Here is a 72,089-nt window from a genome sequence, read left to right as displayed (position 1 = left end):
TCCCTGCTGAGGGAAACTGCCTAGAAGTGGTGAGCCAGGGGTCATTGTCCCTTGTGCAATGCTTTCCATAAAGTCTTGTGTCAGTTAATCTCAAAGGAATGTAGTTTGCATGGGGCAAGACTTCCTGCTACACACCAGTGAAAGTCAGGGATGTAACGGAGTGTATAGTTTCAATCTACAGAGCCATACAAGGATCCCCTTGATAGAATAAACAACATCTACTTGAAAACTTAACCACATCCTATATAATAAAAGCCCAGCAACCATAATGGCAGAACAACCAGAATAGTTCTATTAGTCCACTAGTCACTATGTGATGCACTGACTACCTCTTGATCCCTTTCCCTGACTTGTGAATGGGGTCCCGGGGGTGGGTGGCAGGATATGTGGGCAGCACCAGGCCAAGGCCTCTGCCCTGCCTGTTGCCCCACACACAAAGGGCAACCCTTGGTGGAGGTGGGGCTGGCAAGCAGGTGGAAATGGCCGACCTCTGGGTCTCTCCTTCAACCATCAGGTTCTGATCACCTAATGGTGAATGGAGAACTGGGGTGGGTGGCAGCAGGGGACAGGACTGGCAAGAGGGTGGAATGACTGACCTCTTGGTCCCTCCCCCTGGCCCACAGGCTCTGATCACCTGATGGCAAACAGGAAAACAGGGTGGATGGTGGCAGGAGGTAGAGCCAGCTGCTGGCAGCCAGGAAAGATGGACCTGATCATAGGCAAGGTTTAGGAACCTTACCCTCACATGAATTTCATGCACCAGGCCTCTAGTTATCTAATAAAAGTTCTCTATCCTCTTTAAATAACATTTTTGCTTCACACAGAATATTTATACCCTAAAACTACTAATTATCACAGTATTTTAATTTCTATGGGGTTAAATAATTTTTTGCCTATGAATTTTTACCATCCTTTTTGCTTTTCTTGAGGACTTTGCAATTTCACATATAGAAAGACCTAGCAAAATTTGTAAATAACCTTGTAATCTGTGTGCAGGTAGGCTACTTTGAAAACTTCTATATAGTTCTACAGTGACTTCTATTTCTACTTTAATAAGCCGACATTACAATTCTTGGAAAAGGAGAAAGTGAAGAAAGGAAGATGGAGTAAGAAGAGAAAATGTCAGCCAAACCAACAGGTACTCCATTGCAGACTGTCATGGACTTAGACTGTAATGAACGCTATAGAAGAGCTTCGTGTTGGGCAGTGGCCAGTCTACACTTCCCAAAGTGTTCACTAACTAACGGGGCTGTCCAGCTTACATTATATTAACAGATCTTAAAGTTGCTGCAGTTGGAGGCTGTCACCTAAATGCCTTCCTTGTTTCAGAGTTTCTCTAAAAGAGAAATCTAAGTGACACACCCGAATGGCTGCATACCCTATAATATCATAGACTGCACAATATTGTCACTTAGCTTACCCATCTTTCCTCCCCATTAAGTGCCTTAAAACAAAAGGAATTCTAAAAAAAAAAAAACTAAAAAAAAACAGCAAGTGATAAGCTAAAAAGTATCTATCCATTTAATTTGGTTTGTTCATTTTTGACATGTATAGAAACTATTTTGTTTGCATCTCCACATAGGCGTTCCATGCTTGTAAATACCGTAAATGAGTGAAAAAATGGATCCCATGGGGAAGAAGAGTGTACTAATCTCCATGTCTTACTTCTAAAAGTATATTTTTTAGCTTTGTGAGAACATTATAAATGATTTTAAAAATACATATTTTCTTTTCTAACTTCTATGTGCATTAACTTTATTTCACCAACTATTTGGATGCAGGGCTTTTTGGCAGTAAAATGTAGAGATGTGACAGTCACAAATTGTGAGTTTGAACAAAAGAAACCAGAATATCAATATTCTCATAATAAAGATTGCAAGCTTATGTAGACAAGGGCACAAAAGGCATTCTTCACTTTAATTTTCAATACGTTTGACAGTCTTGATAAGCTCCCACTTCACTGAGAATATAAAAGCCATGAAGCAGGTGTGAACTTCTTCAGATTCCTTAATTATTTATTATTTATTATTTATTATTTATTTATTATTTAGTGCAGGAATTCATGCACGAGTGGGGTTCTTCTGGGTGACCTGCAGGGATCGTGCCAAAACTCGCAGTCCAACACCACCTGCAGATTCTACCTGCCACTCCCATTCATCCCAGCTCCACTGTGCCTGCCACGGGCTTACACCCAATCAGTCCCAATAGGAGGAGGCTCACCCTGCAGCAGCAGCACTCACCAGCCATGAGCTCTGCACCTGGTGCCCTCTCAAAAGAAGTGGCCGATGGGATCGGGCTGAAACCAGCACTCTGACATCCCCCAAGGGGTCCTAGATTGTGAGAGGGTGTAGGCCCAGCTGAGGGATGCTACAGATGCACAATCAAGCTGGGGAGGGACCGTGGAGGGCTCCAGGGCATGTCCAGCCTATCTCACTCAGTGGCCATTGGCCAGACCCCAACAGCAAGCTAATCTACTGGTTGTAACATCTGCCCCCTTGTGGTCAGGGCAGTTGACCAGCCTTAGCATATTATTAGCATATTATGCTTTGATTGGTTGTTTGGTTGTTCTGCCATTCAGTCTATTTGCATATTGCCCTTTTATTATATAGGATTTGAAAAAACCACTAATATATAGAGGCATGGAGAATTACAGAAGCAAGCAGGTGTTGAGCACCTTACCATGTACCAACCACTGCACTGTGCGTTTATCCTCAAGCTCCAGTATAGATATGGACTTTAGGGAGTATATGTGGCTATCCAAAGCCAAGTTAAATCCTATTTTTAGAACAGAGATTTGAAGCCAAATTTTTTTGACTCCCAAACCCAAACATGTTATTCCCACAACACCATTGATTCTTGCTTTAAATATCCTATTTGAGCCCCAAAGAAATCTAGTTCAATGAAAAGAAATCTCTCTTTCATCTTTCTAGAAGAATTTTGTCTAATACATCAGAGAACTTGAAAAGAATTAAAATGGTTGATCCTGGCAAAATTGTTTGAATGTGACTTGCAAGATATCATTAAGTAGCCTAGTTAAGGCTTATATATAGTTAGGACAAAAGCAGTTAAGTACTCTCTCACAACCAGTACTCATCCTTTCTAAATGCTGTTAAGAACCTTAGAAGTTCACCAAATATATTCGACTGAGATATGCTTTAAAGAGTTCATGGAGCTAAAAATAAATTTGTTCTGCCTTTAAACATTTTAGGTGGCTGTCCAATCAAAAATACAATAAAAACCAGCCCCTTTATTCTTCAATGAATGCACAGAAAACATAAAATCAATGAAATCTTATTTTATGTTTTCCTTATAATAAATCAGATACAGCTTAAATACACATTCTTTAATTTGTTATACTTAGAGTTGTAAGCAATGTTGATTTCAGAAAAATGTCTTTTTCTTTACAAAAGCTTATTTAATCGTGTTAACGCTTTTTAAGACTAATGTTAGAGTGCATTCGCCATCCTGCATCCCATAGGACTTGTTTGGATTTTTTTTTTTTTCCTCAAGTAAATGCTTGCTTTAAAAAGCACCATTTCTCACCCTTCCAGTGTGGAAATAAATCATTTGTATAAACTTGAATCAGCCTACTGTAATTCTTACAGAAAGAACAATGGCAGTTCAACAATGGAACTGAGGGTGGGAGTAGTGACTGTTATAAATACATCACTAATAACGTCAGTGTATTTCCCTTGTCTTCCACACACCTATCTCTGGGGAAATAGAAATGCTGTCACAGGCTAACTTGAATTCCTGTCATTGTGCTCTCTACATCAGTCTTTCTAGTCTTGGGCTCATGATCTGGGGCTGAGGTTATCATCCACTGTGCCACACCCAGCCACTAACAGAATTGAAATCAATGGAAAGGGGATTTTTTTTTTTTCTTATAGGAGAGGCAAATGATTCATGAGCTCAGCAATAAATCAGAATGAACTAAAAACAACTGAGTAGTGGGACAAATCTCAGCTGGAAAAACTAGAGATTTACAGAGGAAACAATATTAAATATAAGCCCTTTCCATGTGTTGATAACTATATTTGCTACACGTTTCCAAACTATTGAAAGTGATGACACATCTACCTTTACAACATGCCAAGTACATCATTTCCTCCCCTCTTTCTTCTCTCCACCCCAGCATTTAAGATGAAAAAAAATAAAAAAGCTGAGGACAGTTAAACTCTAGAACTTTAGTCTGGATTATGCTGGGAAGCTTGGAGCTTTTTCTTTAGGGAATAACTGTTCTGTAAAGAAGCAAGTGTACAATTTCTCTACCAGGCTTCTGCATTTGGTGTCTGTGATGTTTCTACATGTATAGTTCAGATACTTGCAGCTATTAAAAGTCTTATTTTGTAATTACTAGTACTTCAGACACCAGTCGGGATTCGTGGCACAGTAAACTTCAAGGAATGACTAATGATGTCAAATAGTGGCAAAGCTTGACGGTCTTAGTCTGATCATATCTTAGTCTGGTTCTGATGATTGCTTTGTCTCTTCAGATGGTAGGGGTTTTTTTGTGTGCTTTTTTTTTTTTTCGTGGCTTTTAGCATGTCTTGCAGTATTTTTGTTGAATGCTGCACATAATATATCAGAAACTGAGGGAAATAGGACATTGATGTATGATGTTTTCTATTAATTGGTTTAGAAGTTGGATTACGTTCCAAATTTATAGAGGCTTCAAATTTCTCTAGCATCCTTGATTGTTGTCTCCTTTGTTGACCTGGTCTTCCCTAACCATCCTGCCTTAGAGAGACTCTCAGTCTTGCAGCTTGCAGCTGTAATCCACTGTTGTTATACAGGCTTAGGTCCCAGGAAAGCAGATACTGGTCTGATTTTCTGAATTTGCTGCATCTCCAGATTTTGGCGTAACAGTTTGCACTGTGATTTTAGTTCTCTGAAAAGTTGTTGTATTTCATCCCCGCCCCGCCCCCCCCCCCCCCCCCAGCTTTTTCTTGTAAGGATGGGAGTAATGATTTCTAAGCTCTTTACAAAATGTTAGAGCCAAAACCAGAGATCCATATTACTATCTTGGGAATTGGCAAATAGATGCATTTGTTTATTTTTGTCATCAAGATGAACCAAATGGTTCTACCAAGTATCTATGTATTTTCAAATGTAAAATTAAAATCAGCTATACAAAAACCACACGCGCGAGCTCGCAAGCACACACACACACACACACACACCAATAAATCATAAATCCCTGAGACCAAAGGTATCAATCCAGAACAGCATGACCACAGCTCCCAGTTGTACCACAGCTACCAGTTGTAATCCAACTAATCCTTTGTTCTAAGACAACAGCATTGGTTCACAGATACCCCGAGGTATTCACTCAGTACTTCAACAGCTGCACCCACTTCAAGATCTCACACTTGAACTTTTTCCAACTTAAACACAACCCTTAGCCTACCAACTCTTCCACTTCGTTATCCTGGGCAACTATTGCAAAAGTATTTTATTTCTAGCTTTTTCAATCTAGTTCTACTTCCTACTAGTTAGGCTTATTCATTCTATCTTCTGGGATTGGTTCTAACTCGAAAGTATCAGTCTTCTAATATCTAGCTAAAGTGGATGACTTGCTCTTCGTTAACATATGTCTTGGCACCTTTATCCATGCTGCTCCCACTAACTAGAAATTTTACTCTCGCCACTCTGCCTTTTCAAATTCTTTTTAAAAATATATATTTTATTGATTTTTTACAGAGAGGAAGAGAGAGGGATAGAGAGCCAGAAATATCGATGAGAGAGAATCATGGATCAGCTGCCTCCTGCACACCCCCCACTGGGGATGTGCCTGCAACCAAGGTACATGCCCCTGACCAGAATCGAACCTGGGACCTTTCTGTCCTCAGGCCGACGTTCTATCCACTGAGCCAAACCAGTTTTGGCTGCCTTTTCAAATTCTATTCATCTTTTAATCAATAATAATAACAACTTCATAAATCTACTCAACTCCGTGAATTTCTGTTTTTAAACTACACACCCCTTTATTTATACTTCTATATGCATTTACTATACTCTTCCACTTATCTAAACTTAAATTCACCTACTTTATCTCCTTTAGTAAGTGACCTCTAATTTCTTGTAATATGTAGCTTATTCATAGTTTCTTATACATTGTAAAAATTTGTCAATCTAATGCATGAAGAGAGATTAAGTTTGTGCAGGAGCAATGATGTAATAAGGCTCACTGAATTATATAGTCTCAGATTTGATAGAAATCACACATGTTCAAGACAACAGATTAGATGAATGCACTCAGGAAATGGATTCTACTGATATCCAGCCTTTTACTTTAGACTGGTTTCATATGCAAGGCCAAATGTAATTGTTCATGCTGAGCACTGGCCAATTGTCTAGAGTCATCAAATCTGGTAAATATTACAAAAGTTTACTCCCATAAGATTGACAATTTAACATCCAAAAGATCAGGGAGCTTGAAATTTTACATATTTCACTTTGTAGTCAGTTCTCCAGACAGCTTAAGTATGAAATAAGACAGATTAGCCCTTAAGCTTTACTGCTTTGATTATGCTAAGTGGTCATTTAGCCTAAGGCTAACTATCTCCATTCTTAGAGTTTTATTTTTCTCAGGTTTTCTGAAATTTTCAGTGTCTCCTCAAATTTGTTTCAATGCAAAAGAAAAGGATTATATTATAGAATCTTAATAAATTGCTGTTAGCTGTCTTTTTAAAAAACTTTTGTTAACATTTTCTAGATACTGTCTAGAAAAATCTATTTACTTATTTTAAAAAGTACTGTGACATCTAAATTCAGAATAGTGGATATATTTCCAATGAAGTTCAACCTACCCATGATATTCTCATGTGTTTTAAAATGGGTATATGAATTGCTGTCATCTTAAGTTGTTAGAAAAATAAATATTTCCAAAAAAGGATACTTGCAGAAACTTTAAAATAGCCCTGGCATCAACATTTCTTAACTATATGCAGCACAAGGGAAATTTGCATCTTTTAATACTTGGAAAAACATCAAAGTTGGCTTCTTTAATGTGACATATTCTTTAGCAGGTCATGACAGATTTATTGTGACTGGATGTCTACCAAAAGCCATCATGCTTCCTGATTTATACATTTGTTTAAATCTTGAAGAGATTTGAAATGAATTCTAAAATTTTATATTTAAAACATTAAATTTGAGCTCTGTCTAAAAAGGATTGAAAGAAAAAGTGCTTTGGCCCACACCAGACATTGGAAAGATTCACTTGGTATTTTGGGTTTTGATGTATTTGTTGTCTTTTCCCATAAGTGGGTCATTGAAAGGCAGACGGGGAAGCTGTGACTGAATCTTGTGAGCCTGATCGAAACATTTGTTCAAGAGCATGGAATTGGAGTCAGACAGATTTGGTCTCAGTTTCTCTATCTTTCATATGTTTGCACTGTGGTGGTAGGCACAAACATCTTCTCCACTGTCATCTTTACTTCACAGAGTTTTTTGTGGGGTTTTTTTTGGACAAGATTTTAATAAAGTAATATACACAAAAGAACTTTAGTGAATGGTATATCATTCAGATCTCACTCAATAAATGGAAAATATTTAAATACTAAACCTGCTTAAATATACTGTGTAGGGAGAAACACTGTAAAGATTGGGAAAGAGGTAAGACTGTCTTAGATGCTTACTTTATTCCAAAGACTTTAAGTAAAAAGTGGATTTTTCTAAACATAACCATATGCCTTCCAAATTAGAAAACAAACATTAATTGTAATTTTTTCACTCTTTGCTATAATTCAGGCTTCAGTTTATATTTCATTTTAAACAATGTAATTTCTATCAGCATGTCAAATATATATATACACACACTATGAATATATATAATATATATATCTATGACTATGTAAAAAAACACTTTGCCAAAAGCAGTTGCCTTTCTTTGAATCTAAGTCAGAATCACTTCAATTTTATAAACAATGGTTCATGGCAATGTTTCTAACTCTTTCAAGTATGATATTTATACTTATGATGTTAATGTATTTCTTATTATGCACACTTCTTCCTTATGACAGTAGTTTTGCTTCTCAAGCCCATCGATTGAGATCACACATAATGACTGAAAGCTGTTATGAATTCAATGGTTTTTGAACTGGCTTTCTTGTTTTTTGTATGCATTTATATATTTTTAGAAATCAGATTTAATTTAGGAATTCATTTGATAAATATTTACTAAATGTATGAGTTATCTATTTCTATGCAAATTACTTCAAAGATTAAAATATCAAACATTTATTGTAGTACATAGTCTCCGAGGTCAAAAATCAAGAACTGGTGTAACTGGGTAGTTCTCCTTCAGGATTCTCACCAGGATGTAGTCAATCTATTGACTGGAAATTTAATCCTTACCTGAAATTTGTCTGAGTCACCAAGCTCATGCTCATGTCTGTTAATATGTCTCATTTCCTCATAGGCCAGAGGCCTCAGTTTCACTATAGCTGCGATTTTCAACTGATGTGCTTCAAGAGACATGTTGGTGAGCTGCAAGAATTTTTAAGATGTCAATACCTGACTATGTAGTCATGGGCACTGAATTCTTTTCCTTTAGAATGTCAAATAAAAGAAAAATGACAACAGCCAACAGGGCAATAGCTATTCCGTGTAAATGAATCAAAATTATACCTTTTTTTAGCTGTTTTTTGTTTTTTTGTTTTTTGTTTTTGTCAGATCAGCAAAAAATATTATGGTGTGCTGCAGAATTTTGTTTTTAATCCTCACCCAAAGATATGTGTGTTTTTTTAAAATTGATTTTTAGAGAGAGAGGGAAAGAGAGAAAGAGAGAGACATTGCTGTGAGAGAAGTATTAATCAATGCCAACTGGGGATCAACCACAACCTCGTTAGGTGCCTTGATGAGATATCTAACCCTCAATAATGCTCCAACCAACTGAGACACCAGGCCAGGGTGGTATGCTCAGAATTTTAGTAATTAGTTTATGTGTGCAATGAAATAAAAACGTTTGTTGCTCTAGAGCTGTGGTCTGCAAATTCATTAGTCAACAGAGCTAAATATCAACAGTACATGCCAGGACCGGTTTGGCTCAGTGGATAGAGCAGCGTCGGCCTGCGGACTGAAAGGTCCCGGGTTCAATTCCAGTCAAGGGCATGTACCTTGGTTGCAGGCACATCCCCAGCTGGTCGGTGTTTCTAACTCTCTGTCCCTCTCAATTCCTCTCTGTGTAAAATCAATAAAATATATTTTTTTAAAAAACAGTACAACGATTGAAATTTCTTTTGAGAGCCAAATTTTTTAAACTTAAACTTCTTCTAATGCCACTTCTTCAAAATAGACTCACCCAAGCCGTGGTATTTTGTGGAAGAGCCACACTGAAGGGGCCAAAGAGCCACATATGGCTCGTGAGCCACGGTTTGCCGACCACTGTTCTAAAGGAATATCATCATAGCATCTCCATAGGGATATTTATAACATAGCAGCTGGCTTCTCTCAGATCAAGTGATGAGGCAGGGAGAGAGAGAGATCAGAGTGTAAGGAGAGAGAGACACCAGAGTGTGTGAAGAACAAGAAAGGAGAGGAGGGAGAACATGTAAGGTCTTTTATGACCTAATCTTGGAGGTCATATACTATGACTGTTGTCATATTCTCTTGGTAATACAGAACAGCCCTGGTACAATGTAGAAAAGGATTACACACAGATTTAAGCCAGAAGACAGAGATTATGGCAGCAGCAGGGGGTGGGCATTAGGGGGTTTCTACCATAGTAACTAAATACATACCAATTAAAATATATACTAAATCACACATACCTCTAAAACTAAAAAGATAGTCTTTTGTAACCTGTCTACACAGTTTGCAACCCCAATATAACTATTGTAAATTATTTGGTACATGTGTTTTAAAATTTATCTTTATGTTTTTACATATATGCTCATATATTTTTGTCATGCACATGTGTATATATAATTTATAAAAATATTCTGGAGCTATACAGTTTGTTCTGAAGTATGTTCTTTCATATAAGCTATGGTGAACATCTTCCCAAATGGATCTACTTTATGTAATCATCATTGACTAATATTCCACATCCTACCCAATAATAGAGTAATATGCAAATTAACCATCACTCTGCTATACCCACAAGCCACATCCACCAGTCACCCACCAGCCAGTCAGAGTGAGTATGCAAATTAACCCAGCAAAATGGCAGTTAATTTGCATACACGGAAGGAAGGAGGAGTGAAGGCTAAAGACAGCATAGAAGGAAGAGGAAGGGAAAGTGGAAAGCAAGGCAGTTGTGGCTGCTGGAGGGAAACCACTGGCAGAGCATGTGGGGCAGGGCCGGGCAAGATAGGCAGTGGTGGTGGCAACTTGCGTGGTCCAGAAGATGATGGCCACGGTTGTGGTGGGGTGGGTGGGATGGGCAGGGAGTGCCCCGCCCGTCCTTCCCCGCTCTGCCTGCTGCAGCAGGAGAGGTGGCAGTGGCAGGAGGGAAGCCCTCCAGAAGTCTTGCAGGAATATTCCTGCAATAGGTCGCTAGTTATAGATATAATAAAGTTATGTTTTAATCAATTTTTAATGGTTACATATAGGTTGCTTATAATTTTTTCATTGTAATTTACCATAATAAATTTGTATCACATTAATCACAGCCTCATCTACATACATTTGAAATATAAAATCAATGAATTTAGGTAATTTCTTTTTAAAAAAAAAGACTAGAATTTCTTCAGGGGATTTTTTTCATTTAAGTTTTAGAGACATTAACCATATATTTATACTTTAAACTTTGACACACTCCTAAGCATATTTATTTGTTCAAAATCTATCCTCTTTATATGCACAAGGCCCCCTGATCTCAAGGGACCATTACATTCTTTGCAAATAATGATCATAATGGTGAAGGTGATGGTGATGATGATGATGGTGGTGGTGGTGGTGGTGTTGGTAGTAGTGATGGTGGTGATTGTCTGGTGAAGATGCTGGTGTGGTGGTGATGGTGATGGTGTTAGAAATAGAGGGAATTGTAGAGGGCATTGAGGCAGACAAACAAATGAACTAATTCAATACAATGTAATTTTTACTGTTAAGAAAGTAAATAGAAGGCCCAATCTAAATGGGGGCTTAGGGAAGTCTTCCACCTAAAAAAAAAAAATTCATATTAGCAAAGATGTAAAGGCTGTAGGTTAGCCAGGAGTCTTCCATAACTAATTGAAAAGCTGATTTCTATTTCCAATTCTCTTAATTTTTATTTCACACACACAAACTCATTTTTTTAATCCACTAATATTTCACAGAGATAAACACTTTCTTTTAACCTGGGAAAAGAAATGTGGTAATGACTACTATCTTTAAATTTAGTAATTTATTCACTTACCAATATTTACTAAAAGCTTGCCAGATGCCTGTCACTGTTCTGGGCACAATGACTATGATAATGAATAAGAAAGAAAAAGTTTGTGTCCTTGTAGACTTATATTCTAGTGGAGTGAGATAGACTAATAATAAGATGTAGCCCTAGTTGATTTGGCTCAATTAAATCATGATGGATGGAGTGTCAGCCTGTGGATTGAAGAGTCCTGGGTTTGATTCGGTCAAGGACACATGCCTGGGTTGTGGGCTGGGTCCCGAGTGGGGGGCATACAGGAGGCAACCGATTGATAATTCTCATCATTGGTGTTTCTATCTCTCCCTCTTCATTTCTCTCTGAAAGCAATAAAAAATATATATTATTAATTATTTAATTTTTTAGACTAAGGGGGGGGGGCAAGTGATGGAATAGATTTTACTTTAGATAGGTAGCTAGTGCAGTTTGTATTCATGGTTTTTGTATGCGTCATAACTATTTTGATTAATATACTTACTCAAAGATGCCATAATAAAAAAATTTTTTTTAAAAAGAGGTATGGATTTGTTTTTTTTTACTCCACTAATTTAAACCTCAAGGGGGAGGGGGGGAGGGCTAGAATGAGGCCTCAACAACCTAGAGAGAGGGCCTCCAAGTCAAAAGAGTTTTCCACACCCCTCTTGACTAATTGGCTACATTATCTAATTTTGCATTGGCCTCTGACATTTGATAGAGGCCACCAAGATCCCCTATGAAATATTGTATCCCTGACCTACTTTTATAAATAACAACAAAACTGTGAGAAAGATACTGAAAGGACAGTTTAGGTCTGTACCTCCCCACCAATCAGCAGGAGGCCACCAAAAATAGGTCAGATGGTACAAAAGCGGTCTCTTAACGGGATCCAAACCTGCATGGTGAAGACAGTCTTAGGATCAGGAAGTTTCTTGAATGTATCAATTCTAAGAAGGTTGATTAGAAATGTGGTGTTTTGTTTGTTTGTTTGTTTGTTTTAATATGACTTCTTATGCAAAATTTGAGAAATTCTTTAGCAATGTAAGGAAAGGCAGGTTAGTGGGCATAACTTTGAATATAAGCTCTAATGAAAATGAGCCACTTCAATAATGTCCTTACAATACTTAAAGTTTCACTTTATTTTGCTCTCAATTATCTATGTAAGTATTTCAGATGTATTAAAAATAGAAATCAGGCTTTATATATTATAATGGCTTTAAGAAAACAAGTTGGAATAATCTTAGTCAACAACATTATCATGACATTGGGCAGCAACTATTTAGATGCTGCTTTTCAAAAACAGCATCTGGAGTCTGAATTTCTCTTTTTCTTTGGCTTGCAAGAATCATTATTTTGCTGCTAAATATAGGCCTAAGTATATTACGCATTTAGAGTTTGAGTCTTTACCTTATAAGGTAAAAGTAGGTATGCAAGTGTCATGAAATAGATAGTGCTACAAATTCCACTGGCACCAATAACAAGACCCAGCTGTGTGTGTTAAAATCCTCAAAGCCAAAGTTTAGCCAAAGCACTGGATGTGTTTCGCCAAGTCTCATTTTTTTTCTGAGAACAACTCAGAATTTCAAAAATTCCCATAATGGGTAAGTCAATAAGTGTTGGATTTAAAATTTGCTTTTTTGTATGTCCTTTTGAAAAGTTAACAAGTTACAAACTATCAAAATATCTGACACGATTTTGGTCTCAGGTCTATGATGATGTGGGAGGATTATGTCCATCACTGTGGCAGTTTCTACCTGAAACCTCTTCTTCATCCTAACACTATTATCTACCTGAGAACAAACATCCAAAGAATGAAGAAATCATTTATGCCGATTTGTGATACCAGGCTACAGATGCTTAATAGTATTAGGTATAAGGTTAAGAAGAGTATTCTGAAATAAAATTTAGAACTAATAACGATCGTAGTCCAGTTACCTATATTAGTATATCCCTCTCCAAAAGTAACCTACTGGGAGCATGCTTCATGAATGAATGAATACCAGTGACTGCACTCACTTAGCTATCAACCAATTCATAAATGGATCAAGTCTATTAAAAGGAAGCCCGTACTAAAAAGACTCCCTAATGCAGTCTAACAAGTGTATCCACCTTAACATTTACCTTCAAGAACCAGAACATGTATTTAAAAAATGATCTCAGATATTTCCTAGACAGTCATTTTATTTCAGGCATTTTACAGATGTTTTACAAACTTTATAGAATGTTACTTTTTCAAGAAGGCAGTATTATTATTTTCCCTTTTCCCCAGGAAATGTATGGAGGTAAAATGATTCACATGAAGCTTCTCAGCTTGATAAGTAGCCAGGATTCAGAGTTGCCAAGGTTCCGAACTTTTCTCTTTTCCAGATTACCTCTCTTGCAAAGGGACAAAACTAGAAACTATATCTAGTTTTTTAAAAAGGTTGTTTTTCCCTAGCTTGTTTGGCTCAGAGGATAGAGGGTCAGCCTGTGAACTGAAGGGTCCTGGGTTCAATTCTGGTCAAGGGCACATGCTCAGATCAAGAGCTTAATCCCCAGTAGGAGGCATGCAGGAGGAAGCCAATCAATGATTCTCTCTCATCATTGATGCTTTTATCTCTCTCTCCTCCCTTCCTCTATGAAATCAATAAAGGTATTTTTTTTAAAAGGTTGTTTTTCAAGAAAATACTGGACAATCATGTTCAAATCAGTCTTTGTACAAATATCTAACCTACATAAGCACTTAAAGAATTAATCTCAGTGCTCTAAAATGGATAAATCTTAGCCCAGATTATTAACAGCAAATGTTAGTCACAGAAGGGGAAGTCTATGATTGCACTTTTAGAAAATAGAGACTACATAAAGAGGATAGAAGCTACATTACAAGACCAAGCTAAAGCCAATATAACATTTTTGAGTATCAAAGAATATTCACACATATGTATGGATGAAACATTACCTCCTACCATGACCAGACCTTTTATGTTTCTCTTCCCCACCTCCCCTTACATCATATTTGCTAGATAGAGTTTTCTGTATTTTGGTCCACTCAGTCTTATGCTATGAGGATATCTAATAGTCAAAAGACTTCATAGTATTGGGCCTATGTTATATTTGCTCATGTCACACAAACAAGATCTTTAAGTGATTATTTTCATTGTCAATCACTTCCAGTAATAGGGACAAGCAGCATAGTGACAGGAAATGAGTCACACTAACTTTTTGACTGTTATCAATGTCTGAACCTAAAATCTAAAGCTAATACGTGTTGAAATACACCTGAGTTTTTCAACTGAAAATGCTTACCACTAAATCAATTGTAACTGTTTGGGGGACTACTTTGTCTTTTGCTAATGGCTTAGGCTATAAGTAAATTTGATACTTATAGAAATTAATTTAAAAGTTTAGGGGTTAGAAGATGGTTTTTGTTAAATTAAGCATTAGAAATATTTTAAGAATCACTTAAAAATTTCTTCTTAAATAATTAGGTGAAAATTTTACTAAGACATGGTATTTTGCCTTTGCTTCTTATCCCTAGAGTAAGTTCAGCTTTTCCCTAAAGGTAAGGATGGCATTGTTCTTGGGATTGATCTTCTTTTGGTGTCCAAATATTTTTATGTCTATAATTCCAAAGGAAAAAAGATTTTTTTTGGCAAATCCATTATATTTCAGATTAAATAACTAAAACTTGTTTTTTTAGAGCTAATTTTAAGTCAAGCACATTATTGATGCCTTCAGTGGTAAATATTTTTAGGAAAAGACATTCTTCTTGAAAACAAAGTTTCTTAAAATATCATGTGCTCTAGTTAATTTTACACTCATCCCAAAACAACTACTGTCATGAAAAAAAATCCATAAAATATTTGATAATAATACCAAAACCACCCTGTGGTAAACAAAAGGTATGAAATTTTTTTCTCAGAATATTTCTTGGTGTTAAATGAGACCACCAAAGATCAGGTCCTTTGGTTCTTGAATAAGACCCTTAGTAATATTAGAACTTTGAACATGTGATGGTATAATATAGTAATAAGTAATATTAAATCACCACATAAATTTATATAAATAAAAGTGATACCTTACTTACCCCCATTTTTATAAGATAGAAAATTAATTGCTTTTCACTTGCTTGAAAATAAAGGATTAAGTAACAATATTTTAATACAAATACTTAACTCCCTCAGCAGATATAAAGTATTAATTGTGGATTACTAGATGGATGAGTGGATAAAGGTTCTAGAAGAAAAAATAAATGTGTCAGTCTAAAGATGTTACAGCTCTTACACAGGATAAATTTAATCCAAAATACCCCAGTGATGATAATCATTCACCTACTTTTTCAACTACTTTGGAATTGAAAAAAAATACCATGAAAAAAAATGTCTATATAGTTCTCATTTGTCAGATTCACCTAAATGCCAGGGCTAGTTTCTTACAAAATTATCCAAAAGGGAGAATTTGTATCAAATTTATATTGAGCATCCTCACCTTTGTTGGCCCTTGACCTATTTCCTTATCACAGACTTCCTCAATCCTCACACCCTTTTTGTACAATTTCAGGCCTGCCCAGATCCTATGTCAATCCAGAAAAAGGAAAGATACTTGAAGAGTTCACCTTCAATTTACCTCAACTTGGGAATCTCTAAACTTGATCAAGCTTCTCTAGATCAAGGACCTTAGGGCTTAATGCTCCCACAGTGATCCTTAAATCTCAGACTTCTACCACTAAGAATGGAGAACTTTTAATTGAAAACAACCTTTCTATTGAACATGATAGATAATAGATGATTGATAGACGATGATGATGCTGATGATGATGATGATAGATAGATAGATAATCTTATACACCTATATTTTAATTAGCTTGAAGGAATCAAAAGTTAATAAGGTAATGAATTATTGGGCAACTTCCCAGAGAAGAGAGGGGGTTATTTTGAAGCCACTTTTGCTGCCCCCCCCCCCCCCCCCTGAGCACTTACCAATCTAGTTCTGGGTTGTGAGCTATGCTATATAGGAGCTACATGTCAAGAAACTGACTAGTGAGAATTTGTCACCTACCTACAGCCATGTGAATGGCTTGGAAGTGGGCCAGGTGGGGCCTGCCACCTAAGCTAGAGTTACATCCTCCTAGTCAAGCCTTAAAATAACTACAGTTCCAGATGACACTTCACTGTGGCCTTGTGGGAGACCCTGAGTCAGTGTGGCCCATCACCAGATCCTCCTCCATTATATCCTTCCTGCCTTGTATTTGGTGTTCAGTATCTTGAGTGTTCCTCTTTCACACAATTCTCACATCACCAAACCACTCTCTATCTCCAGGGTGGAATCAATTATTTTTGGCCCTGTTCTACTCTCAGGATTCTCTTTATCTCCCCAGTAGGAAAAAAAAAAAAAAAAAAAAAAAAAAAAAAAAAAAAAAAAAAAAAAAAAAAACTGTTCTCAGGAAATGACCATGAACAAATTAGTTCCTGAATGTGGAATTCCAGACATCAGGAAGCCAAGGGGAAGGTATGTGTTTGGTGGGGGTAAGAAGGAGAAGTGCTAAAGTTTCACAGAAGTTTTGACGTATTATTAAGCCAGTTACACACTACACTGCCCAAGTGTAAATACCTTCCCATTGCAACAACCAAAATATTTTCTTTTCTTGAGTAAGCTCTGGATGAGAAGATCATCAAGGATTGATTTCGCAGTTTACATCAGAAAAAGGTTATTTGTTTATTCTTTTCATTAGCATTAATCTTCCTCATTACCAAAGTAAGAAATAAGAGGGGGGGATATCTTACACACACACACACACACACACACACTTGCACACACGCACATGCACACACACACACACACAAAAAAAAAAAAACACACACAGTTATTTCAATCCTGATGCATTTAGAAATAGTTTATATAATAACCTTATGACTTAACTATTCTTATTTTTCTATTCAATGATGTTATAAACTATTTTCTGAGAGCTGTTTTACTTTAAAATTTAAATAGTGTAATTATAAAATAGTATAATTGCCATGAAAAACAGTATGGCAGTTCCTCAAAAACTTAAAAATAGATCTATCATACAATCCAGCAATTTCACTTCTGGGTATATATTCTAAAATATTTAAAAGCAGAGTCTCAAAGATATATTTGTGTACCTATGTTGGGACTGCTAGAACAAAAATACCATAGACTGGACCTGGCCAGTGTGACTCAGTTGGTTGAGCATCATCCTGTACACTAAAAGATCTCCAGTTTGATTCCTGATCAGGGCACATACCCAGGATTTGGGTTCAATCCCTAGTCAGGGTGCATGCAAGAGGCAACCGATCAATGTTTCTCTATCACACTGATGTTTCTCTCTCTTCCTCCCCCAACTCTTTCCTCTCTAAAGAAAAAAAATCAACAAAAACATACTTTAAAAAACATAGACTGGGTAACTTATAAACAATAGAAATGTATTTTGCCTAGTTCTGGAACTGGGAAGTCAAATATCAAGTCTGACTAATTTGGTGTCTGGTGAGAACCTACTTTCTGCTATATCCTCATACCCAGAAGTGGTGAGGGAGATCTCTGTATAAGGCACACTCTTCATTCACAGGGTTCCACTTTCCACAGGTTCACCTCCAAATGTTATCACAATGGGGATTAACATATGAATTTGGAGGCACACAAATATTTAGTCAATAGCACATGTTCATTGCAAAACTATTCACAATAGCCAAGATGTGGAAATAATCCAAATGTACATAACCAGCTACATGGATTTACAAAATGTAGTATATACATACAATGGAATATGATGGGATATTGTTCAAGGGAGGAAATGCTGTCCCATGCTACAACATGGATGAAACTTGAAGATAGTATGCTAAGTGAGACAGCCAGTCACAAAAAGACAAATATTATATGACTTTACTTATATGATCTATTCCAAGTAATCAAATTCATAGAAACAAAGTAGAATGGTGGTTACTAGAGCTTGAGGGAGAGACAGAAAGGGGAGTTGCTTTTCATAGTTGTTGTTAATCCTCCCTCGAGAATATTTTCCATTTATATTTAGAGAGAGTGGAAAGGAGGAAAGAGACAGATAGAGAGACACATCAGTTAGTTGCCTCCTGCACAAACCTGCAACCGAGGAATGTGCCCTTGACCAGAATTGAACCTGGAACCCTTCAGTCCTCGAGCTGATGTTCTATCTGCCAAACTGGGTAGGACAGGAGTTGCTTTTTAATGAATACAGAATTTCAGTTTTGTAAGATGAAATATATGGAAATCTATTACCCAACAATATATTAATAGATATGCTTAACATCCTGAATTTACACTTACAACTGATGAGGATAGTAAATTTTATGTTGTATGTTGTTACCACAATAAAAAGTAAACAATGTAGGTATCCAAAGAAGTAACCACTCTCTAGATTCCCTATTGCTGTATCCCTCCTGCCTCCCTGCCTGGTACTTTGTACCCACTGCCTTTGCAGTGGCCCCTCAAATGCCAACCTCACATTGCCCTGCTGCCCTTGTAGGAAGTGTGTCTCCTATGCATTTCCTGTGAGATTATGGGAGTAATTTTATTTGGATTATCCATTGCTGATAAAACCATTTCAGAATCCCGGTGTCCACAGGTAGCAACCACTGTTCTTCCTAGTAAGACTGAAAGAGAAGAGGCAATTTTCTGCACACCATCTCTAAGGGATGATCAGAAACAACTTTATGAAATAGGGAACAGCTTTGAAAGCCCCCGATGATCCCTCACTGTGACAGAGTTATGCCAAAACTCTGAGCTATTTTGTTTTAAATTCAGCTAGAGAGCAAATTATTCACCTCGTGTATAGTAAACTTTCACAAAAATCCTCATTTAAAAAAAAATCCTTGTTTCCATTTATATTTTTGTTGAAGTAATTTTATTCTCCTACAACTAGTTCACAAAGGATAGAAAATTTTTTAAAGACATTGGCAGATTTTGACTGAAAAGATTTTTATTAAAACCCAGATCTTAACTATTAGCAGAAATGAAATAAAAATATCTCACAGACTAAATAATGTTGTTTTTTTTAAAAAAAAATCTTACTGTGAAAATTCTTCTTTTCCTTGTCTCCTAGACTACCTTATTTTGTACTGCCAAGAACTTTTCCTTTCTTTAAAGCAATAGCTCTTCTTTATTCAACAATAGATTGTTAAATCCCCAAGCTTCTCTTTCTCCTCTATAACTTCCTTTGACTATTTCACCTCCCTTTAGACATACTGTTGGGATAATAAGAGAATGAAAATAAAGAAAGGTGAAAATTAAAGAAAATAATTAGAAGAGATGATCCATCAACTCATTAATTATACTCTATATAAAATAACAACATCCCACAGAAGTGCCTTACACATGATAGAATTGTTCTAATGTAAAGAAATAACATGATTGTCTATGATTGCATAGCTTAAGAATAATTAAATAAATTTCAAATGTATACTGACAAAGCAAGAAAACATAGGTTGGATTGCCTGCTTAGACTGGAATTCCTAATACATTTTTAAAGTTGTGCCAAAGAGTTCTTGGGAACAGTTTTAAAGGGTTTGTAGACCAGGTTACACTCTTTCTTTTCTGATGCTGGTGTAAAAAGGGGGGAAAAAATACATCAAAGTAAAGATTATAAAAAAGAAAATTTAAGCCACAAGCAGGAGAGCAAATCCTTTAATTGAAGTAGACGTAGCCAACTATTAAAAGGACTGGTGGCCTTCCTGTTTCTGATATATTCTGTAAGAAGAAAATAACTAATTATACCTTATTTCTAATTACTGTAAATCTATCAAAATTTCACAACTTTAGGAGCATGAATTTAAACTAGGCACTATCTAGCAACCATTGATAAAGTTTCAAATCTTAGATTCTCTGATATATAACCACACCGCTAATTTATGAACCATGACAAGCTGATAATATGTATAAAGTTTCCAAAGCAGAAATGATGCCTTAATTAAAAATTTAATAGAAATAATCTCCAAATCCAAAATTTTCAAAGTTCGCTACATTAGAAGAATAAATCATTATTCATAAAAGCCTCATTGAGTATGGGTCACAGGGCTGCACACATTTATCCAAATTCTTCAAACCGTGCACTTATTTCCTGTCCATTTAACTATAAATCATACCTTAATTTACTAATACAAAAGGGGAAAAGGAGCATCTTTAACCATAAGTCTCAAAGATCTAAGGTCACTTAATATAAAAGAAAAATCCAAGAACTAGAAATGCTCAGGCTGCTCGCTATTGATTTGTGCAGTCGTTTTAAATCTTTATGCTCTTACTTCAACCACTATTTGATCATTGGATCTCTTCCTAGGGGAATGTGTGGAGAAGCAATTGAAGCAACTCTTTCTGTGTTTTTCACACACCTTGTCCCTCAGCATTCATGATTTAGAGAATGCAAGGTAGGTTTCGAAGGATACATTCATATCAAGGGGATTACATGAAAGAATTAGCTTTTTTTCTGTGGCTAAAAAGGTTTTTCTTTGTTCTCTTACCAGGGGAAAAAGTTTGCTTTGGGCAGGCTCCCCATGGCAAAGCTCTTTGAGGAATGAATTCTGAAGTGCATTCAACCATGAGTTCAGGATCTTCTAGTTAAACCATTTAAAAGGGATAGTAGGACATTGTCCTTTACCACCCTTTCTGTCTGTCTTTGATGGGTGATCTTAGCCAATCTGGAAGTTTTATACACTTCTTCGAGCACTTCAAAAGTGTAATCCTAAAAGCAAATATGTAAAAGATTGCACATTTATTAAGTCAAAAAGAAAACCTTCTTATATACTAAATGAGAAATTAGTTCAAACTCAAAAGTTTTCAGTAAAGAATTATTAAATTTTGATTCAACGTTTTGCTTCTATCCTATATAATAAAAGGGTAATATGCAAATCAACCCAACAGTGGAATGACCAGTTGCTTTGATGCTCGCTGACCACCAGGGGCAGATGCTCAATGCAGGAGCTGGTGGTCAGTGCCCTCCATAGGGGGGCGCCACTCAGCCAGAAGCTGGGCTCACAGCTGGCAAGTGCAGTGAAGGTGATGGGAGCCTCTTCTGCCTCCTCAGAAGTGCTAAGGATGACTGACCACAGGCCTAAGCCATTAGTCTGACATTCGCTGAGGGCTCTGGGCTGCTAAAGGATGCAGGCAGGGCTGAGGGGAAACCCCCTCTCCCCCAGTGCATGAATCTCATGCACCAGGCCTCTAGATTACAAATAAAATCTACACAATACTTTAACTACTGGTGAATTTACAATTAAAGTTTACCAACAAGAAATTTTAAGTCATAAGGTGAAAAACTTGCACCTGTGATAGCATTGCCCAAGGCATGAGTAGAGAAAGTAAAAAGGAAGGAAAATGTCTGACCTAAGATCTATTCTCACTTTTCTGCTCTTCAAGATCAGTTAGTTTGACTATCAGACTGATGTGTCAGAGAAAGAAGTAACTTTAAATATCATAATTCTTGTTCTCCATTTTACAAATTGGGAAACTGAGACTCAACTTCTTGTGGTTTGATTAAGGTCATTCATGAAGATCAAATAATAAAACTTTCGCTGAGACCGGTTTGGCTCAATGGATAGAGCATCGGCTTGGGGACTGAAGGGTCCCAGGTTCAATTCTGGTCAAGGGCATGTACCTTGGTTGAGGGCACATCCCCAGTAGGGGGTGTGCAAGAGGCAGCTGATTGATGACTCTCTCTCATCGATGTTTCTAACTCTCTATCTTTCTCCCTTCCTCTCTGTACAAAATCAATAAAGTATATTTAAAAAAATAATAATAATAAAACTTTCACATAGTTATAGTTACCTTTACATTTGCACTCAATTTCAGGTGGAACTTCAATTAAATATTAATGATATCTAAAACATTGCTTCCTTAAAAAGAAGAAAAAATGTATTTAGATTCTATGCAATTAAATTAATCAAAGCACTGTTTGTGAAACTAAATAATCTTGGATTCAAATCCTCTCTCCAATTCATAGTACCACAACTAACCAGCCATGTGACCTTGAGTGACTTTCTGAGACTCCATTTTACTTCCTATAAATAATAAAAACAATTCCTAGTGCAAAGACTGCTGGAAAGGAATAAATGAAATCCTGTAAATGAGGTGACAAATACAGGTAGTAGACCCTATAATATTGTATTTTAAATTTTAAATGAAGGATGTGTGTGTTTTCCTTAAAATTATTTGGTTTTGCTCTTGTGCCTTACAGACAGAGTTACTAAAATATAAGTAAATAAAGTGTAATTATTAAATCTTTTAAAAATTTTCTTGAATTCAACTGATGGCTGGTATCATATCAAAACAACATACAATTCTATCCTTATCCTAAAAAAAAAAAAATTAATTCACATGAAATTGTTAGTGATCCATAAAAGTCTCTATTTGACCAAATGCTCAGTGGTGTTTAATAGCCTTACAATGCTATGAGAAAAGAGAGAAACTAGATCTCAGTTAGAAGGGACATCCAAGACGTGTTGGAGGAAAGATGAATACACGTGGTGGTGAAGACGGGAGAGTGAATGGAGAGGGAGAGAAAGTGGCCCATCTGTAGGATCTCTATATATGATGGGAAGAAGGCTTGCCTAAGAAGGACAGGTTTAAAACTGAATAAAATATTCCAGATGAATGTGTGAAGCATCTATATAATTCTTCATTCACATAAACACTGTATATTGTTATTTGGCTCATCTTTGAAACAATTGAATGTTGACGCTGTTTTTACCCAGACAGGGAGGGTAAGTCCTGCACTCAAAATAGCCAGATTTGTAATTATCACCCACAATCCTAGACCATATTTCTCATTGCTTATGCCTTACTTTTAAATCAGGTTCTTTAGACCATATTTCACATTTAAAGTTTACTTAGAAATTGATTTTCTACTTCTTTCCCAGAAAGCATTGTATGGAAGTCAAAAATTCAAGATCCTGATCCCACTTATACCATGAATTAGCTGTGAAGCCGAGAACCAGCCACCTAGTCTCTAGGTGAGTTGCTACATGAAATGCTTCCTTCTGGCCCTGAAGTTTCACAGATGGAGCCAGTGGACTGGAACACAGCAGGGTAATATCCAGTGTGCGTCCCACAGCCTGCATTTCTGACTCCTGTTTATACAGTATTTGGGCAAAACTATCAGTCTCTATTATTTCTTGCTGGGGCTGACCAGCAGCCCTTGAACGTCCAGTGAACAGATCACTGGGACACATTTTTACTGTGGGGGAGAGTGCTAAGGGGGTTGCCTGACTCAAGGGTCCAAGCAGCCTGGATTGCCTGTCGCCTTAGGTCTTTACTGAGATTTTTATCTTTAGATGCAATTCGTAGGGTGAGTAATCTTTGGGAGAACACACGTGTTTACATTGTCCTCTAGGCAAAGGCATCCAAGGATTAAGCATAAGGATTCCAGTAAACACCCAGGGGTCTGCACATGCACAGGCTTGTTTGGAAAGGTCAAGGAATAATTGGGGCTACCCCCTTCCATACTCCCCTAAGTCTCCCCTAAGTCAGAATTCCCATAAAGAGTGCAGACGGCTTTCCACACACTTCCCTTTTACCAGAATGTCCTCCTTACAAACTTCCCAACCAAGTCTCCTGTGCCCGCCCCAACACTTTCTACCCCATACAAAACTGAGTCCAGGGAGACAGAGGAAGAATTTATTTTATGGCTCTGCCTGACAAATACCCTGGATTTGGATGGCAGTTTTCTGATTTCCATGCCCCCTGGAAGTGTCAGGTCCCTGAGATGGCCAGACAATAACATTTCGGGAGACAGCATGAAGAGATAGTGGTCGCTGCCAGAGACATCAAGAACCAAACAAAAAACGGAGCAAAGAGCAGCACCGCCCAGCCAGCCAGGTCTTCGCTATCACTCGGGTGTTTACTGGAAAGTCATGGTAGGCATTGCACGTCCAGACTGAGTCGTTTAGTCTAGAGCCCTGCTCCAGTGCGGAGCCCGAGCGCGTCACGGGGTGCGTACAAAGGCGCCCTGGGCTTAGCCTCCGGGTTTGGGAAACAGAAGGATGACAAATACCCTGCCTCTAGGGACGCGTCTGGGCAGAGACGTGACTTCCCTCTGCAGCGGGCAGCTCCCGCTGATGCTGTCCAGGCATCGCCCAAGGGGAAAGGTTGTGGCGCGGTCGAAAGGCTCTTGGGGGAGGTTGGGGCGGGGGGGGGGGAAGTTGGGGGGGGGGGAGAGTGCTGGAGGTGACTGATGATGAGGGCATGAAGGAATAAAAGTACTTGTCGAGGGACAGCAAAGACCCCGAGTCCACTGGGAAGACAACACGGCCCGGTTTTCCCTCCTCCAGCGTCTCCCCTGCAGCTGAAGGGAGGTGCGCTCTGCTGGGGGGGGGGGGGGGGGGTTTGCAGGGGGGGGGAGGGTGGACCTGGTGACTGAGCTTGGAACCCAGCGAATCCCTGGAAAGGGGTCCCGGCTGGTCTCGCAGAGCCTGGTGTGTCCCGTTGCAAGGTAAACCTTCTGGCTTGGTGCTGAATTAAAATCAGGGAGTAAACTTTGTCCTGGGCGCCAGCTTGGATTGCTAGTTTGAGGATATAGATATCTCATTTTAAAAACACACGTATAGACTCACGAATTAAGGTTGGAGTAAAAGAGGGAGCGCGCGTGTTTGAATCTGCTTGGAGGGGACAGAAGTTTGCAAGTTAGTGCTGATAGTCTTCTCCCGAAGGAGCAAAGAAGTCTCCGAGGTTTTCGGAGCCAGCCCGCGCACTGCACTCCTGCGGGCGCCCGAGGACCTGAGCTCGGGCAGCCCGAGAGAATAGCGGCTTCCCCCACCAGGAGGAGTCCTGGCTGTCACAGACAGGGGACCAGGGCCTCCTGCGGAGCAAAATGCAAACACTGGCACATCCCATTGGTCTCTGGGTGCCTGGATCCCCCAGTCAGTCGCCACGTGTCCTTAGCCAGACCTCTAGGCTTCCTCCCCCGGCCCACCAAGGAACTGGGCTATGAGTCCGGGACACCCTCCCTCCCCTCCCAGACACACCCCTTCCAGAAGGCCCCGCCCCGCTGCGAGTCATTCACCCTGAGGGGTGGGGAGTGGGTGACGCATGGGAGTAAAACCACCGGGGAAAGCTGGTTCTGGAAGGACAGTGGACGGATGCTGGCGGGTCCCGCCGGCCAGCTTCCCACCGCCGCCGCGCAAACTTGAGTGACTTTTGCGCGCGGACAGGACAGGACAGGAACAGCGCCAGAGCGATCTGAGGGAGCTAGCGGCTTGCAGGGGCGTAGTGGAGGGAGCTGACCCGTGTTCTGTCTCCCTTACTGACCTCCAGACTCCTCCGGGAGCTGCGGGGCGGCCACCCGACGCCCACAGGAGCCGGCGGCAGCATGCAGCCGCTGCCAAGCCTGTGCGGACACGCCCTGGTGGCCCTGATCCTGGTCAGCGGCGTGGTGGGAGTCCAGGGACAAGAGAAGAGTCTCCCACCGACCACCGGGACCACTCCGCCGCGGCTCCTGGGGGCCCGAGAGATCGTGATAGACCCTAGTAAGACCTCCAGGACATCAGGGTCCAACGCCAGCTTGCCATGGTTGTCCACACCTCCGCAGATGCCCAAAGCAGGGAAGCAGCCGGCTGGAGCCCCGCCTCGCGCCCGCCCCCCTCCCCCTTGCAAAGGATCCATTGAGATCAAAGAGACTTTCAAGTACATCAACACGGTGGTGTCCTGCCTGGTGTTCGTGCTGGGCATCATCGGGAACTCCACGCTGCTGAGAATTATCTACAAGAACAAGTGCATGCGAAACGGCCCTAATATCTTGATAGCCAGCCTGGCTCTGGGAGACCTGCTGCACATCATCATTGACATCCCCATCAATGTCTACAAGGTAAAAGGCGCCAGCTGCTATCCTGAGGGGAGGGTGGCTGGTTAGAGAGTGGGAAAGGGGCAAGTCTTTGGCAGGAGCTTGCCTACTCAGGAAGGTTCATCCCCCTTCTGAAAGTCAGAGTAATCACGGTGACCAAATTTCCTTCTGGTCTTCAGCACCCCCTGCTAAGCATAGAGCAACTTAGTCTCAGACCAGCAGCATCAACATTACTTGGGAATCTGTTAGAAATGACTTTTTATGACCCCGCCTCAGACCTTCTCTGGGTGGGACACAATAGGTTTAATTTTATTGTAAAAGCCCACCGTGTTAATTATGATGAACTGTGAAGATTGAGAACCACTGGTCCTGAAGAATCCTGTCCCCTAAGTCCAGCTCACTGGGCACATTCTCCCTGCTCAGAATGTGGTCTAAAAGCAGGATTGATATCACCTAAGTGTGTGTTAGGACTTCAGGTCCATCCCAAACTTACTAAATCAAACCTGCATCTTGAGATTCCTATGTGACTCATGAATACTACTAACCTTGGGAAGCATTTTCTTGGGGGACCCTCATTTTAGGAAACAAATGGCCTAGAAGAAAGAAACCTAGACTGGTGAGTAGGAGAATACAATTCCCCTGCTGTGAGTGACTATACTGTTCTCTCTCTCTCTTTCTTTCTCTCCCTCTCTCTCTCTTTCTAGAGAGAAGGGAGTGGGGATAGAGAAGGGAGTGAGGATAGAGAAATAGAAACATCAATGAGAGAGAAGCATCAATTGGCTGCCTCCTGCACGCCACCCCCCCCCCCCCACTGGAGATGGAGCCTGCAACCCAGGCATGTGCCATGACCAGAAATCAAACCAGTGACCTCTTGGTTCATGGGTCCACACTCAACCCTTGAGCCTCACAAGCCCAGCTACTTTTCCTACTTTTTATTGGATACCTGCAGTGGGCCAAGCACTAGGATAAGTGTGTCACTTTCTTTTACTCCTGATAGCCCACAAGTGAATATTTCTCCATTATACAGATGATTAATAGTATGTTCAAGTGCTCACAATGAGTTAGAGGTGGAGCAGGAATCAGGCTAATCTATCAGGTTCCAAAGTGATAGCTGCACCCTACAGATTAGTTCATGGATCAGATCAGGGGCACTCAACTTAAAGTCTGTAGAGAATGGTTTCAGTAGCTAACACTGTTACGTGGTCACCACGGACATCAGAGAAATCAGGCATGGAGAGTGAGGTGAGGACATAAACTCCCACGTGACCTAATTCTGGGTGGCCTTGGAACTCCAGACACATCCCAATATTTCTGAGCCTCAGTTTCCTCAATTCTACAATAAGGTTGTTGGTGCCCACTTATTGGGGGGTGGGGGGGTTGGTGTTAAGAAAAATAGCTGTGAAAGAGCTGGAAATTTTTAAAGACAGTGCCAACATGTAAAACTGATTTCCCATCATGATCAGCAATAGAAAGTCCCACATAAAAACATGATCAGCAATAGAAAGTCCCACATAAAAACAGAACCGAAGTGTAAGGAATGGGAATGTGTTTTGCAGATTTGCCTAAAGCTAGCCCTAAATTCAGTATGGGGGGTGGGGGGAGAAAAGATGTAGTGTTGGGAAAGATTTGTAAAGGATGCTTTGATCTTGTGGCAGGAGAAATTATCATAAGGCATGCCTTTAAATTGCCTTTCATGAGTATCTGAAAATCCTAACCCTGACAACCATATAATAAGGGCCATTCTAGAGACTTCTGAGGTATAGAGATAGGATTCAGATTTCAATTCAGGCCCTAGAAGGACATACTATCAGAAATAAGTAGGAACAATAGAAGAACTTCTAAAATTCTGCTGACAACTAGTGCTTATAAACTCTGAGAGTATTCTGGGAGAAGCACAGGCTGAAACGGGCCCCTTAAATTCAGTCACAGCTCCAGTTGGGCCAGGAGTGACCCATTTACTTCTTAAGGAGTCCCACTGACCAAATCTTACCATTCCATCTTGGCAGAGGAATTTTAATTCAACTCATCAAAGTGACTTGAGAAACTGTACAGCACAAGGTTTTGTGAGAAATTTTAAAATATGTGAAATAGAATCCCTCTCAAAAGGGGAGATTCCATCTAGTCTTGCTAGGCTTGCACAGAATTTTGTAAAAAGCCAGCTTAGAGAGATTCCAGTCAACCCCACATGTTAGACACCTTCCTGTCAGCCAGCAGCTGCGGGACTTATGGCAGACTGGGCTGAGAACATTTTCCTTCCGTGTGCTGCTTTCCGACAAAATGTAAGTCAGCTCTGCCAGGACCAGCCTACTTTCCCCATCTGGTCAAATTATTACATCCAATAAGCCAGGGAATATTCAACCCCCGGTGGGGGGTAGGGGGGACACACAGACTTTACTTTCATTTCAAATTCCTTTATGATTTCCCTAGGGAATACAATTTAGTCTGCTAAAGCTGTCACTTTACTTCTGAAATAAACTAATGAGTCATTACAGATCTGGTCTTCTATCGTGGTCATAAATAAATCCATCCCAAAGAATTAGGTCCCATAATATGTTTGCCATCATTTAATTCTGCATGGTAGTCTTTGGTTGACTTTTATAGTATGCATAAATAGGTGTCATATAACAATAACGGCTACCATCTATTATATTATGCATTAGGTACTTGGTTCATTTCATGTGCTCACCCCCCATTTTATGGATAAATCACCTGTTGGAGAGGTGAAGTCACATGCCCAGTCACACCACTAGAAAATGATAAAGGTAGGCTTGAACCCAGGCCATCTAGCCCTGGACCCTGTGTTCCTCCTTGTTCCCCTGCATTGAGTGAGCTCAGATACCTACAACTTTCTCGCACCTGGTGTGTTGTTATGGCTGCATTGGAGAGCACTGGTGGAACTGTGACACACTCCCACACAGTAAGATACTCAACAAGCATTTTCTGCTTTAATTTGAGTCATGCGAGAATTTCTATCTACTGAAATCCCCTTCTAATGGTGGAGTGTATAATACTGATAATAGCTATTTACCAAAGGCTTTATTTACCAAAACACCTAATCCAGGACTAGTTAAAAGCCATTTAATGCACTAAATGATTGTGGCACTATATAAGTAAGTTTTAAAATATGCATTGAGAGAATATCAGAGTAGCCAGGTATTCTACTTCACAGAAAGTAATTTAAGTGAATTACGAATGCCATTTAAATGTGTCCTTAAGTGGAGACTTGAATCTCTAAACCAGTGGTTTCTAATTTTCTGTTTTCTTGTGGGATATTACAATTGTCTTTGAGAATCCAGCTAATTATTTATATTACATATAAATAATATGTAATATATAATTTACATATACATTATAATTGATATATCATACACATAAATATGCACACACAATTTCTGGGGACTCATAGAATCCCAAACCCATTTGTTGGCACACCAAATGGACTGAATCTATTCCATTAATCTGGAGTTCAGTAAAGTAGACAAATCACAAAATGTCATGGATCTTGCTGAAGCCCTAGTCCTTGAGAACACTATAGATGGGGCAGGACATCACAGGGAGGTGCTGCTGTGAGGAACTGGCAAACCTTAGGAAGTAGGTCTGCTCTGCCTTGACTCCCTCGAGGACCTAGGACTCTGGAAACTTGTAGGTACAGTCAGTCCTCTCACCAGGTCTTCTGTGTCAGGGAGAAAATCCTGTGTTAAAGGCAGAGAGTACTGTAGGACAATCAGCAAACTGAAGCTGCCAAAGTGCTTCCAATATTCATATAAACATGCTGAAAATAAAAGCCTTATTTATCTTCTCAGCAACACACAGCAGGGCTGTTACACACTGTATTGACTAAGACCATGCAGATGAAAAGTGCAAAATGCAGTCATCCAAATATTTAATACCATATATATATATATATATATATATATATATATATATATATATAAAATAAAATGCATAAATAGATAATAGTGCCTGGCACATAGTAAGCAAATAAACTGGTGTGTGTGTGTGTGTGTGTGTGTGTGTGTATGAATAAAAATGGAGATTTGTTTAGAATTTCCTTTCAGCTTTTGTCATTATAGACATGCCTATAAATAACATCTTTGTACATATGGCTTTATACACATGTATGACTCTATCTTAAAGGTAAATTTCTATAATTAGAATTACTGCATCAAAGGGTTGTATATTTGTAATTCTGAAGATATTACCATGTTGGCTACAAAGTTATTATACTCTTAATTTGAATCACTATTTTATATAACATCTCCATAGAGATATACAAGTATTAATGTCTATCTCTAATATTTATATAGAGTGTTCAAAAAATGTATACACACTTTAGAGCTGATAGCTCAATTGATGTTTCTTTCTTTTCAGATTTAACCCATTGAAATTAATAATTATTAAGAGTATATATACATTTGTTGGGATGCTATATATATATATGTGTGTGTATATATATATATATATATATATATATATACACACACATATATGTCAGTATTGACAAAGCCTATGTATGTATCTGACCCAAAAGCCAGGGTGTAAGTCCTTGATGTGAGGATGCATCTCTCTTTATTCACAAGCTACTTATTTGTGTCCTTCCTGTATAGACTAAAACGAATGGGATAATCTAGATGCTTGTTGCCTGTGAGGGTCTATCTGACTACGAGGTTAGCACTAATGTCAAAGCTGTGTGGGAAGCAAAAGAGCTGAGTGCAATTGTGGATGTGTGAAGGTTTTTATATTGGTTGATTGGTTTAGTTGGTTTGTCTTAATTTGGTTTAACAGTGATATTCAACAAGCCTTGGTAGGGGTTTAAAGTTAAAATTTTCTTAATCTTTTTAACTTGTTAATAAGAAGTTGAAGTTTCTTGAGCAAATGATGAGGTTTTTTAAATTATTTATGGATTTTATTTAACAACTAGAGGCCCAGAACATGAAATCGTGTGCGGGTAGGGTCCCTAGGCTTAGCTTGTGATCAGAACCCGCTTGCCAGCCCCCAGTCCCACCCTGCTGCTGCCACCCACGCAGTTCCCCTTGCTATTTCCTAGTCCCGCCCCACCACCACCCACTCCAGTTCCCTGTTTGCCATCTGGTGATCAGAGCCTGCTGGCCAGGAGGAGGGGAGGGACCAAGAGGCGGTCAATTCACCTCATAGCGTCTGGTCTAGCAGTCATTCTGGTTGTTATGCAATATGGCCTCTGGGCTTTAATTATATAGGATGTCACTGTACTCTATTTACATGAATAACTGAATTAATGTAGTTAATTCTCAAATATAGCTTCCTTTGCCAGTAAGCAAATTGCTTTTGAAAAGAAATCTGCTTGTAAACTGATAAGGCAAATATTGATATGGACATTAGTTTGATAAGGATCTGAGTTAATCAGTTGTTCACTGGATGGAGATGAAGAGTTTTTTTAAAAGTAGACTGGTGACCTGTTGGAGTGTGTTTAGATGGCTTTGCTGTTAACTTTGTAGGCTACTATTAGAAACAAGAGACTGCTTTCATAGCTCTGAGAAGCAAAACTGCTGATGTTTAACGTTTAACCAGTTTAGGAAGGGATACACCTAACATTAAAATGCTAGCATGTCAAAATGTTGAATTGCTTCACTGAGCCCACAAATGAGTTTTGAATCAAGTGACCTTGTCAGGTAATCAGATATTTCCTCTTGGGACATGATCCAAACTATCTTTCTGAGCAAAGTCACCTTTCTCACTATTTGGTCTTAAATAACTTGTAGTACTTAACAAGTTTGCGTGTATTAACTAGTTTCATATGTTAGAAGTAAAGTTAATGGAACTACTTCAAATTTAATTTTTGAAGTTATAATTATCTGATCAGTAAGCAGAAGTACTAGTATCATTGGTTAAGGAAGCTGCATTTTTTCCAGGATAATAACAGTTTCTATTTCCAGTTAAGTGAGATGTTTTACTAATATTTTAATATTCTGAAATGCTTTAGCAGAATAATTTTGAACCCAAAATGAAATCTATATACTACTTCTGAGATTCATTTATTTAAAGCAAAAAAACAAAAATTAAGGAGAACCAATTAATCACATTTATAGCATTAGCTTTTAAAAGGTATTAATAAAGAGGAAGAGTATTACTCTGAGTGACCTCAATTCAATTGTCAAATAAAACTAACATTTTTACCCACCTAGCATAGTAACTGCACTGGTCAATACAGGTCAAGGACTGGTTGACAAAAGATATTATACATTAGACATAATGACAGTGGGGTTTCTCTAATATATTTTTATAACAGCTCAGATGAAAAAGAAGGGGGAAGCTTGCTCCCCTTTCTATATGAGTATATTGGTCATACGTGAATAACTGGTCAATAATAGAATTAAAATAATTCAGAAACACAAGACTTCATCTTCCCAACTTACTGCTTCACACATGGATTCCCGAGACAAAATGGTTGGCAAACACTTGGCCTTGGGCAAAGAGAGGCTCTTCAGGTTAACTCCATGGTGCTTCTTGTATTTGCCTTTGATCTGTAGCTTGGTCACTTAATAAATCCGAGCCTTTTAAAATGTTGAGGAAATGTTTACAAACTTTTTTTGTAAATGTCATTTGAGATTGAAGATATTTCCATTGCTGTACTAGAGGAAGACATAGCCAAGACTGTTGTTTCAGGGCCAAGACAACATGTTCTTCATTTCACAAAGAAAACCATATAAGGTTATCTCCGTGTGGCTAATATGCTATAGTTGACTGTTTTTAAAGAAACATGCCAAATGCTAATAAGTGATTAAGTGCTTTAAAGAGTGTTGACAGATAAAGCCTAAGCTGAAATAAGATTCAAGATATAATTTATGATGTGAAACATTCTCCTTCAGTCCTTGACAAAGTTAAAAAGAGGTTGGTTATGTTTAGAAGATAGCAGAGTATGGTGTATGGGTATACAGTTGCCAACAACTTCTCTAATTTTAGACTTCTTTTCTTTCAGTACTTTTATTTTAGAATTTTTTTTCTTTTTCTTTCCTTATAGATCCACTAGTGAAAATGTAAATAAGAAAATGGCCAAAATGTGGTGATAGACATTAGAAAGAGGATCATTCTTGAGTCCAAAATTTATTAGCAAAGTTGACTTTACTCAAACAAATTCTCTGTCCCTGGCTGTGAGTTCCCTGTGTCTTCTGCCCTGTGTCCCTTCTCTCCTCTCTTCTTTAGCCCCATCTGAGTTTCCAGAAGGGAGGAAAACCTGCTCTGGATGTTTATATTGCACAGTGTCTTCTTTCTTCTCACTCAGTGCTTTCAAATTATTTTAAAGGGGTTTTGGATGCTACAGCAATCAAATGTTTTATCTTAGTAACTTAACAGTGTTTCATAAAGAAATCTCTGAATAGAATAAAGTTTAAGTAAGATGTACAATTCCTTAATAAGGTCTGTTGAATTCATTAAGTTTGAGTATCTTTTTGAGCTATGAGGCAATCAGATTATAATTCTTCAGTTTCTTCAACTGTCATGGAGATCTCAGAAGAACCGGCACAAATAAGTGACTCTAATAAAAAGTTAGGTTTGTAAACCGCATTTCTAATGCTCTTTTGAAATACTTAATGTATCAATGAAAGTTTTAAGAAAAAGCTGTAGATCTATATTTTAATTTGGATGATAGGAGAGTAGAAATCTATTTATTAACCTGTTACAGACATAAGAATAAATTTTATTGTAACACTCATGGGGAAATATATTTAAAATAAATTTGAATTTCTCCTACGACAACTCTATTTTTTATCTTTTTTCTATCTCTTTGCTACTTTTAGAGATTTTGTTTTAAGAACCTTAGTTCATATACATGGAGTTATCACTTTATTTCAGCAACCATAAGATTCTTCTCAGAGTTATTGAAAGCCCTGTTTTGTGGGTGTACATGTAAGAGATTCCCAGGGAAAGAGCCTCTGTTTTGCACAACTCCAGGGGGCACTGCTCACACTCTGGTCTATTAAATGGCACTCCTGGGGAATAAACTGACATTATCTCTGACCCACATATTTCTAACCCATATGGCTTAATCTGTAAGAGATTAAATGTATTTTAGTGGATGCAGGATGGAACTTGTAATTGATATTTGTCCTCAGGGTCCTGGTAAAATGTATGTCAAGAAACTATTTTCTATGCACTTGACTAGCAGCTTCCCTTAATTCTCTCTGTAGGCATGAATACAAAAAGAAAAGGAGCTCTGACAAGGAAATCCTTGAATGAGAGTGCCCTACATTATTAAAATGCTAGTTCAAATGTAGAAAAACTCTTATCTGCTTCAGGAAGCAGAGATTTTAAAACAGAAGAATACACCCTTTTCCAACCTTGCGAAACACAACTGCTCCATTATTTCTCTCTTTTGACTCTTACTGTAAAAACATAATACAGTCATTTGAAACAACTGTTCACAGTTCATCACTAGGTGGAACAGAATAGCAATCTGGCAAAGTAATCCTGGTTTGTCTTCATTAATACACCGCTCACCCACTCTCTTACCGTAAATGATCATCTCTTGTAGGGTCCCTATGCTTTCAGCATCCATCGCCACCAAATTTGCAACTAAAGCTTCCCATAGAATCCCATTTAATAGTGAGAAACACTGGGTTCTGTTTTGTATCAGTCATTTCCTTGACAGGTTTGAGGAGAGAGAGGGTAGAAGAGGAATTTTTACTTTTGACCTTTTCCAGCCTACTTGGAAGGCAAAACTCCAACCACAGAACAGCCAATCTTCGCACCTCAAAGCCCTGGCTGTCTGTGTCAAGAAAACCTGATCATCTCAAAGGGGAGAAGACATGGATTAGACAAGACAAAAATGCAAAGTTTTGTCAATTCTCTAAAGAACTTGTTTCAAATATGAGAACTGAAAAGCTCATGACACATAAGATTTGCTTTCAAATAAAATTCATTCATTCATCCATTCACTCACTCATCCACCCACTATTCAACAAGCATTTAAATGAGTAACCATTGTATGCCATACACTGTGCTAGGCATTAAAATGTAGTAGAATATTCTAAAACAAGCAGTTAAAACTCAGTGTTTGCTCTTAATTTAAAAAATATATATATATAGTTAATGAGGCAAGTGAACATTTGTTAGTATAAGATGGTTAACTTTGCAATTTCCAAATTTTATGGGGCTTGATTCTTTTGGGCATTAAGAGTGGTGTGTATTACAGGGTTTTCTCCATTTGATTTCTCAAGAATGTAATTTTTAATTAAAAAGAGAATTGAAACATGTAAATCCCTACTTGGAAGGATTTTGTAGGACTCACTTAATACCCTTAAAGAAAGGGTATTTATTTCCTGATCATGTTATTTTTCCCTTTAGAAATAAAAATAAACAATTTTGTTACCTAAAAATAATCTTATAATGTAATATAAAAATAATTTATTTGGATTTTCTTTTCTTTTCTTTCTTTCTTAAGCAGCTATTCCAACCTAAAGTTGAGAAATTATAGCCATCCTTGAGTAGAAACCTTATAATCATTTCTGTCATGTCTTTTCTCAATCGTTAGCCTAGGGGGAGGAATGAGCACAAGCATAGGCTATCACTTGTCACATGAACATCTTATTGCTTATAGGACCCAAAGTAACAAAAACTCTCATAACCATCACAATGGGAAATCCAGCATCAGTTATGGGAGCATATTCTAACTGGTTCACATATGTTAAAGGATAGATGATAGATACCAACCCTAATTTTAAACAAGACCTAAAATTTAATTCATGTGGCAGGGACCTAGAAAAGATATTAAACTCTAATATTTTTTTTCTTGGTCAGAGAGACTTATTTGATTACATGTTTGATTTGTTTTTAGAATTCAGACCTTGCCCTTAGGATAGCTAATTTAATTGCATAAACCCAAAAGGGAAAAAGAAGAACTATAAAGAGTGAAAATGTCATTGTTGGATTTAAAATCACAGTTGATCCCTCTTGCAATAAAGAAAATCAATCTCTTCCACAAAAAGGAAAGCTATATTGTTGGACTTCAAATTGTTAAGCATTGGATATCATTATTTTTGTCACTAAATAGTGAAATAATTAATTTCCAGAAATTATAAAAAATCTATAAGAACATTTTTAAACCAAATTTTAAAGAGAGCAGCTTGATTGAGAGTATTTTTGTTTTTGTTTTTTTAACTTCACAGCTTTTCCTTCACCCAGGGCTGGTTATCATGAAACAAGAAGTTATTGTCTTTGCATTTTAAATAAACTCCAAGCACTAACTTGCTTAAATACTTTCTTGATGGAGGCCACTAAGAAAGATATGAGAATCAGGAATGATTTCTGCTATAGGCTATCTGACTTTTCTCAGTGGGTCCACAAAGCTTTTTGATCAGAGAGAGGCTGAGACTGTCAAAGTCATCCTCCTCCTCACCACAAAATAATAGAAGTGACAGTGGGTGCTAAGAACCCACAGCATTCAGGTCTGAGAGGCAGAAATCCTGAAAGCTGATAAAGGCTACTACTGTTCCTCATTTTGTAGTTCCTTTTTTTTTTGCAATCGCAGATTAGAAAAGTTGTAATCTCTAGGTTATGATTAGCTTTCTGACTATCTCTGTGTTGAACTTGAGGAGAATTGTTACAATTTTCAGTTTGTGTTTCCCTATCCTCTGTGATAACTTGGGTCAGAGGTTAAGCCGCAGGCCTCCCGGTGGTATGAAGAGCAATAATCTAGTTTCGAGGCTGAGCCAAAAACAATAGTAACCGCAAAGCTGGGCCTGGACTCGGTGCAGAGCTCATTTTCATTGGCCAGACTTCTTTCCCTTCAGTGGCCTGGCCGCTCATTCATCCTGATCCGTCTGATGGCTGTACTTCTGTGATACTAATATTTGCATATTTGGAAATAGTTTGAGACAATAAAATACTTGAAACTATCAAAAATTTTGGACATTATGTGAATACAATAGGTTCTTAGAAAGTTTTACTCTGTATCTAGGTATTTTACCATTGTTTGACACATAGCCCTGGGTTTAAAAATACTAATAGTGATGTTAATTCTAAACATTCTTTTTTTCTAAGATCAGTTTCTTCAAAACACTAAGACTCTAAAATCAGACCATGTGGGTTCAAATGTGGATTTATTACTTAAATGAGTGACCAAGGACAACTGTATTGGCTGTCGACTGATGAATAACAAACTACCCAAAAACTTAATGGCTTGAACAATAAGCACTTATAACTTACACCAAGACTGTGGTTCAGGAATTCAGGAGCCACTGACTCGAGCTTCTCATGGGGTGCAGTCAAGATATTGGCAGGGGTTGAAGTCATCTGAAGGGTTGCCTAGGGCTAGAGGATCTTTTCTTTTTAAAAAGATTTTTTTATTGACTTCAGAGAGAAAGGAAGAGGGAGAGAGAAACATTCATGACAAGACCGAATCATTGTTCGGCTGCCTCCTGCATGCTCCCCACTGGGGACAGAGGCCGCAACACAGGCATGTGTCCTAACTGGAATAGAATCTTGACCTCCTGGTTCATAGGTTGATGCTCAGCCACTGAGCCACACTGGCCAGGCTGAAGGATCTTTTTCATTTGCATACCAGGCAAACTAGCGCTAGCTGTTTTCAGGAGGTCTCAGTTCCTTATCATGTTGGCCTCTCTGTAGAAGTGAATGTTCCCTGGCATGGCAGCTGGCCTCCCCCAGAAAGAGCGATCCAAGAGAGAGCACGGAGAAAGCCTTTTATGAACTAATATGTCACACATTATCACTTTTACCACATTCTGTTCATTAAAAGCAAACCATTAAATTCAACCCGCAATCAAGGGGAGGGAAATCGTACTTCGTATTTTTTAAGGGAGTTTTGCTTTCTTCTTTTTTTCCTGATTCATCTAAGGACAATCAGTATGATTAGACAGAATAGTGTCTGGATAGTTTATACCAAGCGGAGTCTGCCAGAGCCCTTGTAACCGGCTGGAGCCTATTTTTTCTTATGTTTCCGAGGGCAATTGGCAGTTCTTCCAAAGCATCTTGAGGTCATTGTTGGTTCAGACCTGTGATACTTTGAGTCCTCCCCATTTAAGATAAACCTCTTTGAGTTTGCTGACTCCTCACATCTGACATCCAACCCGTCAGCAAGTCCTGGTGGCTCTACCTTCAAAATGTACCCAGTCCCTTACTCATTCTCCTTAGCCCCCGGGCACCACACAGTCCATCTCACCCCAACCTCTCATCAAAGGTTCCTTTTTTAACCCCTTTTAATACTACATTGAGCACTCAGAGTGATCTTTTTAAAAACATAAATAAAATCATTCTATTTTCCTTTTTAAAAACCTTGCAATAAATTTCTTCAAAACAAACAAACAAACAAACAAACAAAATAAAACAATTTGCTCTACAACTTCATCTTCTGGATCACTCCTTAAGAGTTTCTGCCCCTTTTAGCTCACCCAAATTATTTTGACCTTGGGGTCTTTGCATTAGCTCTTTCCTCTGCCTCAAATGCTCTTTGCATGCTTTTTCTCTTATTTTAGTCAGATCCTATTTAAATGTTGCCTCTTCAGATAGACCTTTCTGAAAGGCCGACCAGAAAGTGTGGGGAAGCACAGGACTTGGTTGGAAAGTCTGTAAGGAGGAATCTCTGAAAGGTCAGTGGCCTCTCTGGGGATCTTGCTAAAAGCCTTGACTTTTCCAAACAAGTATGAGCCCCCAGGTGTTTTACTGGGATCTCTATGTTTAGACTTCAAAACATCCTTACTTAAAGAACACTTTTTTCAAGGATAATTACCTTGCTGATAGTGGTTAATTTTACTTCAAGTTTTTGCTATAATAAAAGCCTAAGGAGGCATGTAAATTGGGCTGTTTGGTTACTATAGCCAAGCAGTCCCTTAGCCCTCTCTTTCACCAAAACATGTGTCAGAGCAATCATTCATCCATGACTTAGGGTCTGTGGGTCATCCCTGACAAGAAAGCATCTCAAATCCTGCTATACTTCCTTAATATGATGACACCCCCTGTATTATCATCTTTAATATGTATGTGTTTTTTTGTCTGCCTCCCTTACTAGACTGTAAACTCCATAAAAACAGGGACTTTGCCTTGTTCACTGATATAATATGCACCCTGTCCTCAGAATGGTGCCTGGCACACAGTTATGAGTCAATTGGTTAATCCAGTAATCACAAGAGATGGTTAGTCAAACCCACAGATATATTTTGTTAATACAATACTATCTGAGAATGTTTTTTAAAAATATTATTTAGCTGACAATTTTTATAAACTATGGGATTTCATATTTAAAAAAAAGTAGAGGCCCGGTGCACAAATTTGTGCACCAGTGGGGTCCCTCAGCCTGATCTGTGACATCCTCTCTGACATCCCCTGAGGTGTCCCAGATTGCGAGAGGGCACAGGCCAGGCTGAGGGACCCGTCTGGTGCATGATTGGGACCAGGGAGGGATGCAAGAGGTTGGGAGGGACCACAGGAGGTCTCCACAGCATGTCCAGACTGTCTTGTTCAGTCCTGATTAGCTAGACCTCAGCAGCAAGCTAACTTACCGGTCAGAGCATCTGTTCCCTGGTGGTCAGTGCACATCATAGTGAGCAGTTGAGCAGCCTTAGCATATCATTAGCATATTATGCTTTGATTGGTTGAACGGATGACCAGACACTTAGCATATTAGGCTTTTATTTTATAGGATTCCCCATTGGGGCTAAAAACTAAGAGGTTTGTTTGTTGTTGTTGTTTTATATTTAGAGTCCTTTGGCAAAAATCATGTCATGTTTACTAACAGCTGCTCCTTTTAGATAAGATTTACCCCAGAACCCACCACTCTCTATTATATTCTTGACACCAATGACCTTCTTACCTCTGGTTCCCTTCACTCCTCTGTATTACCTGCCTGGCCCTACAGGCTTTTAGAATCCTAGAATAAGCATATTTGTGGTAAGTTTTCTAATATTTATCCTATAAATCAGTGCAATTTTTCATGTAAGACTTATAAATGAAATTGCTCCTATGTTGGATTTCCAACTCATATTCATACTGAGTCACATATTTGGTGCCATTCTGGTTATAGAAAAATCACCCAGCTTAACAAACTTTATAAAGAACTTCACAATAAAAGAAAGGAAAGACTCAATTATGTTTCAAAAATAGTTTTTACTTTTAGAAGGTTATTTTTAAAAACATTAAAAAAGAAAACATAGATTTCAAATATTTTTCTTTATTTTCAAAACCTCATGAACATTCAATCCAGATGTTTACCTAAAGTGATTCATTTACCAGTGTGGAGCACACCCAGTTGTCCTAAGAAAGAAAATAACTGAGTTTAACAATAGATGGTTACATAGTCTGAAGTCAGATTGAGAAAATACATATATGTATATAAGAGCAATAGCTATGTCTTTTTCCTCATTGCATAACCAGTGCCTATGTATATATTAGGGACTTGAATATATAGTAAGCATCTCTTATGTGTCAGGAACTGGATTTAGCAGTTGCAGAACCCATATTCTGTCAAATTTCTATAAGTGCCAGACAGCAAAAACTAAACAAAACAAACAAGTAAATATTATGGCATAGAAGTTGATAAGTACTATAGATAAGAAAGAAAGTGGAGTAGGGTAAGGAAGAAGGAGATGTCTGACTGGTTACTGTTGTTAATAGTGTGGTTAGGGTAGGTCATGTTGAAAAGATGAGATTTGAGCAAAACCAGAAGGGGCAAGAGAGTTTTCCCGGTGGATCTGAGGGGAAAGAAACTTTCAGGATAAGGAAAGATCTAGAGCAAAGCCCACAGGCAGCAGCATGCCTACTCAGACTGAGTTACTATGCAGTCAAGTAATTGACTAAGGTAAAGAATACATTCTTTGTTCTTTACTTTAGTCAATTATTAGGTAAATTGACCAATAGGAGAACTGTGTTCTTCCTAACTAAAGAACATTTATCACCTATTTTTAATTAAATCACTTTGATTTGACCATGACCTAAGCATTGGGGTACTACATAACAATGTAAGAGACATTCTTAGAACTTTAGCTTCACAATTGCAAGGTGATTTGGCCCCTGTTAGCCTCTCAGTGAAAATCCTGACCCTAAGCTTCTATAAGATGTCTAACAAATTCTTGTGAACTGGCTGCATTTTCCTTTATTTTTTTTTCAATACATCTTTATTGATTTTAGAGAGAGAGGAAGGGAGAAGGAAAGAGAGATAGAAACTAATGAGAAAGAAACATTAATTGGATGCTTCCTGAATGCCCTCTTCTGAGGATGCAACCTGGGCATGTGTCCTGACCAGGAAACCAACTGGTGACCTCCTGGTGCATGGTACAACGCCCAACCAACTGAGCTACGCCGGCTGGGTTAGCTGCATATTCATTATTCCCAGCAAACTCTCCTGTTTCATATATCAAACATTGGTGCTTTTCAAAGGAGTAGTCCACGAGGAAAATAATAAGAACTGAAATTTGTTATCTTACTCTGCATGTTAAGTACTCTCTGCTACATAATGCAGTTCAGAAGGTGCCTCATGAAAATCTCCCTAATAGAGCTTTATGTCTCCCCCATGTAGCTACTCGCAAGGGACTGGCCCTTCGGAGTTGAGATGTGCAAGCTGGTACCTTTCATACAGAAGGCCTCTGTGGGGATCACTGTGCTGAGTCTGTGTGCTCTGAGCATTGACAGGTAAGGGCATATATTTAAGTCAGGTATATCCTGAGCACTCTGTAGTAACTGCTATGTTACTTAGAAAACAGCTATGGAATTCATGAAAACCAGGCTCTGCCTGATGGACAAACACTTCTATTTTGCTCTTCAGATATCGAGCCGTTGCATCTTGGAGTCGAATTAAAGGAATTGGGGTTCCAAAATGGACAGCAGTAGAAATTGTTTTAATTTGGGTGATCTCTGTAGTTCTGGCTATCCCTGAAGCTGTGGGTTTTGATATGATTACCACTGACTACAAAGGAAGTCCTCTGCGAGTCTGCATGCTTCACCCCGTTCAGAAAACAGCCTTTATGCAGGTAAACTTTACTCTCCAACCCCCCTTTCTGTTCTCGCCTTATAAATATTTAGCTATTTTCCCCCTGATTTCTCCTCCTTGGAAGTTATTGATTTGTGACTGTCCTTGGCATAAATTAAGAGTGTTGGCCCCAGGACTGCAGGGTTAACAATGACTAACGACCCAAGCTGCAAGAAGCTGGGTACCTATTTCTCCAAGAATCTTCTGGCATTCAGAGATACAGATAAACCAGGTTCACATGAGAAAATCAATCTGAATTTATAGCTTTTCTACTAAAATCCCGACAAGGACCAGCAACTATTAATACTACTTTTTTTTTTGTGTGTGTGTGTGTGTGCATAAGACAGCACAGCAGTCCTCAGAGGGAGTAGATAGTTCAGTGATTGATCAAGTAGAAGTTGCCCTGGTATAGATGGATTCTGAATGGCAAGCCTGTCTCCTCTAAAGGGAAAGGCATCATTGCAAAGAAGCTTTCATCTTGGCCATTTATTCAAGAACATTTAATCAGGTGATAGGAAAAGGATGGTAATGCTGGTCACCAGAAGATAGGTCCTAAGAGTAAAAAGTTCTTCCCAACAGAATGAGTGAAGAAGAGTTTATGCAAAGGGGGCTTATCTAAGGATCATCAATGGTTATTTTCCATTTCGTATCTGAGAAGACTATATAAAACTTTATGAATTCTATATATTATGGTAATCAAAAAGATTAAAGAATTAATGTAAAATTGGGAATGAAATTGCTATCTTCTAGTTTCTTATTAGTAAAAAGGGGGAAAAGTACTGCATTGATTATATAAGTTCTGCTCCCACACAGAAATATCTGGAGTGATAATTTTTAAAAAGAACAGAAAAAAAAAAGAGAGAAAGAGAAAGAAAGGGTCACTTTGATTTTTTTTTAATATATTGGTTAGATTTACACATTACAGAGCTAAACGGTTAGCATAGATCTTTTTTTTTTTTTTTTTACCTGTTTTTCCCATGAAATAAATGTGTTAAAATGTGAAAAATTTTCCTTAAATATTATGGTATTTCTACATACTCAGATGTTGTATTTCATACAAAGAATAGCTTAAGGAAAACTAGTTTGTTTCCTAGAAGACAAAAGTATCTGAATTACCAAATATTTTAAATTCTAACTGATTAAAGTTTAAAACATATGTATAGCCCATTGCTTTTGAGAACTGAAATGCCTTTTAGGAAAAGTCTGTTTTATTTAAAATCAGTGTTTAATTATTTGTGACCAAAGAGTCTATATAGTGTTTATAAAATAGATCTACAGTACTTTAGTAAATAATTATTGCATGATGATTTTTTTTAATTTGAGATTTGCTATATAGAAGTTTCTTACAGAGAATATTAATCAAAATCCTCTCTTCCCACAAACTCAGATAGAGATCAGGCAAACAGCTCTTGTAGGAGGGTTATTGGGGGCTGGAGATATTGAGAAAAGAACTGATGGATATGGACAACAGTGTGGTAATGGGGAGTAAGGGGGACTATTGGAGGTAGAAGAAGGTTTGGGGAGATAAATGGTGATGGGAAAAATAAAATAAAATAAAATAAAATAAAATAAAATAAAATAAAATAAAATAAAATAAAATAAAATAAAATAAGAAATTCTCTCTTCCCCATAGTTTTACCAGACAGCTAAAGATTGGTGGCTATTTAGTTTCTATTTCTGCTTACCATTGGCCATCACTGCACTTTTTTATACCCTGATGACCTGTGAAATGTTGAGAAAGAAGAGTGGCATGCAAATTGCTTTGAACGATCACTTAAAGCAGGTAAGAAAGTAGAACTATTTCTAACTCATGATTATAATTATGATTATGGTTATAAATAATAAAAGTATTATGATGATAATTTAAAATTATTATATACTAGAGTATATCTCCTTTTTTCTTGCTCAGGTATTTTTTTTTACATTACCTATCTAGATATAGTCTGTGTAATCTAAAGAATCTAGATAGAGCTATTACTTTTTAAATATGAATCTCTAGTTATTTTAGTTTTAATTCATATTAATTATTCAATTTAAAGCTCAGTGTGCTAAATTTTTGTAAATGCTACTGACCTTTGTATACAATATTAAATATTTGGTTTGGGAAAGGAGAACACTATTATTACAATGAGCCATCTTCTATGGGTTTGATTATGTTTTTATTTCAGAGACGGGAAGTGGCCAAAACAGTATTTTGCCTGGTCCTTGTCTTTGCCCTGTGTTGGCTTCCCCTTCACCTCAGCAGGGTTTTGAAGCTCACTCTCTATGATCCAAATGACCCCAATAGATGTGAACTTTTAAGGTAAGAAAAGTAAAATATAGTTTTCTAAATATATGCCACACAGAAGTGTTCATTGAACCTTTTCATAGGCAGAAAGAGAAAGTAGTATTTTTTCTGATCCTTAGGGAACAATTGAGATTCCCATTTTTTACATCCATTTCGTTTTAAAGGAAAGAGTAAAGAAGACTTAGGAGAACACTGGGAACAGAAAGCCAGAATTATCCACATAAGTGTGTGGCATGCTTGGAAATATCCAGCCTGGTCCTCCTTTGCACATTACAAAACTTCCCTTTTCAGCCAGTCCCAGCACTTCTAAATACAATTTTGTTTTAAAAGGGATAATTGGACACAGTATGAGGGAGGGTGTGTGGGATGACAGAGACAGAGAATAAGAAAAAGAGAGACAGAGGGACAGAGAAGTCACTATCAGCATAAAGTCAAAACCATTGTGTATATGGGTAATTTTTTTTCTTCATAAAAACACATAAGTCTGTAAAGAGTATGTGCTCAGAGCAGTGTATTTTTCACAGACATGTTTTGGGTTATTTTTGCAGCTTTTTGTTGGTGTTGGACTACATCGGCATCAACACAGCCTCCCTGAATTCCTGCATTAATCCAATAGCTCTGTATTTGGTGAGCAAAAGATTCAAAAACTGCTTTAAGGTAAGAGAATATTCCAAAATAAAAAGGTCTTCTTAATCTGGCTTCAAATGTATATTTTTTAATCTATTAATATTTCTATTCAGGGAGCTCTAGTAAATTTACAGTTTTCCCTTGTCATTAGACCATGGATGACTTTTTAAAATATGACTCTTGCTTACATATCACTATAGTTGATTTCTGCCTAGTCAACCATTCCTTACTGCTTCAGCCAATCAGTTGTACTTACAATTGCTTATAAAATTAATAAAAATTACATGCGTTGATGTCTAGTAGACATCATGTGATGAATAAGAGCTAAACATGAATTTAATGCACTGATCTCACTTGGAGTAGGTTTTGACTGTGCAGCACAATTTGGAGTATAACTTCATCGGGGGTTTTTTCACACGGACATGGGAAGAGCAAATCAAACAAAGAAAATGAATTCAGGTTCCATATCTTCTTTTCCAATTTCTTAGCAGAGATGTGCTGCTTGCTGTGGAATATGTTTAGTTATTCCTCATCTGGCCGCTTGCATTGTTACATTCATATGTCCATCCCTTCACTCTTTTAACAATCTAGCACAGAAGAAAATATTTCCTCCCCTTCAATGGGAATGATCCATTTGTTCCTGGTAGTCCATTATTGGAAAGTCAAGAACTTAGCTTTCTTGTAAATTCTAAGGCAGTCTAGAAAAGTCCTTGCCCACTCATAAACTCATAGGTTTTAGAGCTAGGAGATAATGTACATTAAGATCAATTCCCTCATTTTATAGAACAGGAAACAATGGGCCTTCCATTTCCTTATACAAATAGATTCTCAGAAAACAAAAAGAAGAAACAAAGTTTTGAATATTTAAAAATCCAGGAAAAAATGGATAAATAAAACTGAGACACTTACTCACTTCATAGTGTATCATCTAACAGTATTGAATAGGCACATGAGAACAGCATGTGGATGAAAACACTGGCAATGTTATATTAACTTCATTGATATGGAAAGATGTCTATGACACTATCAAGTGAGAAAAAGCCAACTGTGAATATACACCGAGTGGCCAGATTATTATGTGTTCAGAGATATATGTATATGTATGTATGTATATATATATATATATATATATATATATATATATATATATATATATAGGAATAAGTCTTGTTTTATATAGTTATAAAAAATTAAGAGTATTTCTCAAGTAGTCAAGAGTAAATATCAAGAATTAAGAGTGTCTTTCTTTTTTATGTTAATTAAAAGGTGGGAATTTTAATTTTATACATTTTTCCTTCTTTGTATCTTCTAGCTTAAAATAATTATCATGTGCTACTTATGTAGTTGTATGTTATATATATATATATATATATATATATATATATATATATACTTCAGAGAGGAAGGAAAAGAGAGAGAAATATCAGTGATGAGAATCATTAATTGGTTGTCTCACTCGGGATTGAGCCCACAACCTGGGCATGTTCCCTGACCAGGAATGGAACTATGACCTCCTATCAGGCGTCTTCAAACTACTGCCCGCGGGCCACATGCGGCCCGCAGAGGAGTCTGATCCGGCCCGCCAGGTTTTTTGGGCAGTGAGCGCAGCAGAGGTGTTACAGTAGGAATTAGTAGTTCATATAGTCCGGCCCTCCAGCTCTCTGAGAGACCGTGATCTGGCCCCCACTTTAAAAAGTTTGAGGACCCCTGTCAGTAGGTGATGCTCAATCATGCCTACTGGGCTAATTATATATTTTAAGTGAAAAAATAAGAGAGGATGGAATGAAAGTGGTCCAAGAATTCCCAATCATGCAAAGAAAGTCAGACCCCTAGGGAGAAGGAGGAGTCGAGACAGTATAACTGATGTAAATATATAATGAGTGACTTTGTTTTGTGCAGTCATGCTTATGCTGCTGGTGCCAGTCATTTGAAGAAAAGCAGTCTCTGGAGGAAAAGCAGTCGTGCTTAAAGTCCAAAGCCAATGACCAAGGATATGACAACTTCCGTTCCAGTAATAAATACAGCTCATCTTGAAGGAAGAAATCATCACTTAATTTCACGTTCCTCATTTTGGACAGAAGTGATTAAGACAATGAGGCATTTGCCAAATCAAAACAAACTCTGTGTTTGCACACAAAAATGTAAAAACTTAAGAGCGATTATTTTCTTAACACTCACAGTTACACATGACATTCTAAAGCTGTTTACAGTCTAAAAAGAAAAGCAGTGAGAATGAAAAAAGCTTCATTGTGAAAGCTCTTAATTTTTTACAGTCAGCATTTCAATGTAGCTCTTAATAACTCCCAGGATATTCATACATTACTTACATTTAAATTGAGCTCACTCAGAATTTCTATTAGAGAGATTTATTTTTAAATTAATGTGAATCTGATATAAAAAATGTGTCACTGTAAAACAGAATTTTTAAGTGAAGTTTAAATAAATTCATTAAAAATTTTAATAACTCTATTTTAAAAACTTATTAATAGTGTCATACCATTGGTTGGACTATTATTGGATACAAAATGTATAAGCAGTTTAGCTGGTGCATTTTTTTTTTTTTACATTGAGAACATTTAAATGATCAGAAGAAAGTATCAGAGAGACACAAGTTTTTGAGAGTCATTTAACTTTTTTACATTCAGTTGAGATCAAATGTCACAAATAGAAAGAGAGAGAAAGTTGAGAATGCTATCCCAAAAGGCTACTTTAAAATCTCTCACTTAAGAACTCTGCAAAGAAAATGCTACCTACAATTTTTTCAGGATTCTCAAAACATTCTTCTTTTAATATTACTATTGTAGTTTCAAGACTACTTGTTTATTTTTCTCATCAGTAAATACTTTGCTATAATACACAATGTGTAGATGATTAAACTAAGGGCTGGTCCCAGTCCCTATCCTTACAATGGAGGGATGCTAGTAACCCTAGGAAGGACAGAATGTGACTTGCTTGGAGCAGTGTTCACATGGCAACGGAGAAGGCAGCATCCTCTCTCACACCTGCTGTAGATAAAATGGTCTCTGGCTTATGCATGATAGGGGAGTTAGAATAATATGTTTTAAGATCACACAAATTAGTCAATTTAACAGCTTATTACTAATTTTTATGTCATTTTTGTAAATAACTAATAGGAAAAAAGTTCTTGACGTGGTGCTTTTCTGTCATGGGTAAAACTGTCTTTTTGAGAATATAAGAATGTCTTACCTTGTGCATTCTTGCTTAATTCTTTCATCTCTGTAGCAAAATGCCTTATATTAACTTGGGATGAGATGTGTATGAAAGCACAAGAGAAAATGAAAGAGAGAGGAAATGAGGTGGGGATGGGATGTAACCCCTGGGGACAGAGTCCCATTCTTAGCCTGATTTTCGTCACTGCCCGGTCACATGAATGCAAAAGGTCCTGATTCAGTCCCAGTGAAACACAGTGTAATGTTCTCAGAGTGACTTCAAGAACAAATTGGACCCAAGAGCTTTAACTCATTCTTAAAATATAACAGAGTTTCCACTTTATTTTCTTTTGGTAATCCAGGCCACATGTTGGAAATAAACTAGCCATGTTGCTTTCTCCCAGCATCTAATGGATGCTATAGCAAACCAAATCCCAACGATGTGGCCCCAAAGAAAGGACAATAATTAATTCACAATTCACATGCCACCTGAATTCTATTTACTAATCCCTCATTGTCTTTTTTTTTTAAATTAATTTCTTCCCAATCATTGTTTCCATTGACTGTTATCACAAAAGACATTTCAAACTTTGGATTTTAAGCAAAATTAAAAAAAAAATAGACTAATATTTTCACAGTTTGTTAATATATTTTTATTTAAGTTTTAGTTCATTTTTATTATCATAAACTGAGTTTTGTTTTTTTCTCCTCATTTACATCCTTAATGTGTTAGAATCATGGTCTGTAAGCATTTTGCCATATTTTAAAATTTCACACAGAGTATATAAAGACACTATTTTTCATGAAATTGTGTTCTCCAGCTTTTCTAAAAATGTTTGGTTCAAAATGTGAACATGGTTTCTTGGCATAATTAAGATCAAGATAGGAAAAGTTACCACTGTTTAACCTTAAGACATATTTCCTAGTATTAATTGTACAATATAGCAACAGACAAAAAATAGTGTTAACAAGGGCATTAAAATATAAAATATTAATATTTATAAGCAATTTTAGCCTATTTTCTCCTTTATACATTACTAATAGGGGTGCATGTTCAAACACCTTTTAGTATTGACAGCATATATATGGCCAAAGGATTATAGTTTGTAGCAAAGCATGTATATGCTGTGACTAACTTTAGAAAATTGTAATGATCATGTAAAATAATTATATATTTGTTTTTCTGTAGTCACTTAAAGTGGCAACTACTATAATCATGGATTACTTATTATGAAAACAAAATTAATAAAAAGTTTAATTGTTTTTAAAAAGACCAACTTGTTTTTCATTGTACAGGCAATAATTTATTAAATGCTAATTGAATAAGTGTTTAAAGGAAATATCAATATTATAAGTAGACAATATTTATGTCAAAAATACAATTATCAAAGAAATATGAAAGTTTTTTAATTAAAATATCAAATTCCAGGTCTTTATGCTGTGTTGTTGCTATATTTCATTGTTTCGAGTAACCAGATATACATACAGACTTTTAGTTCTCCAAGGCTGATTACGTGGCTGTTAGTTTTCAATGGCTTTTTATGTCAGTCTTTTTCTGGTGGCCTGCTTCTGAAGCATGTCACTGGCTAATCAGTATTGTACCACATGTCAAAGGTGAAAGGTTGAAATGTGATTTGGGGGTTACTCGTTTTATTTCACAAGCTTCTTTTGAGTCTTCACTCTGTTCAAGGTAGGATGAAATTAATAAAATGCAAGAGACAAATGATACCAAAAGCTAACTCAAGCAAAATGAAGTGCGAACCACATAAATGAATACTGACTACTCTTGAAGATCACTTCTATGTCTTGCCACACATACCCCCTTCTTCATATGTTCTGCCAAACATAATCAAGAATTAGTATTAACTTTTTTCCCCAGGTAATTGTGTTAAACTCAAAAGTTTCTGTGATTTATCCCTGACCTTTGCTAGATTTCAGCTGCCTAATTTCAGCCGGCACTTGGAGATAATGTGTTCTGAATTCCAGAGGCTCTTGGAGAAGTCAGTATAGGAAAGGAAAGCATAGGTAGTGTTCTCTTCAAGTAATCACCAAAAAGTTGATGTCAACTAACAATCATAATGATGCCCATACAATTTATTACAGTAAATTAAGCAGAATAACTGTAATGCAGATTCTTGGAAGAAAACTTAAGTGTGGCAGCCCTAATATGGAAATGTCTAGTAATCCAAATAATGCAGAGACTAAGCTTGTGAGGAGCAATGACGCTGGACTTCTTGCTCTCTGTTATTGGTCAGCCTCAGAAATGATAACATTAAGTAGCAGATCAAGTAAGTATACCCAGACTGGAAAATCCTCCTGGACACTTCAAAGATTCATGGCTTACTTGAGCACAAGGAATAATGCCTCTTATTAGGAAGAGAGTATTTTGAATAGAGAAAGCTTGCTAAGTAAAAGACATACAATATCCTTGATTGTTTTGGCAAGGTGGTTGACCTCAAGTCAGTTAATATCTCACAGCCTCAGTTTAATTATCTATAAAATATAAACAGTAATATCCACAGCTTCATTCTTATATCAAATCAACAAATGTTGAGTTGAATTACTATATTATTTAGTGTACTCTCTAAAATATACAAAAATGCAGAAATAATAGTCTCTGCCCTCCGGAAACTCATAATCTAATAGGAGAGATAAATACATATGTACATATATACATACATATATAAGAGCAGTTAATGTTATAGACACTGGTACATGGTAAGAATCAGGGAGTTTAGGAAAACTCATCAGAAGAAATGGTGCTTGAGTTGAGCCTTAAAAGAAGTTTAGTAAGTAAACAAAAAAGCTAATGGCATTGCTAGCAAAATGACTATCTTTTGGAATACTGAAGGGTGCAATACCCTGGCCAATTCAGGAAAAAAATTAAATCCCAGAATGCTCTGGGGAGGGCCTTATGTTCCACGCATGGGGATTCCCTTTATCATAGCTAATGTTTCTCAAATGTCTGAGGATTAAATGCCACGACTCATCTGGAATGTCTGTTTAGAATGCAGATTCATGGACTCTAACTCTGGTTTATAGCATCAGAACCTCCGAGGTGGGGACCAGAAGTATTTGATTTAACCAAGACTTCAAGGGGCTCTATGTACCTAGAATTGGGGAAGCCCTGTAGTGTAGCTATTTATGCAGCACTGAGTATATTAAACAAAGAATAACATAATAAATGCTTTTTTCATAAGATGGCTTGGAAGCAGCAGGGCCAGGGATTAGAGGGCAGTGAGACTGGATAAATAGCTACTGCAGCTGACAGATAAAAGAGATGAGGGCCTGAGAGGAAAGTGTGTGGGATGGTTCAAACAGGTCAGGTCATGGGGAAAGACACAGTCATCTTAACATATTGACCAGATAAAGATAAAGCTCAATTAAGAGTCTTCTGGCTAAAATGACCAGTAACCTAGAACAGAGCTCAGTCAACTATGGCCCTAGGGCCAAATCCTGCCTTATAGCTTGATTTTGTAAGTAAAGTTTTATTAGAATATAGTCACACTCATTTGTTAGGATAGCACAATTGAGTGATTGTAACAAAAAATGAATAGCCCACAGGCCTTAAATATTTACTATCTGGCCTTTATAGAGTAAACATTGCCAAACCTTGACTTATAAACAATATTAAGGGCAAAGAGGCAGCAATTAAATTGAAGAAGAAAAAAGAGTTCTGGGATATAATGAATTCTCTTTGGATAAATTCTACTTTGGATGTAATGAATTCTCTTTGGATAAATTCTACTTTGGATGTAATGAATTCTCTTTGGATAAACTCTACTTTGGATATGAGTATAAGATGCCATGGGGCATTTACAGAAAAATTTAGATCTATCTAGGCTACAGACAAAAATTTGTTTATTGTGGCTTAGAAATGCTAATTAAAGAGGATGAATAGAGATACTCAAGGAGAAGTAGGAAAAAAGGAAAGGAGGGATGGAGAATAAAATACAGAGGTCACAAATATAAGAGAAGTGGACAGAGAAGAGAAATTAGAAAGAGATTGTAAGGAACAAAGAAACCGGTGTCACAGAAGTCAAGGATAAGGTAACGCAAAAATGAAGGAGGAAGCTAAGAATCAAAGTGAAAAGAGAAAACTGCCGATTCAATAAATATCAGAAATTTCAACTAGAGCAATGTGTGTATGTGTGTGATATAATGATAATATATGTCTATTTTCTCATTTCTTATTCATTCATGAACCTATATTTTATATATCATGTATCATATCACATTAGTAATAGAAGAGGATTAAGCTTTTGGTTAAAGATAAGTATATTAAACATATAAGTTTTTTTCCTCATCCTCTTTCCAAAACTCCATTAAAAAAACAGAAAAAAATAAAATGGTATATACCAGTGGTCGGCAAACCCTGGCTTACAAGCCACATGTGGCTCTTTGGTCCCTTGAGGGTGGCTCTTCCACAAAATACCATGTGAGGGCGTGCACATACAGTGCGATTGAAACTTTGTGGCCCATGCACAGAAGTTAGTTTGTGGCTCTCAAAGAGAAATTTCAATTGTTGTACAGTTGATATTTGGCTCTGTTGACTAATGAGTTTGCCGACCACTGGTATAGACTGACAAAGATAGAGATGAAGAAGTAGGCGTCAGTGGACTAGAAATGTTAATAAAATTGTGTGAGATGAAAACCAGATAGATGAGGGACTTTTTTCAGATTTTTATTTTGTCTAATAAATATCTGCCAGGAAGGCAGTTTGACGTGTTTCACAGCCCAGAAGTGACTCAGGAATTGGAGGTGGCCTTGAAGGCAAGGGATTGAAGTGAGGCCAAAATTGAAAAAAACTGATAAAAAGTCTCAGAGATCAAATTCTAGCATCCTGTACAACTGGAGATTGTCCCCTGGTCAGCCAAATGACATGTGGCTTATTATCTGCAGAGACTGTGCCAGATTATCCAGGGACTTTCTCACAAGAAGGACAACTGAAGATTCAAATGAGGCCCTTTTCTGGAATCAAAAGGATTAAGCAAAGACCTACCTCATAGAGAGCAAGAGCTCCAGCTCTCATCCATGCTAGGCACCCAGAAAAGTGAGTAGCAGTCTATGCGTACCAGGCAAGAAAAGAGCAGCTCAAGAAAAAAAAAAATACATACACATACCAATATTAGAAGTGAAAAAGCGTTCCCACATACATAGAATTAGCCTCTTAGTGCCACACTTTTAGATTTAGATTTGAATGAGGAGGCAAAGGCCAGTGGACATTTTAGCAAACCCTGTAAAGTACAATAAAAGGCAGAACCTGAAACAAACCAAAAATAGTGGGGAGATTGAGAAAGCAGAAAAATCACAGGAAGCTCAATAAAAAAATTCCATCTATAAAAATAAAAGCATATATGCTAATTAGACTGAATGTCCTTCCAAATGACCTTCCAGATGAAGCCAGCTCTGTGAGGGAAGCCCGAGTCTCAGGTGCTGGAGGGAAGCTAGTACTGGCAGGCCGGGAAAGGAAGGCCTACTCTTGCACAAATGTTGTGCATCGGGCCTCTGGTGTAATTATAATTCATTCTCCCAAAGCAAAGAGAAACAAGAAGCAAAACCAGGAAGCTATATAAACAAAAAGGACCTTCAAACATTGAGAAAGTGCTCTTAAAGGTTGAAAATATGTTAGAAGAAATAAAATACAATAAGAGAATTTCAAAAGGGAAGTACAATAGAATGGAAAGCTACCCAATCAACATGTGCTTAAGCAAAACTAAGGAAGGAAATGAAGGAATCCAGAAAATAGGTGAATCCCAAACAGGAAAGAATCAAAATGATACCCAAGATAAGAAGAAAGAGAAAAAATACTGTTTAACCTGTCTACAATGCAATCAATCTGCTTAGGAGTGGAAGAGCAAAGGAAGGATATCTCTACAAAAAAAAAAAAAGAACAAAAGAACAGAGATCGTCTGTCATATTTGACCATATTTATAAGAGTTTGTAGCTCCATGAAAGCATATAAGTACAAGTGAATGATAATTACATAGGAAGTAAGCAAACAAAAAGTAATTTAGGCAATTACTAATCTTCTCCCTTCCAAATTATTTTTTCTTGTAGAGAAATAAGATATGTGATCATAGCTACATTACTTGGATATAAGTCAATTTACCTTCTGAAAATAAACATGGATGATTATTTGAACCAAAATTGTGATGTAAGTAAATTGGAGAAAAGGGGGAAGGAAAGTATACATGATGGTTATGATGCAAGAAAGCTAAGTCTTAAATTTCTATGGTAAAAACCAAGCACCCACTTTAGAAAACAATTGGAAACTACCCAGAAAAGTTTCAGATATGCTTTTCCTATGACCAAAATTTCTACTTATAGAGAAATTGCATATGTAACCAGGATACAGATACCATAATATTCATAGAAGTGTTATTTGTTTCTGCCAAAAATGGGGGGGGGGGACCTCAAATTCTGTCAGTGATCATTTAAATAGCTAAAATGTTGTAGCATATTTGTATAGTGGAATGCTATACAACAGATTTGTCAGTCTCCTCACTATTAAAATTTCTGGCCGGTTTTTTTTTAAATTTTCTTGCTGTTCATGGAACATACCTTTAACAATCTTGCCCAGGGCACCCCTGCCCAGTTCTCCCTGAAGGAATGCATTTTTTCCCACTTCCTTGAGGCATCTACTCTCAAGTCAACCTTTCCAGACTACTCTAAATCAGTGTTTTTCAACCTTTTTTGGGCAAAGGCACACTTGTTTCATGAAAAAAATTACGAGGCACACCACCATTAGAAAATGTTAAAAAATTTAACTCTGTGCCTATATTGACTATATATAAAGAAATTCTCTTGAATAGGAATCAAATAAACACAAAGAAAGTATTTTATAATTACTTTATTATGAAATATTAAGTAAATAAAATAGTGAAAAATTATAAAATTCTTGTCTTGTCTGCACCTACAGCACACCGGGCAACATCTCGCGGCACACTAGTGTGCCGCGGAACAGCGGTTGAAAAACGCTGCTCTAAATGATATAGCAACCACCCTTCCCTGGTATTTTTTATCCCTCATCTTAGTTTGGGCTTCTGTAACAGTAAACCATATACTGAATGGCTTATCATCAACAGAATTTTATTTTTAGAGACTGGAAAGTTCTAGATGAAGACCTGCAGACTTGATGTCTGGTGAGAGATGATTTCTTGTTCATAGACAACCATCTTCAACCAGTGTCCTCACATGGCACAAAAGGCAAGTGAGCTCTCTGGGGTTTCTTTTATATGGTCATTAGTCCCATGCATGAGGGCTCTACTCTCATGACCTAATCACCTTCAAAAACCATCACATTCGGGATTAAGTTTCAACATACGGATTTAAAGGGACACAGATTTTGACAAAGATCCTAACAACGCCATATTTATTGTTTTCAATATTAAAAAATCCTGCCCAGATGGTGTGGCTCGGTGGTTGAGTGTTGACCTATGAACAAAGAGATCACTGATTTGACTCTCAAATCAAGCCACATATCCAGGTAGTGGGCTCCATCCCCAGGAGACGGCATGTAAGAGGCAGCCTATAAAAGATTATCTTTCATCATTAATGTTTCTATCTCTCCCTCCCCCTTCCTCTCTGAAATCAATAAAAATATATTTTTAAAAACCCTACTTTCCCAGGGTTTGTATTATATCCTAGGAGATCTTTGACAGAATGAGCAGACACTGATATTGTGGGAGCTAGCTCACCTCCTCTCTCATAAGTCTGGAAAAACAACATTTTCATGTTTATAAAAATAAAAACTGAGTTATTGACCTAAAACTGACAAACATCATTGACTTTCTGACGGGTGCATCTCATATTTAGAGGGACTTTGGATAATTTAAAATATGTCTCATCTTGCTTCCTTCCTTCTTCCAAAGAACTTTTAAATGTTATGGTTACAGGGAACGGTTGAGCAAGTAACATTTAGTAGTTCCAGATTTCTTCGGTAAACTCTTACATGTGAAAAATCAGCAGTGTGACGTACTTTAATGAAGAGGAATGTGTTGTTTATTCTCTTTTCGAGTTTGCCTAAGAGATAGCATCACTGTCCTCATCCAGAAGGCTGGCTCTTCACAGAGTTCCTGATGCAGATTAAACAGACACAGCATATAGGCAGATGTCTCTCCGAACTCTGTCTCTTCTTTCACCCATCCTTCCTTCCAATCCACACAAGTGGATTTGGAGCTGTTCTTTACTACTTTCAGACCAGCCTTCTGAACAATCACTTTGATTCCAGGAGCAATGAGTGGAAACTGGATATGAAACCCCTCAAGCGGCAAAGAGGCAAAGTAGAAGTTAAAAAAAAATGTTAAAACTCATTCATAAGAAGATTTATAGTTACAGAGATTTATTTTCTGCACCAGACTAAATTCATTTGCATTGCCATAAATAGGAATAATTTACATTGTTGTGAACCCCTGGAGACCCAGTTAAGTCATCAAAGTATCTGAGAGAAAATTACTTTGGAGATGGCTTGAGACAAACAAAGCCCTGAGTCCTAAAATAGCTCCTTCACTAGTCTGCAAGGTATTAAAATTTTTGTGCTGGTGTTATACTTTGCGGTATTAGTATTGTCTCCATAATTTTCTTGGAATAAGGCACCATGTCAGATAGACCATAGTAATTAACATAGATGGGTTTATTGGATTTTCCTGTGACAGGGAGCAAGTCTTGAAAGAACATGAACCAGCCCGGCCTGGTTATCCTAAAAACTTACTTGAGCACAGTAAACATTAAAATACTTTATTTCTATATACAGTCATTGTCCTCTTTACCCACGGTTTTGCTTTCTTGATGTGAATCATCCAGTATCCCCGTTTTGTAGACTCTTTTGACTGTTAGTTACTTAATAGCCACCTAGGTTATGAGATCAAGTCATCCTTATTTTATTTAATACTGGCCCCAAAGCATAAGTGAAGTGATGCTGGTGACTTGAATATGCCAACAAGAAGCCAGAATGAACTTCCTTTATATGAAAAGGTGAGTTCAGCACAATAAGATCTTTGAGAGAAAGAGAGGACACATTCACATAACTTTTATTATAGCACTAAAAGCCCAGTTCTTGAATTTGTGCATGGGCAGGGTCCCTCAGCCTGACCAGCGATTGGGATAGGGCCAATTGGGTCAGCTAGCCTAGTCTCAATCAAGGCCAATCAGGGATGGCCAGCTGGGGAAAGAAGGAAGGGACTGTGAAAGGTTGGCCAGCTGCAGGGGGTTGGATATGGGAGTACACCAAGGTGGCAGCTCCTGCATTGAGTGTCAGTGTGTATCATAGCAACCTGTCGCTTAGGATTTTATATATATAGATACTGTTATAATTGCTCTAATTTATTATTATTTGTTGTTGTTAATCTCTTATTGTGCCTAACTGACAAATTAAACTTTATCATAGGTGTATATGTATAGGGAAAAAATTATAGTCTATATAGGGTTCAGAATATCTGTAATTTCAAGCACCCACTTGAGATCTAAACACACATCCCCTATGGGATACATTTGTACAAACATGAGAGATTTACTATGACTTGGCCAGCTAGCATCAAGAATTTGGTTTAACCCAGCCACATCTTGGCATGGACTGTGAGGAAGTCATGGATAAAGTCTACTTACATTAACTTCATTTCCATCTGAGACTTGAGGCAGTCCACAACAAAGAATGTAAGTTTAAAAGTTGGTAATTTAGAAGTGAGACTATATTAAAAATATTTTTAAATTAATGTGTATCTATATCTCTTCTATGAAAGGGTATAATTGATTATGTACTGGCTAATATGTCAATATATTATTTTTCAGTATTAGAAAACAAAAATCATAAGATTTTATTAGAGAAGAAAAGGTTTTCATAGGTCCTAAATTAGAGGAACATATTTTTTATTTGGAACATATTTAACAGATACTAACATGGAGAAGACAAATCCTAAACAGTTTACCAGTAAGAGCAAGTTCAGAATGAGGTCTCATATGATGATTTCATCTTTTGATCCTTGAAATTATATTTCTCCAATATTCATAAAAGAGCAATTCCTACAAAGAACCACCAATGTTTTGAATAAAATAAAACAAAGAGACTAACTATCCATATAGATCTCCCCACCTCCAAAACAAGGTAACTGGAAACTCACATGATTTTTTTTAATTATAGTTTGAAAAAGAAAGACATTTCATAGTATTTTGACTACAAATTTTACATGAACCAGTTTTTTACAAGATAATGGTTTTATGACCATCCTCTACTCAGTCATTAATGGAAATGTGTCAATTTCTCAAATGTAATGATAAATATCAGTGTCATTGGTTTAAAAATTCATATTCTATAGCTTAGCATAAGTAAGCTGTTATAGTGGTCTTTACTCAAGGATATAAAATTGTAACCTTTACAATTTTAAAAAGAACATTGATGTCAGAGGAGACCTTTGCCAGGCTGTGCGTGCCCACTAGTCAAGGAGCAATGTTGCTGAAAATGAAATGAGGTAAAACAGAAGTTTCCTTGCAACATCCCTTCACTATACAATGACTATTTCATTTCTATCAATTCTCAGTGTATTCTGATTGAAATTACTAGTTACATTTTTTTATTGTATATTAGGAGGCTCATGCTTTAAGCTTTAGGCTATAGAAGTTCATACTTTTCTAGCCATCTTAAGTATACTTAAGCCAAAATTATATACCTGTCTCAATCCTCTGTTATAACAGGATATTATTTGGATTCTTTTGAACAAAAATAGAAAAACTCAATGAAAACAAGAATTTGCCTCTGTAGTATTTTGTGGACTTTAATTTCCTTTCCATTCAATTTTAGAAAAAGTGTAAAACTTTAATCCAGTTTATGTAACTTTTTTATTTATTTAACCTGTTCATTACTAGGGTTTTTTATTGCAAATATAAGTGGAAAAAGGAAGGCAACTTGATTACTTGTTCATAAAGTAGATACTACTATAATTCATACACTGAATGCCTTAGGCAACTACCCATAAACTAGTTAGAATTGCAGGGCTCAAAAAAAAAATCATATGAGTCCTATAGGCATTCTCCTGCTATATCAGTGTTTTTAAAAGATTATATTATGGCTCGACCAACATGGTTCAATGGTTGAGCCTTGACCTATGAACTAGGAAGTGGGATCATGTGGTAAAACGGGAGGTCCATTTTTAGTTTATTGAGGAAACTCCATACTGTTCTCCACAGTAGCTGCACTCCCACCAATAGTGCATGAGGGTTCTTTTTTCTCTACATCCTCTCCAGCACTTGTCCTTCGTTGATTTGTTGATGATAGCCATTCTGACAGGTGTGAGATGGTACTACATTGTCGTTTTGATTTGCACCTCTCAGATGATTAGTGACTTTGAACATGTTTTCATGTTTCTTGGCCTTCCTACGTTCTCTTTTGAAAAGTATTTAGTTCCGTTGCCCATTTTTTGATTGGATTGTTTATCTTCCTTTTGTTAAGTTGTATGAGTTCCCTATAAATTTTGGAGATTAAAACCTTATCAGTAATAATGTTGGCAAATATGTTCTCCCATACAGTGGACTTTTTTGTTGTTTTGTTGATGGAATATATTATAGGAATATATAATTTCTAGAAATAATATATATTTCCAAGACAACTAATTCTATCATTTAGCTCCTCCAAGTTCTACCCTAAGCTCCTTTGCTGAGGACACCAACACTTAACACTCTGAGTGCCTACTTATTGTTGACTCTCTTCCATTTGGTTCAAGGGTCCATTCTGAATTCTCAGCTAATCCCATTGGGATGCACCACAAATACCGTTAGTCCCTCTCCTCGATGATTAAAAAACAACAACATATCACTTCCCACAAATCCAAATCTAATTTTAACTCTTTTCCTGTTCTCTCCCTTGCACGCACATGTTCTCTCTCTCTCTCTCTCTCTCTCTCTCTCTCTCTCTCTCTCTCTCTCTCTCTCTCTCTCCCTCTCTCTCTCTCTTTCTCTCCCTCTCTCCCTCTCTCTCTCTCTCTCTCCTCTCTCTCTCTCCCTTCAAGTGACTCATACTGAGGTAATGGAGAGTTGTAGAGAACCCTGGAAAGACCATATCTCAGTAATAACCCCATCTGATGCTCCCTTTAGCAGCCTGGTCAGCAGGTCAACAGCTGTTGCCCTAACAGTTAGTACCAGGGTTTGGTGGTTTCCCTTCTCCCAGCTATTCTTTGGAAAAGAAAATTAAATAAATAAATAAATAAATAAATAAATAAATAAATAAATCTTCAGCAGCTGTTTCCCTGAAGGAGCTCTTGCCAGCATATAAGGGCCTGGTTTGTTCATTTGTCTTTTAACTTGACTCATCAACTATCAAGCCAACAATGTCAACACCAATATTACTGAAAATTCAAAGTGCCAATATATCCTAGTGGGGATTACAGCGGTGCACATCTCTTCAAGAGAAAGAAGATACTTAAAATACAATTGATCTTAGAGTTTTGCTACAACATTACACTTCCCAAATTTTCCATAGAAATTGCACAGATGGCAAAGGAGAGAGGATGTGTGACCTTTGAGATTTTAAAGCTTAACATGAAGTTTCATAGCCTTATGAAACTTTGCAGGCAAAAATTTCTTAGATGTCTTATGTTTTAAGCCTAAAAATGTGTGGGATTTAAAAAAATTTATTTCATGATACATTTATGTTTGTTTTAATGAGAAATGACTCTCTTCCCATACCAATTAAAATCTTTTAGTAAAATTGCCACTCTAAAAATACATGTTCTATCTCATTTGGTACCTGGGAAACCTATACAGTATAGTCCAGGGATGATGATGATGATGATGATTATGGTGACAGTGATGATAAAGATGATGAAATCTACAATGATCACAAAAATAGTTTTTATTGAGTGATTACAAGTTTTAGAAATTGTTCAATGCCCTGGCAAACATTTAATTCTTACAACCATATCAGTTACCAAAAATCCTCATCTTGTAGATCAGTGTTTCCCAAAGTGAGGTACGCATACCCACAGGGGTACGGGAAGAGTTTGGTGGGGGTACGCATTGCACCAGAATTTGGTGGGGATATGCACTGCACAGTGCTTAGCTGCGCCTAATTCTATGTTCTCATGAGTATGAGGGGTACTCAGTGTTACGAAAATTATAGAAAGGGTACACATATGTCAAAAGTTTGGGAAACACTGTTAGATGATTAAAGGAGACAAAGAAATTAAACAACTTGCCACTTACAAACTTTCAGCTGGAAGTTTGAGGATTCACAATATGAAACCCCAGAGTGGTGGGAATTATTGATTTCTTTTTATTATTCTTCCTTAAGAAAAGGGACTAACAATTTCCTGCCATGAATCTCAGCAGGGCTGGGTACCCAGAAATTCAGGAAGGACTTAAATCAATTTAGAGAGATGAGCCAACCATAAGGAGCCAACCATTATTACCAGGAGGGCTACTTATAGAGAGAACCAATTCCAAAATAAACTTGTGTGTTAGATTCTTTTTCAACTCTCAAATATTTTGAATCCTTACTAAGTGCTGATTAGAAATTTATTTCATGAACGATTTCTCTTTCTGATAGCTGTAGAGCAGGTATTCTCCATTAGTTACAAGAGCCATATGCTCTGAGGCACATGTTCTCTGGTAAGACTTAGTCTCACACTGCTGGGTGGCCACTCAGGTCCCTTTTACTTATGTCCTGAGACATGACTCAGGTCCATTCAGGTCTTTACCTCTCCTGTGCCTCACAGTTAGACTTTTCCCTTAATGTTGCTCACTCTTCTTTCATCAGCCTCTCAGACAATGGATGAAACTTTAAATAACTCAGGAACTTGGCTAAAGCTAAGATAGATCTTTATATTACCTCTTCAAGAAACACTGAAGTACCTGTGTAAATCAGGTCTCAGGAATATTCCTGGCCACTCTATGATTTCCAAAGCTGGATATGCAAACTAATTCTAATGAGATAACTGGGTTGTATCTAAATTATAATATTAGTAGTAAGAAAAGACCTTCCTCTCTCAGGTTTCCTTGCTTCTTTACCTGGCCAAAACTTTCTTTACAGACCCAATTAATGTTCTCTACATTCATAATAGGTTTTTATAAAAAATCTAGTCCCAGTGCATGAAATTCATGCACTGGGGGGTCCCTCAGCCCAGCCTGCACCCTCTCACAATCTGAGAGCCCTCAGGGAATGTCTTACTGATGGCTCTCACAGTCTGAGAGCCCTCAGGGAATGTCCCACAGTCTGGCCTCCCTCTGTAGGAGGCAACCAGCTGATCAGGGGAAGGTGCCACCCCCATTACCCCAATGCTGCTGCCACTGCCAGCCTCCACAGCCACCAAGATGTTTTCATCAACTGGGACTCCAGTTCCTTCACCACAAAAAAATGACAACTTTCTTTAGGCATTCTCAAAATGTCTCTTTCATAGGATATAACATTTCTTTCTTTCTTTCTTTCTTTTATCCTCACCTGAGGATATTTTTCCATTAAATTTTAGAGAGCATGAAAGAGAGAGGAAAAGACAGAGAAAACATCAATGTGAGAGGTACACTTCAATTGGTTGCTTTCTGCATGAGCCCTGACCTGGGCTCTGGCCAGGGAGGATCCTGAAACCTAGGTACATGCCCTTGATCAGAATCGAATCCAGACCCTGCTGTCCATAAGTCAAGACTCTATCCACTGAGCCAAACCAGCTAGGGCAGGTTATGACATTTCTTAGCCCTCCAGCAGTGGACCTTCATTTTATCCTCCAGGAGTGAGGTGATAAAATTCTAGATAACCTTCTTGGATTCTTATTATCCAAGTTACCAAGAACACTGTGAATGGCAGCGTACAGGGAGCTTAGCCAATGAGCAGTCAGAAAAGGTGTTTTCTCTGCAGCTCATGCATAGCACTGCAGCTGGAGCAGCCCCAAGCCTCCCTGTCTGTGTCTGCACCAAGGCTGCCTGAGCTGGCCCTGAGGCTCGGGAAGGCCCCCATCTCTGTCTCTGTCTCCACTCTGGGCATTACCTAAGCTCAGTCTCCTCCTGACCAGTTGTGACTCTAATGGCATCCCAGTCTAATTTGCATATTACCTCTTTATATATATAGATATTCAAATAGATGCTACCAAGAACCTGAAATAAACTCATTACCTCATTTGGACTTTAAATTGAGTTCAAAGTTCCTGTCAACTAATATGAAGGGGAAACATGTTATAGTTTCTATTTTCTAACTTAAGTACACATAACTCTTAATTAGAGATGACATATTTCTGAAATTGAATTTAAAATAGAATGTTCCTGGATTGCATCTTGTATAATAAAGTCTTGAATAGTGACTTATGACTTCAACAAAATCCTTACATAAACATGGGTATGATGCTATTTCATTCATTTGTTGACTATTTTATCAATTGTTCACTCAAATCTTCTAATTTTTATAGCTAAATTAAAATAATATTGTTAATTTTTAATATGAATTTATATTTAGCTATAAAAATGAGGCCTAAAAAATCGAGGGTTTATTTTAACTTTTTGGGCTATGATCTTAGTACTCAAAACCAAACTTTTACTACCCAAAAAAACCTTGTATTGCCTGGCCAATGTTGCTCAATGGTTGAGTGTCAATCCATGAACCCAGGAGGTCACAGTTTGATTCAAAGCACATGCTTAGGTTATTTGTTTGATCCCCTGTAAGAGGCATGTAAGAGGCAGCCAATAGATTATTCTCTCTCATCATGGATATTCCTATCTTTCTCTCCCTCACCCTTTCTTTCTCTGAAATTAATAATAATTAAAAAAACAACAACAACCTGTGTCTATCAAAAAGCCTAGTTATTGCAAATCAAAAGCCTTGGCATTAATAATTTTCTTTGTTTTTTAGTTTAAAAGAAAGAAAACTTGCTCACTATTTTAAAACTAATGTGATAAATCCCAAATATTACTTTTTTTTTTGTCATCTCTGCCACAATGTTTATAATGCATCCCAGGCAATGGATACATCTGTCAAGAGATATTTATATACAAGAAGGTTTAAGACCTTATCCTAAGTGCAAGATTGGATCTAAATGATATATTCCACTTGAAAATCTGCAACAAGTATTATTTTATAATACATAAAATCTAAGCCAAAATATTTAGACCATTACCACAAAATGTATAAGACATAAAAACAATTTACAGAGGTATAACCACCAAGATAACAATTTTTTAAAAACCTGAAACAAAGTATATGTACTTGCTAATTCTTATGATGAGTATAATGTAGACAAATCAGGTATGCTAACATAAAAGAGATAATTTATAGATTCAGATAGATGTCAACTATATAAATATGCTACATTGCCCTCAAAACAGAAAATCATTTAATTCATCCCTAAAAAAACATAATTTCTAGACTAGCCTTGATTTTTATTGTTGTTGTTGTTTTTTCTTTTCTTTTTAAATGATTTATGTTTAAATTAACTGTATTGATGTTAGTCGACTTGGCTTTGGTTCCTAATATTACCTAGTAGTTCTGACTCACAACGGTCACTGCTATCATTTACAAAAACTTTTCAGATTTTTAATTGCCATTATATCTAACGCAGTTTGTGCAAAACTATTAAGGTAAAACAGAAAGATGGGTTTATAGTTGGTGGAAAGCAACAGCTGTTGGATATCTGGCAAAAGGAATTAAGGACAAAACACAAACTTTTCTGTTGATATGCCTGCAAGCAAAAGAGATAAATGACTCAATGAAGAGCCTCACTTCATTTTTTTAGTAAACTTTGTAGCTATAGCTCCTCTACTACTGTGTTAAATATTTAATTTTATCTTTAATTATAGCTAAAGACTAGATATTAAAACTTAAATTCTTTCAGCCTGCTGCAGAGAAGACATTAAATACTTTCTTCCAAAAATAACTTTGTAATTGCATTAGTAAGACATAGATCTTGCAGCAGATCCCTTGAAAATAAATACTGCATGAATCAAATCATCTAATTATTTTAGACAAGCCAAAAATGAGTTTTAATGGACCAAAACTCTAAAATTGTTGGAGGCACTGCATAGTTTTTGGGGGGGAATTAAGTTATATTGCTGCTAATAGTATTTTATGTACTCAGATAATACTTGGAAGTATACACAATATATGCTCAAAGAACTCTCAATTTTAAATTGAAAAGAAAAATAAAGTGGTTATGATTAAGCACCTTCCAAATATTTTCATTTTTCTATTTTTGTGTTCATTTATTTTATTCTTCATTCAATCTTGAAAGCCTCCAAGCAAGAGAAGGAAGAACGTGAGAATTGTGCTCAGACTATAGATCTTTTTTGTTCAGAGGCTGAAAGAGGAAGAAATAGGAAGGAAAGCAAAACAGAAAGGGAAGCAACGTATTGGATCAGTTGGGGATTCTTGGTTGTAAGCAACAGAAATTGACAGTAATTAAGCAAAAAAATTAAATTAAGGGAAGCATATAAGTAGTTCCCAAACTGGTGAGTAAAGCTTAGATCCAAGACTTCGAAATAACAGGAATGAGGGCAGAAAATAATGGCCACATTCTTTTATGTGGGACAAATCAGTTCCAATGATTTTCTGTCCTTCCATCACAGTCCCTGGATACAAATATCAGAGATAAAGTCTAACCAACGGAGTTTGAGTTAATGCCTATCCCTTGGCTAAAAGAGATCCAAGTGATTGGTCTTCCACCAACATTGCCCCTGTTGGGAGAATGTAGAAATGGAAGTAGAAGACAATGCAGAAGCAAGTAAATAACAATAAGCCTAAGCAAAAACAATTAGTCAATCGTTTGAACATGTATACATACATTAAACAAAATCACTTTTTTTAGGCTTCCAAAAGTTTTTTGGAGGGATGAGGACAGAAGGGTATGAATGAGGATGGTAAAAGATAGGCAGAAATTGAATGTTTCTCAGAAAATAGATCAGTAAACCATTTTCTAGAACTTCTAAATAGTAATATGAATAAAAGATATACATTCTAGTTGAATACTCTGTCTTAAAATTGATTTATTTATAACTACCAGAGTAATTTGTAAAATCAATATGAATTATGTTTTAAAGAAAAGCACTCTTTTGTTTATTTAAACACAATAATTTAATTAAATGCCAATAAATTTGGAGTTTCTAATACTCTATTGTTTCTGGAATGCTATAATTTTTTTTAACAGTTTTAATGGGGTTAAGTCACACACCATAAAATTACCTCCTTTTAATTATACAATTCAACAGCTTTTAGTGTATTCATAGAATTGTTACCACTGTATAACCTCGGAGCATTTTCATTATCACAAAGGAACCTCACATTCATTAGAAACAGCTCCCCTTTCCTCTCTCCTTCCTGTCTCTATAGATTTGCCTATTCTTGTTATTTTATGTAAATGCATTCATAAACTTGTGGCATTTTGTGACTACCTTCTTTCATTTAGCATGTTTTTAAGGCCCATCCATGCTGTACTACACTTATCAGTACTTCATTTCTTTTTATAGCTAAATATCATCCCTTTGTATGAATATACTAAATTTTGTTTAGCCATTCATGAGTTGACGAAAATTTGGCATTTGTTCTATTTTATATTGTTGTTATGAACTTTATTTTTTCTTTTTTTTTCTTTATTGATTAAGTTATTACATATATATCCTTATCACCCCTTTTCCACCACCTGCCACTCATGCCCTCACCCTCCTTGTATCTGTGTCCAATGGTTAGGCTTATATGCATGCATACAAGTCCTTTAGTTGATCTCTCCCTCTTCCCCACATCTTCCCCTACCTTCCCTCTGAGGTTTGAGGGTCTGAACGATACTTCTCTGTCTCTGGATCTGTTTTAGTTCATCAGTTTATGTTTTCATTATATTCCATAAATGAGTAAAGATCATGTGATACTTATCTTTCTCTGACTGACTTATTTTACTTAGCATAATGCTCTCCAGTTCCATCCATGGTGTTGTGAATGGTAAGAATTCCTTCTTTTTTACTGCAACGCATTATTCTGTTGTGTATATGTTCCACAGTTTTTTAAATCCACTGATCTGCTGATGGGCATTTGGGCTGTTTCCAAATCTTAGCTATTGTAAATTGTGCTGCTATGAACATAGAGGTGCACATATCCTTTCTGATTGGTATTTCTAGTTTCTTGGGATATATTCCTGGAAGTGGGATCACTGAGTAAAATGGAGGTCCATTTTTAGTTTTTTTTGAGGAAACTCCATACTGTTCTCCACAGTAGCTGCATTCACAACTTTTTTCTCTGCATCCTCACCAGCTCTTCTCCTTTGTTGATTTGTTGATGATAGCCATTCTCACAGGTGTGAGATGGTACCACATTGTCATTTTGATTTGCACCTCTCAGATGATTAGTGTCTTTGAACATGTTTTCATATGTTTCTTGGCCTTCCTCATGTCCTCTTTTGAAAAGTATCTATTTAGATCCGTTGCCTATTTTTTGATTGGGTTGATTATCTTCCTTTTATTAAGTTGTGTGAGTTACTTATAAATGTTGGAGATTAAACATTTATCAAAGATAACATTGGCAAATATGTTCACTCATACACTGGGCTTTCTTGCTGTTTTGTTGATGGTTTCTTTTTTTGTACAGAAGCTTTTTATTCTGATGTAGTTCCATTTGTTTATTTTCTGATTAGTTTTCATTGCCCTAAAAGCTGTGTCTGTAAAGATATTGCTTCAGTATATGCCTGATCTTTGCTGCCTGTAGATTCCTCTAAGATTTTTATGGTTTCCCATCTTTCATTTAAGTCATTTATCAATTTTGAGTTTATTTTTGTGTATAGTGTAGGTCGGTGGTCTGGTTTAGTTTTTTGCATATATCTGTCCAATTTTCCCAACACCATTTATTGAAGAGACTGTCTTGACTCCATGGTATGCTCTTGCCTCCTTTGTCAAATATTAATTGAGCATAATGGTTTATGTAGATTTCTGGGTTCCTATTCTATTCCATTGGTCTATATGTCCGTTCTTGTGCCAGTAACAAGTAGTTTTGAGAACAGTGGATTTGTAATACAGCTTGATATCTGGTATTGAGATTCCTCCTACTTTATTCTTTTTGCTCAGGATTACTGCAGCTATTTGGAGTCTTTTTTTATTCCAGATGAATTTTTGGAGAGTTCTTTCTAGGTCAGTGAAATATGCCATTGGTATTTTAATGAGGAGTGCATAGAATCTATAGATTGTTTTGGGTAGTATGGACATTTTAATGACATTGATTCTACCAATCCATAAACATGGTATGTTCTTCCATCTGTTTACATCTTCCTCTATCTCTTTTTTCAGTGTCCTGTGGTTTCCCAAGTACAGGTCTTTTACCTCCTTAGTTAAGTTTATTCCTAGGTATCTTAATTTTTTTGGTGCAATGTTAAATGGCATTGTGGTTGTTGTTTTTTAATCTCTCTTTCAGTAAGTTCACTACTGGTGTATAAAAATGCCAGAGATTTTTTTGGCATTTATTTTGTATCCTGCTACATTGCCAAATTCATTTATTAAGCCTAATAATTTTTTTGATGGAGTGTTTAGGGTTTTCTAAGTAACAGTATCATGTCATCTGCAAAAATACATGTTCTATCTCATTTGGTACCTGGGAAACCTTTGCAGTATAGTCCAGGGATGATGATGATGATGATGATGATGATGATGATGATAGTGACAGTGATGATAAAGATGATGAAATCTACGATGATCACAAAAATAGTTAGTTTTTATTGAGTGATTACTAAGTGTTAGAAATTGTTCAGTGGCCAAAACTGGTTTGGCTCAGTGGATAGAGCGTTGGCCATGGACTGAAGGATCCCGGGTTCAATTCCAGTCAAAGGCATGTACATTGGTTGCGGGCACATCCCTGGTGGGGAATGTGCAGGAGGCAGCTGGTCGATGTTTCTATCTCATTGATGTTTCTAGCTTTCTATCCCTCTCCTTTTCTCTCTGTAAAAATAAAATCAATAAAATATATTAAAAAATAAAAATAAAAAAATAAATAATAGCTACTTCAACAAAAGAGGTCTGGTTATTATAAATAAATAGGCATCCATGCTTTTATTTCTTAGTTATGTGATATTAGTCACTTAATCTCTCTGAGCCTCAGTTTACTTACCAATAAAATGGGAAAATAACATTGTTTACCTCATAGGTTTGCTGTAATGATTAGATAAGTAAATGTAAAGTGCATTTTGTGATATCTCACATATAGTTAAGTATCGGATAGTAACTAAAATTACTAGTGTATCACTATATAAATGAAGCTCTATAATCTGAACAAAAAGAACAGAAAAATGACATTACTCCAGATATGAGGTAAAGACTTTTCAAATTGTGGTACTACCTTTCTTATAACTAGGCAATTAGCCGAAACCGGTTTGGCTCAATGAATAGAGTATCAGACTATGGACTGAAAGGTCCCAGGTTTGATTCCAGTCAAGGGCATGTACCTTGGTTATGGGCACATCCCCAGTTAGGGAGGTGTGCAAGACGCAGCTGATCAATGTTTCTAACTCTCTATCCCTCTCTCTTCCTCTCTATAAAAAAAATCAATAAAATATATTCTAAAAAAATAACTAGGCAATTAATATTTGTCATATAAAACAAAGTCTAAGCTCATCAAAGCATCAGTGTAAACTTCCCAGCCTGTTCTATTAGTCCTGAAAGTAGCAGATGATGTTAAGATAAACAATAATGGCAGTGATGGGCTTTTCTCTGTATAGCATAGCTATTTCATCATCCAAATGTGGTTATAGAAATTGCTTCTTGATGGGAACTGAAAACCCCCCAACCTCCTTCCCATTCATTCTATCCATGCTCAGCAATTGTGCTGTCCTTCTCTGACAATGAAGTCTGTCTCCACTTTCATCACTAATTGCTATCTCTTTGAAAACTCCCAGCTTCAAAGCTGGTGCAGAGAGTATCCCCATCACCAAATGTTCTGCTCAAAAGCAATAACCACAAATGAGTGCTCTGCCTTGGTGAGCAGCTAGCTAGCAACTTGGGTGTCAGTTATTTGTTAAATCCTGCATTGAAGGCCCCTCTGTCCATTAGGCACCTTGGACTCAGTGCCTAAGGCCAATGAACTTGCCAAGACCTACAAAAATGTTTGAGGCCTGGAAAAAAAAAAATGATGAACTCCAAGATACAAAAAGAAAAACCAAAATTAAAGTAATATAACTTAAAGTAAAGGCCCATTTCTCTCCTGTGGTTGTTTCTATTTAATTAAATTAATTGCTTGAGTACATTGATATACATAAAAATTCATTATACTTGCAAAAACTTGCAGATTGGTTTTTCATACTTCACCCAACTTTCTGATAATTCACAGTGATAACCAAGAAATATTATCAGCCGACCATAAATTAGATTTTATTATATCCAAGTAACTTTAAACTTAAAAAAATTTTTAAACAAACATAATGATTTCTATGTGGAACATGAATGCATTGAAATGCATATGCAATGATAAGGCAAGGTGGCTCTAAGATAAAGTGCTTATGAACCACTAATGTCTGTTCCTTCTGGCTTGTAGGCTTTGGGAATACAAAAATGAGACATCTCCTATTCCCAAACTGCTACCAAGTCTAACAAAAGAGACTAACAAAGAAACATGAAAGGATTCACAGCAAAGTTCAGGTTCTATGTCTATGCATATGAACCAGACGCACAAGAGTGCCCACATGCACACACACACACACATAAAAACACACACACACTCACTGGTGAGTGATGGGGAGAGAAGACATCATCCTCAAATGATATCCTCACTGATCTATCAATCCCAGTTTTGAAAAACTAGAATTTCAGTCTAGTTTGGGAATATTAAATTGATATTAATATAAATGTGAGTCAAGTATGATTAAGATACATAATAAAACAGGAGTTCTCCATGTTTGATTCTCACCCCAAAACACATGAATGATGACTCCATTTTATCAGTTAATGTGTATTGAGTATTTACTATTTAAAGCAAAACTGTTCTAGGTTCTATTTGGCACTTCCCTGTGATCTTGAGGACATTCCCGCAAATTTTGGAGAATAAAGCTAATTTTTAAAAATATGATATTCACAAAGCCATGGATTAGTAGCTGGCTCTCAAATGGTATCAAGCATAGATAAGATCAACTGTGAATTGTCCTCAAGCTCTAGTTCTTGCTTCTTATTCAGGAAAATGAGAGAAAGCTAGTGAGTGATATAGTATTAATCATTCAATCTGCACTAATAAAAGAGAACATACAAATTAACCATCATTCCGCTTTGCCCACCAGCCAATCAGGGGGGAATATGTAAATTAGAAGGAGAAAGATGGTGGCCGCCTAGCTGCTCCAGGTGTTGAGTGGCTGGGTGGGGCAGGACACCTGCTATGAGAGGGAGGGTGGGAGCTAGGGGATGTATAGGAGAGCACTCCTGCCAGCAATAAAGACGAAGATGGCATACTCTGGTGGGAGTCTGTAGCAAAGACAAAGATGGCAGACTCTAGCTGGAATCTGCAGTGAAGATGAAAGTTCCAGAGGAAAACCAGTCCTGGAAGCCAAGGGAAGGCAGGCCTATTGCACAAATCTCTTCATGCAATGGTCCTCTAGTTGTAAATAATTTCCCAACATCTATACTAAACTTTTATTAGAAAGACCCCAAAGCACTTTTTCCTACTGCTCTCAATTGCAAGAATGATAAGTATTAGGTCATAAAGGAAAGTTAACAGATTATTTGATTAAGAGGAGGAGAGTAAACAGCTGTCCAACCCTTAGGGTCAGTGGCCATTTGAATCTTAAGTATTACTAAGGATGAAATAATATTCATTACTCATGGGCAACATAGTGGGGGAGGGTGTCCCATTGGGGGAAAAAAAGAAAGGAAGAAAAGCCACAGAAGAAGGGAAGAAAAGAAATAGGGGAAATAAAAGAGAAGGGGAAGAAGGAAAAGGAAGGAAGAACACAGAAAAGAAAAGAATGCAGATATTAGGGCATTTCTGAAAACTCTGTGACTCTGAAGTTTACTACCCCTAC

The 72,089-nt window shown here is 37.2% G+C and overlaps 1 protein-coding gene across 1 annotated transcript; it reads left to right on the top strand.

The window, feature by feature from the left end:
• Positions 1-25,362: 25,362 nt before the first annotated feature.
• Positions 25,363-49,427, top strand: EDNRB (endothelin receptor type B). The gene is made up of 7 exons (XM_036457159.2): positions 25,363-26,147; positions 41,623-41,735; positions 41,869-42,073; positions 43,706-43,855; positions 44,241-44,374; positions 44,908-45,016; positions 46,886-49,427. The coding sequence occupies exons 1-7, from the start codon at positions 25,653-25,655 to the stop codon at positions 47,018-47,020; spliced, it is 1,341 nt and encodes a 446-aa protein (XP_036313052.1). The 5' UTR covers positions 25,363-25,652; the 3' UTR covers positions 47,021-49,427.
• The last annotated feature ends 22,662 nt before the right edge of the window (positions 49,428-72,089 follow it).

The sequence above is a fragment of the Pipistrellus kuhlii genome, unplaced genomic scaffold (assembly GCF_014108245.1).
Source record: "Pipistrellus kuhlii isolate mPipKuh1 unplaced genomic scaffold, mPipKuh1.p scaffold_m20_p_3, whole genome shotgun sequence".
Classification (NCBI taxonomy): domain Eukaryota; kingdom Metazoa; phylum Chordata; class Mammalia; order Chiroptera; family Vespertilionidae; genus Pipistrellus; species Pipistrellus kuhlii.
This window is presented reverse-complemented; position numbering and strand designations above follow the sequence as displayed.

Excerpts from the sequence above, each read along its gene's own strand:
- EDNRB (XM_036457159.2), top strand. The coding sequence starts at position 25,653 with ATGCAGCCGCTGCCAAGCCTGTGCGGACACGCCCTGGTGGCCCTGATC. Across the intron at positions 41,736-41,868 it reads TGTGCTCTGAGCATTGACAG|ATATCGAGCCGTTGCATCTT; the intron begins GTAAGGGCATAT and ends TTTGCTCTTCAG. Across the intron at positions 42,074-43,705 it reads AGAAAACAGCCTTTATGCAG|TTTTACCAGACAGCTAAAGA; the intron begins GTAAACTTTACT and ends TCTTCCCCATAG.